Genomic DNA, 72089 nt, shown 5'->3' on the forward strand with positions numbered 1-72089 from the left:
CAGCATTATGAAAGAATATAGTTAATCCTATAACTAACTCGGTTAAACACTGGCCCGGATCTACGGGGGGGGGGGGGGGGGGGGGAATAGGGGACGGCGGCCACCGTGGTGTGATGGTAGCGTGCTCCGCCTACCACCCTCCTCCTTCTACTTCAAAACATGGGTGTCGACAGGAATAGCTTCTGAGCCGGAGCCACTATGCTAATGCCTAAGTAACCCTCATACAGCGCATCATCATCCATCTCATCTACCCTCGACACTGTACATGATTTTTAGCCATCGTTACTTACAAGTAGGACGAGCGACTTGTAGATCGTGAGTTTTGTTCCTCGAGAGAGAGACTTTTCTTTTCAATTGCCACTAAGACCAAAATAGCTCTTGTTGACAACAGTTATATCCCGTTTGATTTCTATACTGACTTTGTTTTTCCAGATAGACGAGGTTCTTCACAGCGTCGAATTCATATCCGTCAACAGTGAAGTGACTGACAAGACGCGAGTACGCCGATTCCTTTCTTTGGTGACAACAGGTATCTCATAACTGTTTTGGGTTTTTTCGGCTTATTAATTAAAGATTCTTGGTTAGAAGTCGAGCTCAAGACCTATATATATTTGAGATGGTAGTGTTGCTCAACGTCATTTGTCAAAACGTATATAGCTTTTGCAAGAAACATAAATTTAGACATAGCAGCATACAAGCAACTCCTTTTAGCGCTGTTAAACTCTGATTTGCTGATTTGAAGAAGACAGTGTCGATGAGTGTCGGTTCTCCTATTTGGCGCGTCATGAAGATAGTAAATTTACCAGGTCTGAAGCGGCACTGATAAGGTGTAAGCAGTTCGTTGACTTTGAACTTCACTCTTTCGCACCAGACGCTAGATAGAACTTTGTACACGATATTTAGCAGACTGATTCGGCGGCAATTGCCTCGGCTTGGGATCGCCTTCCTTGTAGATTGCATAGAGCACACTTCTCTCGAGAAATGCGCTTTTCCAAACATTTCTACACTTACATGTTTGAACAGTTTAGCGTGTAGTCCATCGTTACCCGGCGTCTTGTTATTCTTTACCCGGAATATTGGAATTCTTAGTTCGCCATACTCGGATAGCAGAACGTATGCTTTTGTAATCGGTATGAATATCGCGTAAAGCCAGTGTACTACCTTTGGCGGTAGTTTGCAGCTACTAGCGGTGGTAAAAGTGCAAGGAAACCGAAGCATTTCTAGCTATATCCTCTTAATATGATGGATGACTTCCTGTCCATAATAGGCCATAAATACTCAGTCCTATCAGAATCTACCCGTTTAATTTTGCCAGGATTGACAATCAGTCCATATAACACAGCTCACCTTCAAGTAGCCCTGCAAAACATTGCGCAGGTTTCTGACCAGGATTGTCAGTTCTGCGTAGGCAGCCAAAGGCTTCTAGCTCTATTGAAAGCTCTTTTATTACCAAAAAAACAAAACAGAGGAAAGGCTAAATAACACCAATCTATCGCGTGTCGTAGTACATTTTTTCCTCGATGTTGGCCCCTGTGCATTCCGCTGCGACAATTCTATTGTACAAAAGTTTGTTAATGAATTTTACCAGAGCCCCCTCCCCGCCTTCGAAACCAACTACTTGGGCTCTTTGGCCACAGCCAAAACATTATTGAACGGTTTTTCGAGTCTAGAAAGGCACGCAGAGCAAATTGTTTGTGCTCTAAGGACCACGACTTGAAATTATAGCCAATAGAGTTGGCTTGAAGAACATCTTCATATGAGAAAAACTTGCAAGTGGATTAAATCAATAAAAAGTTACTTTATTTTCACAGTATTTTTCTAAAAAAAAGTCTTTAAGAGCTCAACCCTTTTAAAAGGCCACCCCAAGTTATGTCACTACATGATCATATCATTAGGTGCAGAACCAACTATGTGCATCCTCCGTACTATACCACATTTACATTTATGCCGTCATCCGGTGGCAAAATCCTGAGCCAGATAAATAATTTTGCATGTAAATGCAACAACAACGATTTGAGCCAGATAAATCCAGATAGAAGTCGGGTTCAATTTGTGAGCCAGATAATTTGTTAATTACTTCTTTTTAGTTTGGCAACGCTGCCTTTAATAAACCTACTTTTTCAAAAATAGATGTCGCTGCTTAGCCTTTCGCCGTATGATTTAAATGAAAAACAGCGGCGACATTTGCCTATCACATTTCACGTGTGCGAAAATTTCACGACATATGATTCTCAAGTCCCTCAATGATGTTGTTGTTGTTGTTGTTGTTGTAGCAGTGCTTCGCCCCACATAACAGCCGCGACCGATCACAAATTGTCATCAATATCCTCTAACGGGAGTCCAACGAAAATTGCCGTTTCAACAGGGGTGGACCATAAGGAAAGGGGTGTTAGAGGCGTTGGTTCCACATTACAATTGAAGAGATGGTTGGTGTCATGTGGGGACACATTGCAAGCGGGGCATACATTTTGTATGTCGGGGTTGATTCTGGATAGGTAAGAGTTTAACCTGTTACAGTATCCAGAACGAAGTTGAGCAAGAGTGACACACGTTTCCCTGGGGAGTATGTGTTCCTCTTCCACAAGTTTTGGGTACTTTTCTTTGAGTACTGGATTCGCCGGGAAATTCCCGGCATAAAGGTCCGAAGCCTGTTTGTGGAGTTCACCAAGGACCTGCTTGTGTTTTTTTCTCCATATGGCTGCGTTCTCAGGTGCCGTATTTCCTCAAAATGCTTGCGGAGATGACTCCTTAAGCCTCTAGGCGGTGTTGGCTCATCAATCAGATGTGTGTTTGGATGCCCAGGTTTCTGGGCATTCAACAGGAACTGTTTGGTTAGCATCTCATTTCTCTCCCTGATGGGGAGTATTCTCGCCTCATTATGTAAATGGTGTTCTGGGGACATAAGAAGGCAGCCCGTGGCGATTCTGAGAGCAATATTTCCAGTGGGTAATTTTTAGGCTTGGCGACCATATGGGTGACGCGTAGCACGTAAACGGCTGGCCAATTGCTTTGTATGTAGTAATGAGCGTTTCTTTATCTTTTCCCCAAGTACTGCCAGCAAGGGATTTGAGGATTTTATTACGGCTCTGGATTTTTGGAACAATTGCGGCTGCGTGCTTGCCAAAATGTAGATCCTGATGAAACGTCACACCCAAGATTTTGGGGTGTAGGACAGTCGGTAGCGTAGTGCCAATGATCCAGAGCATTCCCGTGAGAATTGAGCATGAGCCGGAGCTGTAAAACTCACTGGATGACGGCATTAATAATTAAATAATGACCATTTACACAACTCGTGATCATTTTTAGCTGCCATCCCTTCGACTCGACTAGATGGTGTGCAAATTACTTGGTATGTTCACACAAATTATATATGAATTAATTTAAACGTAACGCAAGCGAGAACGTACAGGTAATTAAAATTGGCAGATAATTGTTTATGTACAAGTATGGGAACTTTGAAAGTATGTACTACATACATATGTATTTATGTATGTATGCATGCAAAAAACGATATTTAATGTAAATTGAGTTAAATTTTTAAATTAGCAGCAATTTGCATATGAATGTTAAATTAAATACTAAATGGATATGTGTACATATATATGTAGGTATATTTGTACATAAGGGTGGCCCAAATATATTTTTTTTCTGATATAGTTAACATATGATACAGGCGGCGAGTTGCGTTATGTGAAGTGATAAAATGAAAAATAAGCAAATCATAGAAAAAATTTGTTAATTTATTACTTCACAGAACGTGAATCGCTTTTACCAAACTTTGCTATTTACATAAATTGGTGACACTGGAATGTATAAAATGACATCCGCCGGTTTAATGTATATGTGGAGATAGGATTTGTTCAGCCATTTTAATTAACATTAAACATTTTCTAAGTCCAAATTTTCGTAGATTTTGGTGCTCCGTGTTTTTTTTTTTAAATCAACTGTTTTTCCTTTTGTTTTTAAACCTCCGGCTTTCTAAGGGATTTCAAACGATGTTATTGATTTGCTAATTTTAGCCGTGTTTTTTTTTACACGTAAACGTCTATACACTTAAACTTTATATGGACTGCTAAGCGTCAAACTTTAAATACACCTCTGAAATTGCTGCGCATAAAATGTGTACTACTAAATTTCAATACGCATTATACTTAGATGTAACTGAAATATGTGTTTTTGTTACATTAATTCTATGTATTCTATGTGTGTCCACAATTCATCGCAACTGATTTAGCTATATGTTATACCCTATGGCCATCAGAGGGTTGTGTCTTCGCTTTTCGGCACACCCTGTGGCTGTAGCTAGTTATTTAACCACTGCCGCTAGATGGGTCTCCTAAGCATTATCTAAGCGAGGATAGGCGTTTTTTTCACGCGCAAACGTAAACGTATACGCGTGTATAAAAAAACACGGCTTTTATCATGGTGCCAGTGGCTCCCGATTTTTTCGTCAAATTTCTATGCATTTAGGTCCCTACTTTGCTTCACGTTTTTCATCATGGAAACAAATTTTTTTACCGTTTTTTGGAAAAAACTTAATACATTGTCATTGATCTTGTGCAATTAAAGCGGATTTTAAATACAAATATTTATTTTTACTGCTCTTGTTATTCGAATTACACTACAGCAAAAACTATGAAAATTGTATTAGTGGAGCTATCCTAAGCTTAAACGGGAGAGTGCGTGACGACCTCAAATAGACTTAGAGTTCGTAGTGCTTCCAGAAGTTTGCTTAGCAACCAAATTGAAAACCGCTATCAGAAACAATCGATTCTGTAGGCAAATACTAGGAGTTTTCTAGAATGTATGCCACTTCTGACAGCTGTATCACTCCTAGTAGCTGTAGTTTTAGTCGGAGCACAAAACGTGCTCGATCGTTTAATCATCCAACCCGCACTTCTTACATTCCTACATCTGCTATCACTGACCAAGCCTAATTTAAAGGCAAGTGACGCCAGAATGCAGTGTCCAGTTAGAATACCCGTTAGGGTCTACAGTCCTCTTTTTTTAAAGCTAGAAGTAAATTTGCTAATTTAAGGTTGTAGGTCGATAATTTGCAGCTCTCGCCTTCTTTTAATCTCGCCCAATCTGATTCGAACGTCTACGTTACAAGCTTCGAGCGATGCGCCATTTTTAACTAGCTCATCCGCCTTTTTCACATTTGTGGAGAATGTAATAGAAACCCCCAAAATAGACTACACTGTCTAACGATGTAATGATCCGGCCATACACTTCACGAAATAATTAATTAAAATGTTGTCTTTATATTCGTAACAGTCCATAGTTTCGCTGAAACTTCACCTGACTCAATATAATCACAAATCTCGTGAATTTGTGTTGTCCCGTAAAAACCTATGCTTATTCCGGGGTTTTCACACACGTACCTACCTATACAAATTTTTCAAAAGCATGTTTATATTTTTATTTAGACATGCATCACACAATGTATTGTAACAAATTTACTTGCAATTCCCTTTATTTGCGATCTTCTGCTGAGTTCGAATCACTAAACTGTTGAATAAATAACTCCAATATTTAATAATGCAAAATGGCCTTTATTAAAGTACTTCACAATAACACTCAAACTTTGCAACGAATAGCTTGCTTAATAACCAAACTGATTGATAGCTCAAATGAAACTCTACTATTCAAAATAATACTGCTCTTGCTCGCTAGATAGCGTCTTAATCGAAATCTCAAATCAAAGTGAATTCCAGCGCCTCTACAATTGCCGCCTTTTATACTCTCGGATTTCAACGTTCGCATCATCTAGGCGCTTGCAGAATCTACTAGTCCAGCAGCTCTCAAACTTCTCAGCTGTAACTACAATTGCATGATTTTATATTTTTTCTCATTGCATACTTTCAGGAGTATCTCAGATATGTGCATGTGTTTGTGCATTGACTCTCCGCTGCTCGTGTACGTACATGGTACATATGTGTAGACGCAATTATTGTTTCGTTTATGTAGATACATAATGATTGATCTATGGATGTGAATTCACGTCACTGCTTAGCATCGGCTTAGAGACGATAGCATCGCTCAGTGCTGCGGTGTCGAAGGAATGTATTGACATCGAAATTCCTAAAAGGTAGTAAGTGAACTTTATTGCCTTTTTGCTATGGATGGCAGTATGCCAGTACTATCCGTTAGAGCATATATAGTAGAGGTTTACGCCGATCACTTTATCGGCGGCGGCGACGTGGGCGGCGCGCCAGCGTACACCGGTGTCCTTACTTTAAAAAGCTTTATTTATTTAAAAAAATTATATTTAAGATGTTTTGTTTGTATGTATTTAAGGAAATCAACGTGTTGGCCATTTCGGAAAGATTCGGGGTTTTTGCCTCAAGATCTCGCAGACCGTTCAAAAATGTTCAGGAGTAGCTCCTTGCGGAGGGATTGTCCCTCGTTCGCTTACTTCAGAGAGGCTTCGAACCTAACCCCGGTCTTTGGAATTGGTACTGCTGCGTTTTCTGAAAAGAAATAGAGATACATAAAATAGTCACACTTTTGACTGTATCCCTCGGGCAAAGCGTAATTTCACGTAGGGTTAACTCCTAATAATCGTCGCGAACGCAATTTCTTTAAATCATTTGTGTCTCCTTGGCGGTCACGCAAAAAGGCGACTAACGGTTCCTATTAATGGTATATTAATACTCATGACTCTTGTGGCACAGGGCGCCTCCAGTTGTTCGGCTGTTTTTAAGAGCTACAATTCCCGATGTACGAACAGTAGCAATCCCGACCACCAGTCACTACCACGCCTCCAGACCCTCACACCATATGCCAGCACAGAAGCTATAGGACTGCGACTTCCAACTCATACCTTCGTCGACGTCACTTTCCTAGAAGCTCTAGGTGTAGCTCCGAAGACTTTCCAACGAATGCTTTTGCCGCGCTATGCTGCCGAGTTACACCAGAGAAACACCGTGAAACGTTAGGGAGTGACTATTCGGCCAAAAATGCTGCCCTCGAAATCATAATCAGTTTAAGTGGATGCCATTGCGTAATGGGTGAAAATCGTATAATCCTCGGCGCATCTAATTAAAAGTTTACAAGGACCCTGGATACAATTTTTAAAATGTAGACCAAAGTTTGCAGACGTTTGTGTTCACAAAATTGATTTCAATAGTCTTCGTTAAATCAAAACGATATTTTAAAATGAAAGTCGACCGATTTTAAGTTGATTACATTATGTTAACTGCTGTTTTCCGGCCTTATGATATAAGAGCTCACTATGGATGACCGCGTAGCTTGAGTTTTCAGACTAGTTCGGCTGTCCACTAACGAAAAACGTGCGAAAAACGACCAAAATCGGCGGCATATATCTCTAATGGATAGGTACACTTCAAATAAGAATTTGAATATTTCACGTAAACATTTTACGCGTTTTTTCTTCGATGTCCAATTATACCAAGAGAAACACAAATACTTTTTTTGGACACACCCTAACATAACTGCATATAGATAATTATCCAAATTTAGCTGTATCTATGTATTCACAATTGTTTATTCTCTCGCGCAATTAAAAGAAAATATTTATGATTCATTTATTATCGTTCTATCCTGCTCTTTTAGCTTCTTTGGCTAATCGCTAATGATGCATATCCGATGTATCATCCGTCACACTCAGTTTCCTTAAAGTCTTATTAAAATGCCAACAAATTGGTCACTAATCTTTGCCAACCGCGCCAAAGTCATCAGCTACACAAATTTATGTAGTTCATTTTATTTCGCAGTACACAAATATGTATGTATGTACATATCATGCATTAGAGTGGGCAACTACCTACATATTTAAAAAATTGTGTCTACAAAATTTCATATAAGTCCATACGTAATTTATTATTGTTATTATATATTTGGCCTTAAAATAAGTCTTAAGACTTACAAAAGGGATCACTAGCTGCTATGGCTATCAGCTAGGAGTGCAGGTTCAAATGCCACTCCCGGTAGAAAAGATTTTGAAGAGATTTACAAGGTATAATCGAAACAGCTGTCGCCTTGTCCGTCCTGATGTCAGGTTGTGTAAATTTTTCCCAAATTATTAAATAAGTTAATTGCTTGCTAATTAATATGTTTTACTAAAGTTTGAAGGAGTGCGGGTTCAAATCCCACGCCCGGTAGAAAAGATTTGGAAGAGATTTACAAGGTATAATCGAAACAGCTGTCGCCTTGTCCGTCCTGATGTCAGGTTGTTTAACTTTTTCCCAAATTATTAAATAAGTTAATTTCAGTTAATTGCTTGCTAATTAATATGTTTTACCAAAGTTTGAACTTTAGCCACAACTTTTTGTTACTGCTAAAACGTGTTAGAATTTATTTTGATAACTGCTTTAACCATAATTTTTTCAATTGTTTCTACGGAAACCGTTGAAATTACATGATTAGAGTGGAGCTTTTCCCTTACCTTACTTTTATGATTGAATCACGCTTAGTAATGGACTGACAAGGCATGCGTAAACGTAGGTTTTTGAATTGCTTTGCATTTTCTTTGCGTTACCTGTGTATTGCGAACATAGCTCTTAAGCCGCGGATGGTCAAAGTCAACTGTTGACGCAACGTAAACACCAAACCGACGGAGAACACGAATGTGCTTGGGCCTTTTAGCATTGTTTTTAAATTTTAAGTGAAAACCAGTTTTGGCCAGAATTCACACAATTCAAGTTACTGTGTGCCAAAGTCAGAGATAGCTGATACTTGATAGACATTTTACAGAAATGATTGAAATGATGAAATATAATATATATATAAATATAATATATAAATTCTCCGAAAAAAGTGTGTTATATCAGAAAACTTTCAGAATATTTTTCCCTGCCTGAAAATAATTTTATACTGTTGGTTAAGCTGGTAAGGGCTCTGCTTTTAGGAAATATTCATACATATATCTATGAAATATATCTTTTGTTTAAAAATCAAATGTGAACAATCTCAAGAGTTAGCATGCAGTTACTTTTCTACATTCTTCAGCGGGTTTCACTGCATTATTTCAGTTATTATTGTGCTGGATTTCTACACGAATAACGAAACGAGTCCATGGGATCGATGGTAAATACAAGAACTGTAAGTAAAACACAAAAACTTTATTCAAAATATAAGAAAATCTCTTAGTTTAATCGAAACTTTAAAGCTTTGACCAAAGCTTGTCCAACTTTTGTAGTACTCAGGCTTTTAACTCCTAGAACTTTAGTAATTTAGGTACTATAGCTAAACATACATCAGTTGGTAAGAACTTTTTCTGAACTCAGAAATATCGAAATTTTGGTTAAACATTCAGTAATATCCTTAAAAATTTGGTTAGAGTGATCAAATCAGAAAGCCACAAAGTTCTGAAGGCGCATACATATGTACTTTCGAATTTCTACACAGACGTGTATCTGTGGCTCTTCTATCTATTATAAAAGCGTATAATTACCGAAGTACGCTGATGATATTCATATTATTTGCTTTAACAAACGCGCCGTGAGTTCTGCCTTTTCCGGTTAGATAAAAAGGCAAAAACTTGGGTCTTGCGGTAAAAGAGGACAAGACAAAGTACTTGCTGAAAGAAATGGCAGCCATGTCATGGTTCACTAATATAAATTCTAGACTGCGAAGGAATTTAGTATATTTGGCAACCAGCATTAACAGCAAAAAAAAAATGCCACCTTAGAAATCAATAACGCCCTACAAGTCGCTCATCATACCTGTGCTAGTGTATGGCGCAGAATCATTGACGGCGTCGTGTCGGTGTTGCCGATGACGAGTATCGAAGATTCTATAATGATGAGCTGTATGAACTTTACGAAGATATGAAGTGCAGCGAATAAAAAACCAAAAGGCTTCGCTGGCTAAGTCATGTTATGCGAATGGACGCTCCGAGTTTCAGTCTGCACCAGAAGCCGAGAAAGGGGCTTACTTCCACCCCGAAAGATAACGAAAGGAATGTCTGTATGCTAGCTTTTGTGATAAATTTTTCTATTCTAATGGGCTGACAAGACTCTGTATTTATTTTATCATGAATTTTAAAACCCCAATAACGCTTAAAATGTAATTGAAAAAACCTGAATAGCGTTGTTAGTTCATTTTAATAGCGCAGCAGTAATATTGCAGCTATGTAGATAAAATTTCGTATTGAGGTACAAAATTAAGAAAACTGACACCCTAATGTGTAATATGTACTATGTGCATTTGTGTAGAGTATAAACAGTTGGTAATGGGTAGGCGTGTTTTGAGCTGCAATGTACATGGACGATTTTATTTTAACGCGATTCAAGCAGAAAGCAATTATGGGTTGAAGAGAAAACAAACAAATAAGAAAAACAAACAGCAGCGAGCAAACCACTACATTGAATCAATTAGATGCCAGCAAAGAGAACAGTAAACATGAGGTGAGTGGTGATGATTACAGGCAATTAGGTTGAGCTTTGTTGTTGTGTCAAAGTGGTTATGGGTTTGTAACACATCCGCTTGCTGTATGACCAATGCCGTTGCATTGATCACATACTCTTTGCTGCTCACTCATTGGCATGCGCCATATTGGATTTGCTGCACTACCCTACTATGGGCCAAACAACCTGCTTAGCTGGCTAAATATCAATAAACAACGATTATGTATGGAATTTCTGTATTCCTAAAAGATAAAAGATCGGATCCTGGTAGCCATTTAATCTGTCCTTGAGTTTAGTGTTAGTCTTAATTTCCATATTTGATAAGAAAAAATTGTTTGAAATTCATGGATATGCTTAAGTCACGAAATTGGGGAGATTTGGGCGGAGTTGTTTACGAATTTCATTAGGCTAGATCGGATTGTTCCTAACGTTTTGACTGAAATTTAAACATTATCAGCACCTTCAAAGTTTCTAAAAGAGTCGTTTTTTTTAGCCAGAAAGGGAATGTTTCCATGGAATTAGCTATCAACTTTAAGTTATGCCAATATTTTTATTCGTTTAGTTAGTTTCAGAACTTTCATCGCACTGTCCAGTTTTAATGTTCTTTTAAATTTACCATGGTCGGGCGGGTTCGCAATAAGTGGGATCCTTCAAGCTGCGCAACCTATCGCGGGACCAGCCTTCTTAATATCGCAAATAAGTTCCTGTAAATCGTATTGTGAGGTATTGTGAGAAAGATCGAAGCCCACTGTGAACCGGCGGATTGAACCTTTTCAGTACGGCTTCAGACCTGGCAAATCTGCCATCATCACTCACCTGGTGCCTTGCTGGTGGACGCCATGCTGAAAAAAATGTATAAAAGGTCAGTAAATATTCAAATACTATCCAGAATAATTAACTTAGCTGAATCTTGCACACAACTTTTTATCTCGATTTCTCTTTGACCTTTTCGTAAATTTCGACATTTTATTACCAGATATATCACCTTTTCTCAAATTGAATAAATTCTTAACAAGTGTTGTTAAAACCATGTTATTGAATCACTCGAAAATCTCGATTTCAAAAACGGCAAAAGTCAGTGAAGCGCGCTACTGATAAGGCGACTCTGGCAGTGTTTGGGAAAAAAGTTCTTCGAACGAATTACGAAGCTCTACGCATTGGCGAGAGCAAGTACTGAAGAAGATTTAATAATTAGCTGTTCCCGGTCACAAGAATATTATCGGCAATAAAAAAGCGAGTGAACTGGCAAAGGCCGGTGCATCGTTAGATACCTCTGAGGCAGTCACGGTGCACTGGCCACTTTCTTAACCAAAGAGTTATATTCTTATCAATCTCAAGAAAACCGCATTTCGTAATTGGTACTCTACGGATAGAGTGATTCTTCGCTGGATTTCAAAGCTGATGTTGTAATAATGCTGTTCTCAAATAAACAAAGTCCTTTATTATTTCGAAATTATGATTTCCACAGTGGCATGATTGCTAAAAGGCAAATGAGCTGACTTTTTGCTTGATGACAGCAGGTATTTTTGTTTTTGTCCTCATTCAATAACAAACACAACTTTTCCGCTTATTTTTCCAGTCTGGAGTAAGCAGAACTCCCGGCGTGGGTATTCAGGCCAATTATACGCTTTTATAGAAAATTGTTTATCTACCATTACAGGGCATTGGCAATTAGGCCCACATGCTGAGTCCCCTTCAACGGCACGTGCAGGAGCTATAGTGTGAACGGTTGTAAGGATACAGTCACCCACTTCCTCTGTGAGTGTTCAGCCCTGTCGACTATGGGGTTCGGAAACTTCGGCAGTTGTTTACTGGCCGAGCTAGGGACGGTGTAAAAATGCTGCATTGAGGACATTAGAGGGTTGACTGATCTTACAAAATGGTTTGAGTAAACACACAAGGTATGTTAGGCAGTGAAAAATGTTAGGCAAGATAACCTCAAAAGAAACTTCGGCCCGGACTTTTCTTCGAATTAGCTTCGTGTTCCTTTTAATTTTCCCTACAAATCAGCGGGACGGGACCTACATGTCTTACACCGACTGCGAATGGCATCTGCAAGTCAAATGAGTTTTCACTGCGAAGCTTTTCATAGCAGGAACATACTCGGAGTGGTTGTCAAACTTTTTTCCAATTGAAAAAACTTGTTTCCATATATTTGATGTTGCTTTGCCCGGGCTTGAGGCCATGATCTTCGGTGTGGTAGGTGGAGCACGCTACCACCACACTACGGCGACCGCCAGAGAATAAGCCTCAAAATGGCGCCTAAGGCGCTACATGGGCCCGGTCTCTTTGGCCGGGCAGCACAGAAATCAGCCAAAAAGGATTGTCATGGTTTGGCCAACACTTCGTGTGTTCAACTCTATTTCTGATGATGTTCGAAATCGACGAAAACATGTAGGTCTTGTCAATTTATAAGGAATCCCCAAAAGCAGCACGCCCCAAATTTGAAAAAAAAAACTTTCTGAGGTAAATAGCGCCAAGTTATTATTTTTTAATATTATTATTTACTAATTTCTGACGTTTGCCATTAGCCAACGAGGCAGCCAGTTTGGCCCATAGTGCAGCGGGCGGGGCTTCATATATGTGAGTTCATAGTCGTACAACAACAGTTTATATACAGTTAAGTACTACCACCATGGCGGGTAACAAAAAGAGCACAGTTAGGGAAAAGGTAGCCAATCAAAAGTCCGGGCTAGTACGTGATGTGTTTGGTTAGCGGTGGTGGTTAGGAACTTTTGTGTTTATTTGATTGGGAGCAACGACAAACAGTGAGCGTTTGCTAGTTTGTTGTCGACTTTTCAACGCTTCAAAGCCTCGTATTGTTTACGCGGTATATCGCGGTTGTGAAATCTCCAACGGATTCAAAAAAAGATTTCTAAAAATTTGTATTTATAAAGTGCTGGCGGGGATTAATTTAATGTGTACTTAAACTTTTAGCTTAAAGATTAAAACTAAAGTGCCAAGCCGTAAGATTTTAGCCTCACAAGATTTTTAAAAATTTATTAAATGGTGTTTTTAAAACATTAAATAATAAAAAAAAATTTCACCTCCATTGCCAAGGACGCCCGGTCCTCTGAAAATGGATACAGCTAATAAACTCACAAAATTTTCGACGCCATTTTCCATCGAAAGCTTGATCGCCAATCATCATCATCAGCAACAACAACAACAACAACATCAACAAGAACATAAGCATCAACAACAACAACAGCACGAGCACGATCACGCGAGAAACACTGAAATGTTAACTTCCAACGCAAACCGCGAACAAGAGGAATTCAGCGCCCGTGCTGTAGTCGCCACATCAGCCTTAGGTCTAACAAACTTTCCTTTCTACAATCCTTGGCTTCACGGATATCTCGCACAAAATCATGATCGGCTAACACAATTGATATCCAGTGGCAACTATCTAACACATTTTGCGACTAAAGTTGAACAGAATTTGAACTCAATGACATTGCCGCCGCCACTGCTAGCTCAATTAGCAGCAAAAGGTCTTCCACCATTACCGCCGCACCTACTGCAGCAGCAACAGCAACTGCCCATGCCATCCGGTGCTAATATTTGCGAAGACATAGACTCGAGTAATGGTGGGGATCATCCGCATATGCGCACGCTGCCGTCGGCGGCGGCGTTAGATTCTCAATTATCCGCGTGTTTTCTTTCCAATCCGTCGGATGTGAGTTATCGTGATAAGCTTTTGTTACGGTCTTTTGGTGGGCACGGGGAGCTTAGCGCTTCTGCTGCCAATTTAATGGCGTCACAGGCGCATTTTGCTAACAATTTAAGTGCCGATCAACTAAACTCAAATATCGATGCATCGAATGAGGATTATGTTCATAATTTAACGATTCATACGCGCTTACAAAACCGTGATATAAATGCGTCGGTGTTAAATGAGCTAAATATCAATAATGATTTGACAAATTCATTGTCGTCTACCTCCGGTTGTGCTAATACGAATAGTCGTGATTCGGTACGTTCGCATACGTCTGAACCCTTACTGGATGTCGGTGTAGACGATATGGATTTTGATTGCAGTGGAGATTCCTGTAGTGATATTAGTCTTACGATGTCACCAAAAAATTACAGTACTGATATGGATAAGAGTGGAGGTAGATACATTTATGGATTAACTTAGATATATGTATGTTAGGGTGGGTCGATTTGTATGGACGAAAATTAACCGATATCGCGCCATCGATTTTTCGATAGGATCTGGGCTCAGGAAAAAGTTCCACTACGCATACCCAAAAAAATAATTTTCGAGCCTGCAAAATTTCATTTTTTTTGAATTTTTTTCGATTTTGATTTTTAAGATCTTTTTCATGACCTATGTACTAAAAAAAATTTCATATGTATACCCTTTCCGACCCAAAAATGTCCGCTAAAAACGTTGACGATAACAGGTTTTTGAAAAAAAAAAATATTTTTTTTACATGAAAATTTTACAATAAAATGAACATTTTTTTAGTAGGTCATAAAAAAACCTTAAAAATCAAAGTCGAAAAAAAGTAAAAAAAAAAGAAATTTTGCAGGCTGGAAAATTATTATTTTTGGGTATGCGTAGTGGAACTGGTTTTCCTGAGCCCAGTCCTATCGAAAAATCGATGGCGTGATATCGGTTAAAAAATCGACCCAGTCCAATGTATGTAGAATTGATTTTTAAAAATGGTTAACATTTGGCACTAATAACTATCACATAAGTACCAGTTCAGAAGGTGAAAACAGTAGAGAATAATGTGACCCGGTCTATGAAAAGGTGGCTTATGACTCAAAAAAGAAATTGCGAGAAACAGCTGTTAAAGATAAACAATGCATTTCTTCAGTTTCTTGGTAGTTTTTCTTCTGCATTATGAACAGTCATGCCCAAAAGGTAAAGCACAAACCAGTTTCTGACCGATAATTTGCCTCCATTGCTAACGAAAAAAATGCTATCAAAAAAATCTGAGGATGCTTCACCAGCCAAAAAAGTGGCATCGAAGGAACCAAAGGCTTCATCGTCTTTCATTTGTGCTCTTTTTTCTCTACATTTTTAGTACACTTCTAAGCAAGTTAGGACTTTCTAGTTTTCACCACGTGAAAGAGCGTCTCAAAAACTATCGACCCCAGAGAAAAAGTGTAAAATTTTTTTTTTGAGTCATAAGCCACCTTTTCATAGACCGGGTCACATATGGTCTTGGTGCCTAAGCTTCGAAATAGATCTTGGGGCCACAATTGAGTCGAAGGGTTAGCGCTAGGGTGCATAAATGGCAGAACATACTATACACGTGTACGCCGATGGTTCTTAATTACCGGAAGGGGTCGGGTCTGCTGTTTACTGTGGCGATTCAGAAATAAGTAGATCTTATAGGCTTTCAGATAAATGCAGCGTCTTCCAGGTGGAAATAATTGCCGTGAAGAAAGCAGCAGGAGCTTTGGAGCAAGCGTGCTCAAGCTAAAGTCGCGTATATATTTATATATTGAGAGTCAGACGGCGATTAAGGCAATAACCTCACACAGTACTTCATCAAGAAGTGTTCTGAAATGGAAAGAAGTAATGGAAAAACTTTGTTCAGGCTGGACCATACATCCATACTGGGCTCCCGGTCATAATGGGATAGAAGGTAATGAAAAGGCCAATGAGTTGCCAAAGGAGGGTGCAGCACTGCTGAATCGACGGAAGACGTCACAATCCGTTTGGGAGAAATCAAAAGGCGACAGGACTTGTATATGCTCCATCAAGCAGAAAAGGCGTAGAGAGAAGTGCGGGCCTGCAAAATGTCTAATATCATGTGCAAATCGTGCTACATTAGACTCACAAAGCGACTCATATCTCTGAAGAGAGAAGACTCACGATAGGCATACTAATTGTACGCTGCCTTCTGGCGTCACATGCTTATATGTTTGGCTTCGTCAGCAACGGCAGATGTAGGTTGTGTGAGCTGCAGGAAAAAACCGTTGAGCATGTTCTGTGCTCATGCCTCGCGCTTGTCAGATCAAGGCTCCAGCTATAAAGGGCGGTAGAATTGCCAGATCTCGAAGCAGCAGTTACGCCAGGTCCTATAAAAATTCTAGTGTTTGCCAAGTGGAATGAGCTATTCTATAACATAAGTCATGTCACCTAATTGGGATTATTCCACTTGGTCTTTAAACAAATTCTGTTAACACTATGGACACATTTAGTTCATGTGAGGTCTTTATTGACAAGCCAGTTTAACCTAACCTAACCTCCTGCAACTTGCGTCGTGCTTGCTACAGATTTGGGATGTTTTATGCCGGCTTCGAAAGTGAACTAAGTGCAAGGCAGATGAATTTTAACTGCAAAGCTTTTCATGGCCAAAATACACACGGAGTGATTCCCAAAGTACTGCCGAGGGGCGACCTCGCTTAGAAAAGCTATTAATGTGTACACATTTTTGCTCACGGTATGGAAGAATCCTGAATATAGTGTATGTCATAGGTATGCTGTAGTAATACAGAATGTAAGCGTAAGAGTAGCATAATATGCGAACAATGTACGTGGTAGAGTTGATATGAGCGAAATCATACAGCAAATCAAGGCAGGCTAGCAAGGAAATTAAAGGAAAGCAAGAGAAAGGAAAGTAAGGGAAATGATATGAAATGAAATATGGCGAAAGGAAAGGAACATAGAGAAAGAGGGGAGAGGAAAGGAAAGGTTAGAAGTCAAAAGCGACGCCGCAATCAAAACCGAAAGGCGTGCAATCAAATTGTTATCGAAGTTTAACGGTGTGTTATCGATGACTTATTGGTTAGTTATCGAGGGGCTATAGACGAGTTATCAATTTATTATCGACGATTTATCGGTGTTGCATAGGTGTTGCCGTCTAGGTATCGATTTGTTATCAAAATATAAAAAGTTTACCTATTCGTTGTCGGAGAATTTGTTATCGAAAAGTTATCAAAAAATTTTAAATTTACTATCGAAAATTTATTGTTTGTTTTCAAAAAATAATCGATTTGTTATCGAAATGTGACCAAATTGTAATCGGCGTATTACTGATTTGTCATCGATTTATTATTGAAAAGATTATGATTACACAGCCCCACAGAAAAAAAGTGGGATGTTCAAAGGAGGAGACAGGTCAATTCTTATGGTCTTTTGGTCGCTGAACCCGAATCCGGTGTCAGAATTCAAAGGTAAGCTCTTGTCTTTTTTTTCTAACCTGAAGTTTTTTGAGGTTAGAAAAAAAAATAAGAGCTAACTTTTGAATTCTCACAACGAATTCGTGTTCAGCGACTAAAAATCCATAAGAATTGGCATGTCTCCTCCGTTGAACATCCCACTTTTTTTCTGTGGGGATGTGTTATTTATCAACACGTTATGCTTATATGGCGGCCACCGAGGTGTCTGCCTTGCAGACGCCGTTCGGAGTTGGCATAAATCAAGTAGGTACCGTCCCACCAATTTGTATGCAAAACTAAAAGGAGCACGAAACAAATTGAAAGAGAAGCTCGGCCTAAAATCTCTTGGAAGTTTATCGCACCTTACATTTTATTTTATTTTTTTTAAGGGTCTGTAGTCTTTGGGATACATATCACTGATCTTCCCCGCCTTTGGTAGCAAAACGGCACAAGTAGTTCTCCCATAGTTGGGTACATGATTCATGTATGCCTGTCGTAAGAGGCGACTAATACACCCAAATAATTGAAGGGGTTGTGTAACATCGTAATGCAAAGTAACATCGAAAATTAAGAAAAACGTGTTTTTATATTCGAATAAAATTTTTCTAAGTGGGGCGACTATGGCAAACACTCCTTGCAGATGCCGTTCGGAGTCGGCATAAAATATGTAGGTCCCGTCCCGCCAATTTGTACGGAAAATTAAAAAAGGAGCACGACGCAAATTGGAAGAGAAGCTCTGCTTAATATCTCTTCGGAGGTTATCGCGCCTTGCATTTTGTTTTTTTATGTTTACACATCGAACTTCACGAGTACTTGGTGCTCCTGCCTTTTTTATACCTTTCATGAAAATTAAATGGTATTGTAACGATTTTTGTGCAATTCCGCTTATTTGTATCCTTCTACTAACGTTCGTATCGCTAAATTGTTGAATAAATAATTCCAATATTCAATAATGCAAAATGGTCTTTATTAGAGTACTTCACAATAACACTTATACTTCGCAACCAATAGCGTGCTTAAATCAAACTGATTGCTCATACCTCAGCTGGTCCTGCTTTTATACTCTTCGGTTTTCTCGTCGGCATACTTCTAGGCGTTTCTCCTTCTAGAATTTACTACTTGTTTACCAGCTATAAACTACAGATGCACGTTTATAGCTTCTCATATGCGCGATGATTGCATACTTTTGTGAGCATTTCAGATATATCATATATGCATGTGTTTGTGCATATCTCTCCGCTTCTTGTACATACATATGTGTAGACATAATGATTGATTTGTTTATGTAGATACAAGGGACTGCTTAGTATCGACTTAGAGATGATAGTATGCCTTAGTGTTGCTAATATTCGTTACAGTATGTATATTAAGTTTGACACGAATCTCAAAATTTTAAGTCCTTAAAGGAGAAGAGATAGACCCAACCAATAGGTATACCGAAATGATCTGGATGACGATCTGAGTTGAGTTAGCCATGTCTGTTCGTTTGAATGCAAATTAGTCCCTCAATTTTTGAGTTATCTTGATGAAATTTGGTGAACAGGTATATCCGGCCGGATCGGACCACTATAGCATATATCACGAATACAACCGATTTTTCGAAAAAGAGAGGTCATTTATGCCTCATCTTAACAGCTAGAAAATTGAAATCTCACAAATGTTTAGACATAAGGCATACATTGTTGTCTGAAAAAATGTTTAAGATCAGCCATTTACATAATATATATCCCATAAAACCGATTGCTCAGATATTATGAATTTTTGATAATTCAACACATTATTGTTCAGCTCCCTTCATGAAAGGTATGAGGTCTTCGGCACAGCCTTGCAGACAGTCCCGTCCTTACTTGTTTCCAATTAAAAGCACTTTCCAAATTTTTAAGATTCATTTGCGTGTGACTTGAACTTCGGTGCGGCCGCTGAGTTCTAAGTCCTTATATTTTCTCTGAACTTTTTGTTAATAAATGATAGAAAAGATAAAAAAAAGCAAAATGCTTGGAGCGCATGCACCAGTTGGGGGTATTTCAGGTAGGACGGCAATTGCCTAAAAGTTTCGGAGCTATCTTGGAAACAAAAACAATTGCTGTTTTGTTGCATTTTCTGAAAGTGGCACCAGTGGAATTAAACTGACGTTTCATACTTCTCAGCTCCGAGAAGATTCATATGCTTACACCAACTGTCATAAGTGCCTAAAGGAAGCTAAGTGTCTATTCACCTAGAGCTCTACTCTTATCTTTGATCATAGTGTAGATAACAGTAATATCTGAACAGGATATTTTCAATTATTAAAAAAAATTCCAGGGAGGACTATTTTATTTCTAGTGTGTTTATTGTTCCTCACGCAGTTTGGCACCGCTCCATACACAATCAGATCGTTGACGTTGGACTTCAGTCACCCGCTAGTTAAAACTTTATGTGAGATATTGCTCTGATATTCTTACACTTACGTCTCTCTTTCCAAACAAGCATTAGTCTTTTCGTCCCGGGCCGCCTGGCACACACAAAAAATAGAGTCCAGTGTAAATACTTTTCGGAGGAATAGCAAAACTAATTTTGGTCTACTTTAAAATTTAGCACCAATATAGTGCAATGTGAAAAAGTTTGGTGTTATTGCACAGTATTACACTTTTCGGAGTCAATCAGTACTAATTTTTGAGCCCACCCTGTTGCTCGGAGTACTGGCAGATGTGAACACGTGGTGGTGTGTGTGAATGTCGTTGATTCAAGTCGCGGTCGAAGCAGCATACATTTTTTTATACCCAGCTGTACTTGTACACAGGGTATATGATTGGATAGCGGTTGGTAGTACAGGTATAAAGGAATCGAGATAGATATAGACTTCCATATAACAAAATCATCAGTATCGAAAAAAAATTGATTAATTCATGTCCGTTGCCCGTCCGTTAACACGATAACTTGAGCAAATATTGAGATTTTTTCACCAAATATGGTATACGGACCTATCTTGACGCAGTTTAATATTGAAAATGAGTGAAATCGGACGATAACAACGCCCACTTTTTCGTTATCGAAAATTTTGGAAAATGGAAAAAATTAGATAATTCAAAAACGAATACCGCAAAACTAACGAACGTTGGTAGGTGGATTGGTTTTATGACGATAGACATAAATTCTAAAAAAAAATGGAATATGGGTGTGGCAAAGCCGTTTAAGATACTACATTGAAATTTGGCAGAGACACTATCCTTGCCAAATAATATATGTAGATTAAGTGAAGATAATTAAAATCGGTTAAAAACCACGCCCACTTTTCCTAAAGGTCTTACCCAAACTAAGTTTGCAATAACTGCAACGGGCAGCCGCCCGCCGTGGTGTGATGGTAGCGTGCTCCGCCTACCACGACGGGGGTGCTGGGTTCAGCTCTCGGGAAAAGTAGCATCAAAAATTTAGAAACAATTTTTTTTAATTCGAAAAAAACGTTTTCTAATCGAGGTCGCCCCTCGAACATATTTTGCAAACACTCCCAGTGTATTCACCCACGAGAAGCTTCTCAGTGAAAATTCATCTGCCATGCAGAAGCTGTTCGGAGTCGGCATAAAAACATGTAAGTGCCGTCCCACCAACTTGGGAAAATTAAAATGAGCACGACACAAATTGTAAGAGAAGCTCGGCCTAAATCTCCTGGGAGGTAAATTGCATCAAGTATTTTTTTTATTATAAATATCTCGATTAGTATATGCCGTTACAATCTACCTTTACATTAACAAAGTTAATATACTCTGTGAGCTTTGCTTTTATATTATTATTATTGTGCCTCGATGCACTGCGATCTTTATTTAGATCTACTGTGCTTGACCGTTCAACCTATAACTGTATGTGGAGGCTTATTTAAGTACCTCTTCAGTCTTTTACTCCATATCAAGAAGGGAGTAAGAGCCACGCCACCTGTATCGGATAGATTTTAAAGTAGTGATATCGTATACTAGAGTGTCCCGTATAGTACCCAGTGAGAGTTCGTAGGACCTCGCTGCTACGATAAATGATTTTGGTTGATACTCTTTGCTGAGAGTATAAACAATTTGGTGTGCCTTTGTCCTGGGCATTCAATACAGTGTTATTTGAATTGCTTTGTTTCCCAGTTATCTATGGTTTCCCTAGTGTGTATCTCTGTGAGTTCACAGAAGGGCTCTGGAGCATAGAATGCTGCTAAAGCATTCTCATAAAACTTGTATATGAGTTTGGTCATTTTTGTTGTTTTTTTATATTTAATTTTTACGGTTATATATGTAAGTTTCAATTTTATTCGCCCTGAATATGAACACATTTTTTATTACAGTGCCGATTTGAGGGTGTGGAGGCCCTGGGCACGTTCAACACTTATTTTAAGAATCAACTGTTTCCACCAAAATGAAACCAAAAGCTCTTTTTGAGAAAACATTTTTTACGGCAGTCTAATGTACACATACGTACATACACATGTATTCCACAATATTCGCTCTTTGCTCATTTGCAGACGAGAATTGTTTAGCCAGATATGGTATGGCTAATTAATACTTAAATATGAAAATACTCGGCACATTTCCATTACATTTTCAGCTACGCAAACAATTATGATTTCACATAAATTTGCATAAAAGCATTTAAGACCCAGTGTTAGGCGTCAATCAAAATTTTCAACTCTTCTTTCAAAGCTACTCACTCGTGCAGTGAAAGGACGGACATACAGATGAATGGACGTTTCAAATTTAACTGACATTTTGACATTTGCAACGCTGCGGCTTCGAATAAGCGTAACAACTAAACAATAAAAAAAAAAAACACCAACAAAAAAAAACAGCGGAGAAAGTAAATTTATTATAGTTACTTCCTCTATAGTAGTTTCATTTGGTGTTCTTGCGTCAATTTCCACACAAAATTGGGGTAATTTCGCAATCCATTTTTGAGTAACTTCACGGAGAGCTAGAATTTTGAAACACTTGAAACCCGATGACAACTCAGCATGAGGGGAAAAAAGCTTTGCTAGGTGGGGCAGGGATCGTGAAAATTCTAAAAATTTGCATAGCTTAGAAATTTTGCTTGCGAGTGTTATAACCCGCAGAGCTAGATTCTTGAAACTAAAAATGTACTTCAGAACAAGATGACAGTGCGACATTAAGGAAACAACTTATTGCTAGGTGGTTGAGGGATCGTAAAAACTTAAAAAACCTTCCGTGCTTGGAAATTTTCATGACTTATGACTTCAATGACTTATTTTGTTTTGTTGATTTTCCGACAGAGTGGATAAATGATGTATACTGGAACGATTTTCCGTCATCCCTTGTCAAATTTGGTTCCGAGACAAACGGGTTTCGGCGTTGTGCCATCATCAGTGCCGATTTTCGTTCTTTATGTCATCCACGTATCTAGCATAAAATGACACGCCTAATATGGACTTCAGCTCCTGTATGTACTTTTCTTCCAGATTTTGCATGAACACTTCCATAAGAATGGCTAATGTGGGGCTTCCCATTCAAAGACCGTTTGTTTGTCTATATTTTGTATTGTTGAATTGAAAATAGTTTTGAAGTAAAGTGGTTCTCGAAAACATGGAAATATACAAACAGAAAATATTCGACGGTAGAATAATAAACGAACAGATAAACACAATTTCTGGTACAATATTCGAGCCCTTAAAACTTGTTTACAAGAAACAAAGCAATCACACAGGTACAACAGACAAACACACAACAACAAATAAACACAAAACGATTAACGCACCAGAACAACAATCCCACAAAGAAGATCAAACGACTAAAATTACGGACTTTTACCTGCCTCAGTCAGCTACACGAATCGATTGAACACACAGCACATACACAAGCATCAATTTTGACAATACCTGCTCATGTACCTACAAACTATAAATACAGGACAAACGACAACAACATATCAGAACGAAAATCGACACTGATGATGGCACAACGCTGAAACCAGTTTGTCTCGAAATAATCAAGGGATGACGGAAAATCGTTCCAGTATACAAGACATAATCTTGTCGAACTTTGATATTCAAAGTTTAACATAACCACTGTAAAAAATTTGTATGAGGAACAACAATATAAAGGTGGAGTGCAACTAATAGACTTTCGATATAATGCTGCTGCTGTTGTTGTTGTAGCGATAAGGACACTCCCCGAAGGCCTAGGGGTGTATTATCAATATTGATGGTCCTCTGCCGGATGCAGATTAGGTACGTTCCGGTAACAAGCACCATAAAGGTACCATCTTGGGAACGATTTGTATAACCACATGAAACCTTCCAGGCCATACCGCCCTCCCACCCCCTAGATCCATCAGAAACAGGATTCGCCACGGGTATATATGTTTGACAATTGGGTTGGAGAAGCTATATATTGCGCTGGCAACCCCTTGAGAGGGTTGCGCTACACAACCCCTTGAATCAATTTGGTATTTTAGTCGCCTCTTGCGACAGGCATACCTACCGAGGGTATATTCTAAGCCCCCTAACTCGCTGGGGGGAGATTTCGATATAATCTTTACCTTCATTTTGGCAATGTGCGCTCCACAATTTTTTTAAGTGGTTATGTTAAAATTTGAATAACAAAGTTTGGCAATCTTATGTCTTTGTTTAAAGAGATATTTTGCGTTTCTTTTGGTTCATTTATATAAAGGAAGTACCTAAAAATTTATATCTAATTTTCAAATCGTTCTGACGTCTGTTGCAGTTGTTGTTGCTATTGCTGTTTTGAATCCCCTTTACACAGCGCTGAATCTGCAATTTCTTCTCTCATATCTATGGTAGTAAATAATTGTATTCATATATTTGTACATACTGTAGCGATGTACATATGTACATACATAGTTAGTGATGGGTAGAGGGTAGGTGTAAGGATGGCTTATGTGGTGGGAGTCGTGCTTGCTGTAACGTAGTCACTGGGAGGCGTAACTAATCGTAAACTTGTGAAAAGTCGTTTGTTATGATATTTGTATAGCAATCATCATCATCGTTATCCCCATTCCACTAACATTGAATAAATAAATTATTCATAACTGATTGCTTGAATGCCGTTTAAAATATGAGCAAAGAGCAGTTAAATAGATACTACAGTGAAGCGAATTGCATAAGATGTGAATAATATTTTGCGATGTGAGAAATGTAATTTTGACTTCAAACTATGAACAGTTGTAAGTTGATAAAGATCTAGGAGTTCGCTCAAAAAAGTTTGGGACATCGTATGGTTTAATGTGAACTTTGGACTTCTCAGCTCGCTGGAAGAGTTGAATCACCCTACCGCCGTGCTTAAAAAAAGGTTTTGAGGAGTGACAGTCTTCTCCTTTTCTCGTTTTGTAAGAAATGTATGGTGGATGTTGTTGTTGTTGTTGTAGCAGTGCTTCGCCCCATCCAAAAGGTGCGACCGATCAAAAATTGTCATCAATATCCTCTAAGGGGAGTCCAAGGAAACTTGCTGTTTCAACAGGGGTGGACCATAAAGAAAGGGGTGTTAGACGCGTTGGTTGCACAATACAGTTAAAGAGATGGTTGGTGTCATGTGGGGACAAATTACAAGCACGACATATGTTTTGTATGTCGGGGTTGATTCTGGATAGGTAAGAGTTTAACCTGTTACAGTATCCAGATCGAAGTTGAGCTAGAATGACTCGCGTTTCCCTATGGAGACTGCGTTCCTCTTCTGCTAGTTTCGAGTATTGTTTTTTCAGTACAGGATTCACCGGGCAATTCCTGGCATAGAGGTCCGATGCCTGTTTGTGGAGTTCACTGAGGACCTGCTTGTGTTTTTTAGCTTCATGCGGCTGTGTTCTCAGGTGCCGTATTTCCTCATAATGCTTACGGAGATTACTACTTAAGTCCCTGGGCGTTGTTGGCTCATCAATCAGGTTTCTGGGTATGCAACAGAAACTGTTTGGTTACCATTTCATTTCTCTCCCTAATGGGGAGTATTCGCGCCTCATTATGTGGATGGTGTTCTGGGGACCTAAGAAGACAACCCGTGGGGGTTCTAAGGGCGGTAGTTTGGCAGGCTTGTAGCTTCTTCCAGTGAGTAGTCGTTAGGCTTGGCGACCATATCGGGGACGCGTAACATGCAATCGGCTGGCTAATTGATTTGCAAGTGGTAATGAGCGTTTCTTTATCTATACCCCAAGCACTGCCAGCAAGAGATTTGAGGATTTTATTGCGGCTTTGGATTTGCGGTACAATTGCGGCTGTATGCTCACCAAAATGTAGATCCTGATCAAACGTCACACCCAAGATTTTGGGGTGTAGGACAGTCGGTAGCGTAGTGCCATCGACGTGGATGTTCAAAATGGTCAACATTTGGGACGTCCATGTTGTATGATATGATATGATATGATATGAGTCTAATTAATTTTTTTGAAACTTGTGAAACAACTTTGAGTAACCATTACTTACGCATTTCATACAAATCCAACTTTCTAAGGTTAGGTTAGGTTGAGCTGGCCGGTCATGAAAATCTCACATATACACATATATATATATAAGTTCGTCCATAGGTCGCTAAATTGGTATAATGTCTCAATTCAAGCCGTCTTAGTGGTTTTAGAGACGGCGGGACACAAGGTCCATGGCAAAATGATTAATTGATGTTATGAGCACTATAAGCGGCCATGAGACCGATCGCACGATAGGGATTCAAGCGCAATACAAAGCTTTATAGCTTCAAAGCTTCCGCAACCCAATTGTCAACCTCACCTACGCAAGGGGAATCCTGTTACAAATATGAATGTATCATACACATATTTAGCAGGCGAGGCTCTGGCGACCCCAAGTTCCTCATGGAATTAGGGGTTGGAGAGGGCGGGATGGCCTAGAAGGTTTAATGTGGTCATATTAATCGTTTCCGAGATGGTCGGGCTAGTACCTTGATGGTGCTTTGTTATCGGAACGTACCGGATCTATATCCGGAAAAGGACCATCCACATCGATAACACTCCCCAAAGCTTTCGGGGTGTGTCTTTATCGTTAATACAACAACAACAACAGACCAATCGCGAGATTTTTTATTCCAAATTTTCTTTAAATTCTTATTATTTCAGAGAGGACCTCATTTGGTTAGTTTTTAATCCGATTTTTCACTAGAATGGGGAAAATGTAGGAAAAAGAGCGCCGTCTTCAAATTTTTGAAATTAAACAAATTTCTCCTTTTAATCGACTGACCAAAAATATAGTGAAAACAACAAACCGTGACTGTAGTTCAACAGTTCTTACCATTTTAATACGTGAAGCAAAATTATTGACCGTATGGCCACGTGAAAAAAAATTGAAACTGATTGACTTCACCATATGCGCTAATGTATTAAATCTGCGGGGTAATATGAATAACTTGAAAATTTCAGATTTTTCAGTTAGCTCCGTATTAATCCAGGTGTGCGATATGGTGAGATTTAGTGTCAGCTCAGTGCTTGCTTGGCTTGTATGAAGTCCAGCTATCCATGTGCAGAGAAAAGGTTGTTAGGGAGGAAGTCTAAACCAGTCAGAATGATGGAGTATCTGTGATTTATAACTTTGCTGCATATTTGCTAAATTTGAAGAAAACTAATTATTTTCCTGCCCAAAAATATCCCATAACAACTTTAAGATTCCGTAAACGCCTTCCTACAGGGAATGGTGAGCTCTTTGCCGCAGTAGTGTACTTTTCAATTTCCTTAGAAGATCACCCCAGAGTTCGCACGGAATTGTATATCCATTTTGGTGTCTCCCCTGCTCAACTCGTTGTTATCCTTATTCTCTTTGGGTTCGACAACTATTTGACTTTAATGCGTCTTAAGATTAGCTGGCTGTAGATTCGTTATGTTTGTTGTTGGAACTTTGCTGTACTGTGTAATTATGACCGCAAGCTTATACTTCCTTTGGGAAGAGGATGCAATAACCACGAAAATGACGTAATTATCTGACTTCGCCTCAGGTGATTGAGAGGCTAAAACATTATCGCTTTCGAGGTTTAAAAAAAAATTCTTCCATCGGTAATCTAAATAATACTAGAGCGTATTGGATTTATATCCGATAAAAGATTGCCACATATTCGATACACTCCACTAAAGTTGCGGGCGGTTTTTGCAGTTAGAACAACAAAAATAACAATTTCACTCACAGTGCCAGTTCTTTTTATCATCTTAAAGCCGTCAAGTCAGATTTTAAGTTCTCTATAACTGTCTAAGCTCACTTACTAGGTAATGTATATCAAGAATTCAAAAAGCTCCAGGGGGTTAGAATATACCCGCGGTAGGTATTCCTGTCGTAAGAGGCGACTAAAATACCGGATTCAAGGGGTTTGTGTAGCGCAGCCCTAGAAGGTCGCATGTGGTCATAACAAATCGTTCCCGAGATGGTCGGGCTTGGTACTAAAACGTACCGGATCTGCATCCGGCAAAGGACCATCAACTCGACAACACTCCCCAAGGCCTCGCTCACAACAACAAGATTTCAAAACGTGATGCATATCTGCCGTCAGTTAAGTCGACGCTTTTCCATACAGATAGGATTATCGGAATAGATGGCAATGAAAAAGCGGATGGCATTTAGGATTTTCTGAGGGGAGTTCCAAAGGCGTACTTTTTTCAAATATTTCAGAAGACTTTCTTCTCCTTCCGTTAGTCTACGTTCGTAGCTTTTTCAATTACCCTTAGGAAATGAACACACCGCACATTCTCAACAGAACTTCTTGCTGACTCTTCTGGTTGGCTGGGTTGTAGTCACCAAATTATTATCCAAGATAATTTTCGGTCAACTGAAGCATTTACCCACTCTAATCACAATTCTATGCATTGAGCTCATTATGATCTTCATCATCACTAACCATTTGAACTTAAATTAACTTCACTCAAGCATGCAAGTGTTAAGAAATATTATAATCTCGTGTCAGCTACGTCTTACTTACTTAAGACTCAACTTCTTACGTTTATGACTTCATTTGTAAAGAAAGATTCTTTTAATTCAATTTACCGAATTCTCATGTATGAGCAATTTTAAAATAATTGTTGATACATAATTTCGTAGAATTAAATATTTTTCGCTTTGTTTGCAAGGATTTCACGCTTAAGTGCACCGAGAAGTTCGGCTAACGATGACGATGATGTGCGGAAAGGGCGAAAGTGTGGAGCTGTGAGGGTGGCGTTGTTGTAGTGTCGGCAAGTGGGTGTCATATTTCAAATGTCCGCAACGAATTCAACTGAAATCGATGCGGCAACCGACATTTGTATCAAAACGACTGACATTTTTGGCTGTCGAGTTGGCGTTGGTGTTGATGTTGTCTTTATTGCTGTCATAACGTTTGCCACAAGCTTTGACACACCCCATTAACCTTTTACGTTCAAGATGTTCATTTGCTGTAGCTCATGGGTTAGTAGTGTTGTTGTCCATAATGAAATTATGAGTGGATATTATGGGCGGTACAATCGTCCGGTTGTTTATGGATTCTCGACAAGCTTCAATAAAATTTTGGTATGCTATAGTAAGGGTAATTCATTTTTTGTGTGACAGCACAGATTACTTAACTGCGCTTAATTTAATTCATATAAAATTTATATTTGATGTGGTTTTGGGACATGAGGCAAAGGAATGGGGGATGCAGTTTTAACTTCCGTTTTGAGAAATGTCAAGGCGGCGCAAGTAAATGCGTCCCGGCGATTAGTTGCGCGCTTGCGATTTTTGCTTTCGAGATTCCAGTACCTAGCTATACTTCTCAATGCTGCATCTATTAAATACTGTGGCGAATGTTGACATCACTAGGCTGTTAGTAAATAATGACGCAACAACAAAAACATTAAAGCAAGCCACACTAGTGTACATGAACACTTCAATAATCATGTATAAACATACATGGAAGGCGACGAGAAGTACATGCACACACATAACCAGCAGCTCGAAGTGAAGAGGTATCTCACACACACACACATGTAGTCATGAGCCGAAGTTCTTACTCACACATACACACGCATGTAACTAATTACCAAGCAGGAGATATAAGCGTTCTAGAAGGTGAAACGTCTAGATCTTTGGAGAAATATGCGGACGAGGCAACAGAGAGTATAATAGCAGCGCAAGCTGAGTAATAACTAATTTTTAGTTTTGATTTAAGCACGCTATTAGTTGTGAAGTATAATTTTGAAGTACTACTCCCAAAGTAATCTAAATAAAGTTCAGTTTGCAATACTGGATATTGGAGTGATTTATTCAACAGTTTAGTTATACGAACGTTAGCAGAAGGTTTTAAATAAGCGGAATTTCTCTAAATTCGTTACCATACTTTGGTCCAGACGACATCGATCCACTTGGAGAAAAAGTTTTGTTCTTGACCTTCAACATTCACAGTGAAGCCAGTTGTTCGATAATATATGTCTCGTTTGGGAATTTAATCTTTCGCCCACCTGCGTGTTCGTTTTCCCTAGTGCAGCTTGTCTATTTATGCGGGTGATTCGATCCTTGATAACTAGAACCTTATCTGATTCGGTACGTAGCTTAATAAGCATTGCTCTCGTTTGAGTTTTTGATTGAAGGATAAGTTGTACCAAAAAGCAAAGGAGGAAATATTTGTTTTTTTGGCCCATGAGATCTTCATGGAGCAGTCCTTACCAGGCTTACTTTTAGAACGAGGACTTGAAGCCTAAACATTCACACACCGCCTAGCTTCTCAATGAACTTTTTCGGTAGGAAGGTATACGACACTTGCTTGGGTATCTGAAAGGTACTGGAAAAAGATCGAATAACTGAAAGCTTGGATTGGTTGGTTTATGGTTACAGTGATTTTCTTAAGCCAGTATTGCCTTTATGTGTTTTCTGCCTAAGAAAGTCTTCTTTATTAAGGTTAGGCTAGGTTGAAAACTTCCCAGAATTTCGCCTGCAGGGTAGATATAGCTATAAAAGCCAGTATTTTTTATTCCTTTCAGTTTTTCCATCTCAATAAAATACAATCTATAATATAAAAATAAGTCGGATTTTCCTTCCTGACGCTATAACTCCAGAACGCACCAACCGATTTCCACGGTTTTGCATTCACTGGAAAGGTCTCGGGCTCCGTATAGCAAAAAAAATTCAGGATCGACGCACAGGGTCTCGAGATATAGGCCAAAACGTGGACACGGGTACCCCTAGAATGTGTTTATAGAATATGGATATCAAATGAAAGCTGTTGATGAGTGCTTTAGTAGAGGGTAATTTTCATACTCCTGGGTGACTAGGGTCTCGAGATATAGGCCAAAACGTGGACCCGGGTACCCCTAGAATGTGGATAACAAATGAAAGCTGTTGATGAGTTCTTTAGTAGAGGGTAATTTTCATACCCCTGGGTGACTAGGGTCTCGAGATATAGGCCAAACCGGGGGCCCGTGAACGCCTAGATAGTGTTCTTACATTATGGGTATCGAATTGAAGCTGTTGATGAGTGCTTTAGTACAGGGTAGTTTTCATACCTATTGGTGACTAGGGTCTCGAGATATAGGCAAAAAAATGGACACGGATACCCCTAGAATGTGTGTGTATTATGGATATCAAATGAAAGCTGTTGCTGAGAGCTTTAAAGTAATTTTCGTTGTGATATTCGATTTAGTCGCATCGACCTGGCAAAACTGATAAATATGCATGCAAAGCCAAAATAAAGACATGAATTAATAGCTGTGTTTTTTTTTTCAGAGGGTTGTGTCTCCGCTTTTCGGTACACCCTGTGCTATTTGTTTAACCACTGCCGCTAGATGGGTCTCCTAAGCATTATCTAAACGAAGATAGGAGTTTTTTTCACGCACAAACGAAACGTATATGCGTGTAAAAAAACACGGCAATAATACCCACATACCTATTTACATACATTTGTCCTATTCGATTTGCCTGAAATTTGGTATATAAATTTGCCTATATTAATATTTACGATGCTTTTTTCCGGGAAGTAGACCAGAGACGGACTGGGACTGGGACTAGGATTAGGACTAGGACTGAGACTCGGAGTGGGACTGGGACTGAGACTCGGAATGGGACTGGAACAAAATACATACCACCCTCTGGGGCTGGCAATAAGATATGAAGAAGAATGAGAAAAACTAGAGAGAAGAGAAAAGAGAGAAGGAGACTGAGAAAGAGATAGAATGAGATGAAGATAGATGAATCGAAAAATACGGAGGAAGGAGTGAATGCAAAGTTTAGGAAAAAGTGTAGAGGGGCGAGGGCAGAGTTAGACGAAAAAAGCTTATTAAAATGTATGCAGATAGACCAAATTTAGGGCAGAACAACGTCTACCGGGTCTGCTAGTAATTTAATAAAAGAAATTATTGTCCAATACGTCCCAATCTCTTTAAATTTTACGAATGTAAAAAGTTTGAAAATAATTTGTTTGTGAAATTTCAGGCTATACACATTCTGATAGCGAAGACTGTACAGACGATGAAGCGGCGAGTGGGCAAAATGACTCAAATAAAGACTCTACGAGTAGCTGTGGTGGTGGGAATTCTAAGTCACGTCGAAGACGAACCGCCTTCACCTCCGAGCAACTACTGGAACTAGAAAGAGAATTTCATGCGAAGAAATATTTAAGTCTCACGGAGAGAAGCCAGATAGCAACAAGCCTTAAACTTAGTGAAGTACAGGTAAGCAGGGTTTAAAAATATACACTTTAGTAGATTTTCAACCAAAAGCTAAACTGGCTCTCCAGGACCATCTAGCCATATCATCTGCAGCCGCAAACTCCGCATAATAGACGCTGCAGTGATCGGTCAGATGAAATGTAAAGCTTACACGAAAGCTCCTACCAGAATATTGAAAGTAAATATGTGTAAGGCGCAATAGCCTCCGAAGAGAATTTAGACCGAGCTTCTCTTCAAACTTGCGTCGTGCTCTTTTTAATTTTTCCTACAAATTGGCGCAACAAGACCTACTCGTTTTATGCCGAGTCTGAACGGCATCTGCAAGGGAGGTGAGTTTTCACCGAGAGCCATGGCAGAAATACATTCGAAGTGCTTACCAAACACTGCCGAGGGGCGACCCTGCTTAGACAATTTTTTTTCTAATTGAAAAACTTTTTTTCTAAAATTTTGATGTTGCTTTGTCCGGGGCGTGAACCCAGCAGCTTCGGTGTGATAGGCGGAGTACGCTACCATCACACCACGGCGGCCGCAATATCGTCAGCCAATATATCACCCTTGGTGAGAGGCCAAAGTAGTTGAAAATTTCCCCCATTAAGACTGGTATAATTTCAGGAGTCTTGTATCTCTACGTAAACAGAACCAACTCCATTTTGGTAGAGTTGAAAGCTAATTATACCGTATGATTTAGACCAGATGGTCACGGCAACAAGGTACCCCAGTAGTACGCCGGCGATGTACTACCCTGACAGGGATTTCCAGCTCATGAGCATAAGCCACCACTTGTCAGCCCCTACCCTCAACGCCCTGAAGAAGAATATTCAAAATTACAAGCCAAAGCAGGGGAGACAGATTAACCCTGTAGCATACTCTGGCTAACCTTTCAAGTCGTCGCTTCCGCCTCAGCAGTAAGTTGAGGATTCGAATGCCATTTGAATGATTCGATGCCAAAAAAGTAGCCCAGGATAATTTTGTTTTGCCCTCGATTGACTGCTCTTTAAGTTTGATAATCGAATGAAGGCTCATTTCCTTAGAATATCCATTAAAATAAGCATGTTGAATTTTTAATTATTAATGATGGTGTCCACAAAAATAGTCGCTGAAGGTATATGGTAGGGTTTTAAAATGTGAGCAGTCCTTTTTCGGATATAAATCCGTTACTTTCCGATATGCTACGGAAACGATTTTTTGAACTTTGAAGATTTTAGTCGCATACCATACAGCAGGAATATTCCAAGCCCATTAACTCTTTGTGGTGGGTAAGTCAGGCGTTCCAGTGTTTTGAAAAGAAACTTACACAGGCTGATTGATCTAAAGTCTTTGCAAGAGCTTTTCCACGCATTTTGAATGAAGGTGACTTTGACCATATTTCAAATCTGGAGAACATAGTCCACCCTCGGAAACTTAACGTTAATGACAATCAGCCAGTTTTCAAAAGAAACGTTCACAAATTGATTGCTCTAAAATCTTTGCACATTACGGATCTATTACAGCCTTCCACGTTTTCGTAAAAGCTTACTTAGGAGTCCTAGTTGGCTCTACTCTCCGAGACCGAGAGTTGTTTATATTTAGGTTACTACTACGTCTTTAAAACTAAATGAATTTTATGCAGTAACATCATTTCTCTCCTCCATTAATTTTTAGGTAAAAATCTGGTTTCAAAATCGTCGCGCCAAATGGAAACGCGTCAAAGCTGGTCTCACATCGCACGGTCTCGGTCGTGGTACGGGCGGTGGCGGCACCAAAATCGTTGTACCTATACCGGTGCATGTCAATCGTTTTGCTGTACGCTCACAACACCAACAATTAGAGAAAATGTGCCTAAGTGGTCCAAAACCTGATCTGCGTAAGAAAATGCCCACCGAATTAAGTGGCTTCGAGAAGTTCAATGCTACCAATGGCGTCATAACGGGTTTAAATAATGGTAGTGTTGCTGCTGCCGCGGGTATTTTAAGTGCAACAGCGACACCGGCAGCTTTAATGGCGGCTGCGAATATGGCGGCGGCAGCTAATACAGGCACGGGCACTTTGACTTTGGCGCGTAGTATTTATTGAAATAAAAATGTTGTTTTTTTTTAGAGTTACTCAGCAAAATGTTGGCGAAATATTAAAGAAATTTCACAAATTGAGATTTAAACTAAATGACTAAACTTAAAGATAATTAATTGCTTTATTTTTCAAGTTTCATTTGTTTATGTTTACCATAGTTTTATTCAAGTATGTTTTGAATTGATTAGGATAGTAAAAAAATGTAAATTTAAAATAAAAAAAATAAACACAATCAAATTGAATAAGAAAAATAAAAGATTAAAAAAAAAATTTATGAATTTCATTTTTTATCTAGAAGAAACCGAAAAAGCTGTGGGTAATAGAGTTGGAAAACAGTGACAGAAAGATTGAAGTAAATCGCAGCGACAGCTTCGAAGAGATTCCGCTGTCTGGTTGGCTGTGGCAGCGCCTGTGTCTTGTTGCCAATCACGCTTACCAATAATGGCAATCACGCAAACAATTAGCTGAATAAACCAACAAATCGGTGCTATACCAATCAAGTTATGGACGGATGGTACGAATCCAGGTAAATGCTGCTCTAACGAAAGCTGTGCCTACGAGCATAATTGTAAACTGGGATTTAAATCCTATAGCTCGTTTATCAATATTCAGTCACAGTCACGGAAGAAAATCGCTGCAGCCTAGAAGTAACAGTCACAAACAGGGCCGGATTAAACCTCAACGGGGCCCTAAGGGGCCCTTTTTTCACGTCCGTTGCGTTGTTTTTTCGATTAAACTTAAAACTTATATCTTTCATAAAAATTTTATTGTCACAATGTAATAATATCAATAAAATTACTATCTACAATTTTATCATCAATATCGATTTTGTTCAATAAATCTGACTCAATGCAAATTATACTTAACATCTCGAGTCGCTCTTGTCGCGTTGTAGCTCTTTCGGCAATTTTGATTCTTTTTAATTGCGCGAAGGATCGTTCAGCAGAACAATTTGTAATCATTAATATTGAAAAAATCCGAACAGCTATTTCTGTATTAGGAAATACATCGGCTAATTGATCTTCCATTATATAATTATTATATCTTATACAAATGAATATGAGTTTTTTGTGCATCAGTGTATCTGGAGTTACACGTAACTTTGGAATTGTTTCATTTCAATGAAAAATTCTTCCAAATCTCTAGAATAAAAAAAAAAAAATAAATGTAAGGCGCGATAACCTCCGAAGAGATCTAAGGCCGAGCTTCTCTTCCAATTTGCGTCATGGTCCTATTGATTTTTCCTACAAATCGGCCAGACGGGACCTACATGTTTTATATGCCGACTCCGAACGGCATCTGCAAGGCAGATGAGTTTTCACTGAGAGCTTTTCATGGCAAAAATACACCCGGAGCGCTTGCCAAACACTGCCGAGCGGCGACCCCGCTTAGAAAAATTTTCTTCCAATTGAAAAACCTTATTTCTAAAATTTTGATGTTGCTTTGCCCGGGGTGTGAACCCAGGGCATACGGTGTGGTAGGCGGAGCACGCTACCATCACACCACGGTGGCCGGAATAAAAAATAACTAAGTTATTTATAACTTCGTGGAGGTCTCCATCACTTGGAGAAAAGTTGATGAGAAATGCAATTTTCTCTGAAACTTCCATATACTTTCACTGTGAAGATTGTCGATGATTTCGAGGAAACCTTTTGCCCTAAAACCATCGCGAGGCGAAAATTCTACCTCTGCAGCATTTCCGTCATTAGGTTGTTTTTTTCTATAACGAGTACGTTTTACGATTTCTGTATAACCAACACCAGTTAATAACTGTTTTGTTTTTTTCCTCGAAATCATTGAACTTTTCACGGAATGAAACTAAACTCTTTTCTAACGATCCGTACAAAAAAGCACACGTTTGCAAATCTGCTTTTTAACTTTGCAATGATTTACTCATATCAGTCAAAATAGAGTTGAAGACTTCTACACCCTCTGTTCCAAAAATAACCGAAATTTTTCAAAATAAAAACAACCAGTGTACATTTTGAGATAATTCTTTTTTATTATTCAATATAATCTCCTTTCACTTCGATATACTTCTTTGCACGCTAATACAATTTGTCAAATGAGTCAGAAATGTCCTTTTTAGTAACCTTGTCTAGTTCGTCGGTCGTCGCCTTTTGAATGCGGTCAATTGAGTTTTATTTATTTGAGTAAAAATTGTTTTCAGTTCTGATTATATTTTCCTTTCACTCTCTAGAATTTTATGTTTGTAAGAAAATTTTAGAAGTCTTTTTCATTTTTCGGGTGGCCCCCTAAAATCGGGGGCCCAGGCAACTGCCCATTCTGCCAACTTGTTAATGCGGCCCTGGTCACAAATAACAATGTTCCTCAAAACAACGCGGGCTCTATTTACTACACCACGCCATCATCTTTTCTTGGAATATAGTAACATGAGGCGATAAATCAGGTCTACAGAAGCTGTGATATGCTACAGAAGAATTTGATATAATTATCAAGAAAACGGTATTTTGGAGGCTCCTAGGCGATTAAATATGAATTCTGAATACCTCTGTATAGATGTAGTTGGTCAGTGTCGAGTTTTTTTTTTTTTTTTTGTGTCACAACGAGGCTAATGATAAGTGAAACCAATTATAGTGCTGCATACTTTCTACGACCGTTTGCTTATATTCATATCAACAGCGATACTCACATTTAGTAATCTAATATACTAGACATAATCTAATTAGTAATCTAGTATACTAGACCTAACCAATGGTGAGCTCAAAGCGGAGTGTGGATGAGCTAGTCCTAACTATAGGAGGTTATCAAATAAAGCGAAAGCCTTTCTTGAAATATTTAGGAGTGTGCTTGTAATTCTCAACTGGTTAGTGAAATATTCTAAAGACATAGTTTAAACTTTTTTATCCCAAAGCGGGGTTTTTCAAAGCAAAACAAGTTAGGTGAAAATGTTTGAGTTCCCAGGTATCCCTATAGCAATATCATGTCGAATCATGCATTCTTTTTATTTTTCGAAATTTTTCCATAAAAGTCCACATAATATAAAATCTGTATTTTTATTTTTTGAGTCCGATACAACAGGTTAAACTCGGAGTTTTAAAAATAAAAGTCCGAAAATAAAAGTTAAATCCGGACTTTTATTTTTTAAGGCCAAAATAAAAGTCCGGCTTGATAACCAAAATTTAAAATTTAAAAAATTTAAAATGTAAAGTTTAGTAGTATTGTTTTGATAAGCTTGTTATCTAGCATATTTTATTTATTTATTTATATACAAGCATACATATTTATTTATATTTTAATTCATATATTTACTTATTTTTTCCATATCGGTTACATGTATTTAAATATTCTGACTTATTTTACGTTATAATGAATTTTTGTAATATGATTCCCTTTAGTCATTATGAATTATGTTTGTTGTACTACAAAAGACAATTTGTCTTACTGTACTAATGCATATTCTCTTAATAAATGAAATGAAATAACAAAGAAACGGCTTATCCGAACATTACATACTCAGCTGAGAGCTTTGGAGACCAAATAAGGGAAAATAACCATGTAGGAAAATGAACCTGGGGTAACCCTGGAATGTGTTTGTATGACATTGGTATCAAATGGAAGGTGTTAATGAGTATTTTAAAAGGGAATGGGCCTTAGTTCTATAGGTGTACGCCTTTTCGAGATATCGCCATAAAGGTGGACCAGGGGTGACTCTATAATGTGTTTGTACGATATGGGCGTTTTCGAGATATCGAACAAAATGTGGACCAGGGTGACCCAGAACACCATCTGTCGGGTACCGCACATTTATTTATAAATGTAATACCACAAACAGTATTCCTGCCATGATTCCAAGGGCTTTCGATTCCGCCCTGCAGAATTTTTTCATTTTCTTCTACTTAATATGGTAGCTGTCACACCCATTTTACAAAGTTTTTTCCAAAGTTATATTTTGCGTAAAAAAGCTAATCCAATCACCATGTTTCATCCCTTTTTTCGTATTTGGTATAGAATTATGGCACTTTTTTCATTTTTCGAAATTTTCGATATCGAAAAAGTGGGCGTGGTCATAGCCGGATTTCTCCCATTTTTAATACCAAGATAAAGTGAGCGCAGATAAGTACGTGAACTAAGTTTAGTAAAGATACAACGATTTTTACTCAAGTTATCGTGTTAACGGCCGAGCGGAAGGACAGACGGTCGACTCTGTATAAAAACTGGGCATGGCTTCAACCGATTTCGCCCAGAAAACAGTTATCGTCATAGAATCTATGCCTATACCAAATTTCACAAGGATTGGTAAATTTTTGTTCGACCTATGGCATTAAAAGTATTCTAGACGAATTAAATGAAAAAGGGTGGAGCCACACCCATTTTGAAATTTTCTTTTATTTTTGTATTTTGTTGCACCATATCATTACTGGAGTTGAATGTTGATATAATTTACTTATATACTGTAAAGATATTATTTGTTAAAATTTTACTTAAAAAAATTTTTTTTTTTTAAGTGGGCGTGTTCGTTATCCGATTTTTAAATTTTTTATTTAGAGCACATATAGTAAGAGGAGTAACCTTCCTGCCAAATTTCATCACGATATCTTCAACGACTGCCAAATTACAGCTTGCAAAACTTTTAAATTACCTTCTTTTAAAAGTGGGCGGTGCCACGCCCATTGTGCAAAATTTTACTTACTTTCTATTCTGCGTAATAAGGTCAACCCATCTACCAAGTTCATCGATTTATCCGTTTTGGGTAATGAATTATCGCACTTTTTCTGTTTTTCGAAATTTTCGATATCGAAAAAGTGGGCGTGATTATGGTCCGATTTCATTCATTTTAAACAGCGATCTGAGATGAGTGCCCAGGAACTTACATACCAAATTTCATTAAGATACCTTAAAATTTACTCAAGTTATCGTGTTTACGGACGGACGGACAGACGGACGGACATGGCTAAATGAATTTTTTCGCCCAGATCATTTTGAAATATAGAAGTCTATATCTATCTCGATTAATTTATGCCATTACGGATTACCGTTACTTACTTACTTACTTAATTGGCGCTTAACCGTCTAAACGGTTATGGCCGTTCAACAAGGCGCGCCAGTCGCTCCTTCGCTCCGCCAACCGGCGCCAATTGGTCACACCAAGGGAGTTTAAATCGTTTTCCACCTGGTCCTTCCAACGGAGTGGGGGCCGCCCTCTACCTCTGCTTCCATAGGCGGGTTCCGATAGAAACACTCTCTTGGCCGGATCATCATCTTTCCTGCGCATAACATGGCCTAGCCAGCGCAGCCGCTGCGTTTTAATTCGCTGGACTATGTTAATGTCTGCGTATAGCTCGTACAGCTCATCATTAAATCTTCTTCGGTACTCGCCATCGCCAACTCGTAGAGGTCCATACATCTTTCGAAGAACTTTTCTCTCGAACACTCCCAAAGCCGCTTTATCTGCTGTTGTCATGGTCCATGCTTCTGCCCCATATAGCAGGACGGGTACGATAAGTGACTTGTAGAGTATGATTTTCGGATTACCGTTATGCGAACAAAATTAATATACTCTGTGAGCTCTGCTCAGCTGAGTATACAAATTTTTTTATTTCGGATAAGCCGTTTCTTTGTTATCAAGCCGGACTTTTATTTTGGCCTTAAAAAATAAAAGTCCGGATTTAACTTTTATTTCCGGACTTTTATTTTTAAATTAATAGTCGAAAATTAATAGTTTTGCAAGGAATTATATTATAAAAGGAATAACAGTCTCCGCCCCTGGTTGTGAATATAATGGCGTTTCTAGTGATGACGCGATTGATGCATGCCGAAAGGGAACGCGGAGAACTGCGTATGCGAAACAGTGGCTACTAAATCACTTTAATATCTTAGTGAAGCGAAGATAATAAAGAGAACAGGCAAACGCTGGATGAACCTGCTTCAACGAGCTAGCTCGGGACTATGGGGTCTTTATGCCGCCCTACAAAGGGGCATCGCGAACTATTGTATGAAGGTGCGGACGGCAACGGCCAGGATTACCAGCAAGGCTACGCTGGACATGGTCCTCACCGCAGTCCGAGTTTTGGATCCGGTGTGGTGCGCAAACTGATACGGGTTTCACAGTTGCCAAACCGGGGTATGCCCTTCGCATCATTTCGACACTGCAACGGTGTGTGTGCACTATGAAGCCACGCTGATAATCAAACCCGACAAAGGCAAGGTCTTCGATGTGACGGGCAAAACACCGCCGGCTAACCACTTTGTTCGTTCGGGAAAATTCACCCGCTTTTGCGACTGGTGTTTTGTATACCGAGCACGACTTAATGTCCTCCCACTGAACGCTGCAAAGAGATGGCTTATAGACGCAGATAAACACTGTCGCAAATGCGGAAAGGAGTTGGAGACCTTGCCCCATGTGCTTAACTACTGGAACCTTAAAATTATAAAAATTAAATAAAGGTATCAGTATTTGTGGGAATCATCATCTGAACGACGTTTCATGCGGACTAGCACGGCCATAATGCTATTTAAAGAGCTTTTTCGAGAACTTTTTCCAATCAATTCCACGTCGGTGAATTTATTACTAGGACTTGGTTTCAACTACTTATCAGCAAGATGACAGCGGCGTGGTATTTCCTTCATCTTCTTCTTGTACCGATAAGGAGACTCCTCAAAAGTTTTGGGGAGTTTTATCGGTGTTGGCGGGCCTTCCCGGGATATTGATCAGGTACGTTCCAGCAAATAACACCATTAAGGTACTACCCCGACATTTCGAGAGGAACTAGGGGTCGCCAGAGCTTCGCCTGCCTAATAAACGGCATTTGCCACGGATAGGTGAGGTTGAAAATTGGGTGATAGAGAAGCCATAAAATGCGCTTGCAACCACTTGAAAGCATTGCGCTACACAACCCATTGAATCCCTCGTTGTGGTATAATATAATTGGCTAAACTTTTCCGGTATTTAAAAAATTTTTGTGTCCGAATGTGTACCAAGCTAGAAACTAAGAAAGAGGGGGAAAATGTTCCCTTCCACGGTTCTTTTCAAGTATGCTCTCTGGCAGTTGCAGGGTTAGTTCGGACACTGTTAAGGTCTAGGTTTAAAGATGACCGTCATCAGAACACTTAGTGATGGTCCAGCACGTTAAGTGTGTAAGAACCAGATCTTCACGGTTTTCTTCTATAATACTTAAAAGGAAAAAGCTGTTATTTCATAAACAACGGTTTTTATACACAGCTGTACTTGTACACAGGGTTTTATAACTTTAATTGGATAACGGTTGGTTGTACAGGTATAAAGGAATCGAGATAGATATAGACTTCCATATATCAAAATCATCAGTATCGAAAAAAAAATTTGATTGAGACATGTCCGTCCGTCCGTCTGTCCGTTAACACGATAACTTGAGTAAATATTGAGATATCTTCGCCAAATTAAGTACACGAGCTTATCTGGACCCAGAATAGATTGGTATGGAAAATGAATGAAATCGTATGATAACCACGCCCACTTTTTATATATATAACATTTTGGAAAACACAAAAAACCTGATTATTTAGTAAATAATACACCTAGAATGTTGAAAGTTGACGTGTGGACAGATATTGAGACTCTTAATAAAAATTTGAAAATATTTTTTAAAATGGGTGTGGCCGCTCACTTGTGATAAAATCAATTTTACAAATTTTATTAATCATAAATCAAAAATCGTTAAACCTATCGTAACGAAATTCGGCAGAGTTGTTGCCTTTACTATAAGGAATGCTTTGAAGAAAAATTAACGAAATCGGTTAAGGACCACGCCCACTTTTATATAAAAGATTTTTAAAAGGGTTGTGGACGAATAAAATAAGCTATATATTTGCAAAACAGAGCTTTATATCAATGGTATTTCATTTCTCAAATGGATTTATAATAATAAATAGGACAAACTTCAAATTATTACTAAGCAATTTTCTATGTTTCGGGAGCCATAACTCGAAGAAAAATTAGTTCAGAATAAAACCATATGTATATGGGGTATTCCATCCCAACCAATTTTGAACCCGACCTCTTTAGAATTGGCTGAAAGTTTTTCTTCTTTTTTTAGCTTACGAAAAACGTTTTTCAGAATTTTTTCAAATTTTTTCATCTAACTCAAAAAAAGTTATGAATTTAAAAAAAAACACCGTTTTTGTTTTCAAAATGCTATAACGTTTTCAAAAATTGACCGTTTAGGATCTTTTTATTTTTTATTTGTTTTTAAATGTACTTTTCGGAAAAAATACAAAAAAATGTTGAAAGTTTTCTTTTTAATTTTTCAGTTTTTCGAGATTTTTCAAATTTCGCCATTTTTTTTTCTCATAAAAAACTTCAATCAATTCTGCATCCATCCCCACTAATCCCGGAGTGGGCCGATATTTTTTTATTTAATTGAAAAAAAAAAACTTTAAAAATTTTTTTGTATTTTTTCCGAAAAGTACATTTAAAAACAAATTTTAAAAAAAAAAAGATCCCAAACGGTCCATTTTTGAAAAAGTTATAGCATTTTGAAAACAAAAACGGCGTCCAACTCAAAATAAGTTATGAATTTAAAAAAAAAAAACGATGCTTTTTTTCAAAACGCTATAACTTTTTCAAAAATTGACCGTTTGGGATCTTTTTTTTATGAAATTTGTTTTTAAATTTACTTTTCAGAAAAAATACAAAAAAATTTTTGAAGTTTTTTTTTCAATTAAATAAAAAAAAAAGAAAATATCGGATCACTCCGGGATTGGTGGGGATGATTGCAGAATTGATTGAAGTTTTTTATGAGAAAAAGAAAAAAATAGCGAAATGTGGACCAGGGTGACCCAGAACATCATCTGTTGGATACCGCTAATTTATTTATATATGTAATACCTGCCAAGATTTTAAGGGTTTTTTATTTCGCCCTGCAGAACTTTTTCATTTTCTTCTACTTAATATGGTAGGTGTCACAACCATTTTATAAAGTTTTTTCTAAAGTTATATTTCGCGTCAATAAAACAATCCAATTACCTTACCATGTTTCATCCCTTTTTCGTATTTGGTATAGAATTATGGCATTTTTTCATTTTTCGTAATTTTCGATATCGAAAAAGTGGGCGTGGTCATAGTCGTTAATTTTTCATACCAAGATAAACTGAGTTCAGATAAGTACGTGAACTGAGTTTAGTAAAGATATATCGGTTTTTGCTCAAGTTATCGTGTTAACGGCCATGCGGAAGGACAGACGGACGACTGTGTATAAAAACTGGGCGTGGCAGCAACCGATTTAGCCCATTTTCACAGAAAACAGTTAACGCCATAAAATCTATGCCCCTACCAAATTTCAAAAGGATTGGTTAATTTTTGTTCGACTTATGGCGTTAAAAGTATCCTAGACAAATTAAATGAAAAAGGGCGGAGCCACGCCCATTTTTAAATTTTCTTTTATTTTTGTATTTTGTTGCACCATATCATTACTGGAGTTGCATCTTGACATAATTTACTTATATACTGTAAAGATATTAAATTTTTTGTTAAAATTTTACTTTAAAAAAAATTGTTTTTTAAAAGTGGGCGTGGTCCTTCTCCGATTTTGCTAATTTTTATTAAGCGTACATATAGTAATAAGAGTAACGTTCCTGCCAAATTTCATCATGATATCTTCAACGACTGCCAAATTACAGCTTGCAAAAGTTTTAAATTACCTTCTTTTAAAAGTGGGCGGTGCCACGCCCATTGTACAAAATTTTACTAATTTTCTATTTTGCGTCATAAGTTCAACTCATCTACCAAGTTTCGTCGCTTTATCGGTCTTTTGTAATGAATTATCGCACTTTTTCGGTTTTCGAAATTTTCGATATCGAAAAAGTGGGCGTGGTTATAGTCCGATATCGTTCATTTTAAATAGCGATCTGAGATGAGTGCTCAGGAACCTACATACCAAATTTCATCAAGATACCTCAAAATTTACTCAAGTTATCGTGTTAACGGACGGACGGACGGACGGACGGACATGGCTCAATCAAATTTTTTTCGATCCTGATTATTTTGATATATGGAAGTCTATATCTATCTCGATTCCTTTATATATGTACAACCAACCGTTATCCAATCAAACTTAATATACTCTGTGAGCTCTGCTCAACTGAGTATAATAACGGAGGATGTGACGTCTGAATTTCAAGATAACTGGGTGGACCATATTACCCGCGTGGTCCATATTACCCACTTTTACTCTACATATACATATTTAGTCTGAACGTATATTGAAGTTAATTTCATTTATTGTTAAAATTTAAACTCTGAAAAGTGAATATTGAAAATTATAACGTTTGCAAAAAAAAAAAACACCAATATAAACCTTTTTATTTTCGAGTGCAGTTTAGCGAAGAAAGACCAGTTTATTCACCTACTTTAACACAAGAGATTGACTTAAGTAGGTACATAATTACAAGATAAAAGTACTATACTTATACAGCATACGATACAACAGAGCTATTGACCAATTCACCTTATTCATTACACCAATTAAGTACGTAATTTATAAAATTTATCACGCACTACACATATGAGGTAATTTCTGCAAGGACATCTAAATGGCCGATTGACGGCGATTTCAAGTGTAAGTAAATAACCAAAAAAAAAATTGCTGATTGTATATGTGAATTGTAGTGATGAAGTGGAAAGTGTGAAGTAAAGAGTCAACTGTCAATTTCACACATCGAAAGTCCATAACGAATTTCGTAATTTAACGCACCAAATTGATACAATTCAGAATTTCAAGAGTCAACAATGTCGTGGCAATGAAGGTAGCGGCGCATGGGCCTACGGAAGTGGTTGGTAAATATGTATGTGGATGTTAATGCTATAAATGGTTACTATCTACATACGTACATATATAGTTTTATATCCGGTTTTCGTATTTTAGTTATTACTCGTAAAAATCTATATATGTAGGTATAATAAAACTTACATGATTTTCTTAGCACATTAAGGTAAACCCAAAATATCTGGAAAAATGGAGCTGCTAGTGTCGGGTTTGATGACTGATACCAAGATCGAATGAGCGGTGAAGACTTTCTTTTAGCTTAATTTGTCGGGCCCTGATGGTATATTTCCTGCCATGTTATATTTCCGTGAAACGGCTCAACATAACATATGGCGAGTGTATAAAATTGAGTCATGTAAAGCTGCTCATCTCCTTTTCTTACCAAAAGCAGGAAGGTATCCCAAAGACTCTAGGCCTATAGGCTCAATATAATATCTGCTGATGACCTCTGTGAGGCTATTAGATGTATACATAAAGTTCAACATTAATGAAAAGCTGTTCTCCGAAAGATAACATACGTACACCAAAGGCAAGTTGGTAGACAAGGCGTGGGGTGGTTATAGGGATAGAAAAAGCATTGAAATATAAGGGGTACGCCTTAGGAGCGGGTGAGGGGTTAGAATATACCCGCGGTAGGCATCCCTGTCGTAAGAGGCGACTAAAATACTAAATAGATTCAAGGGGTTGTGTAGCGCAACCCTTCCAGGTTGCCAGCGCAATATATAGCTTCTCCAAACCCAATTTGTCAGCCTCACCTATCCGTGGTGAATCATGTTCATTAACAATGGAGGCTCTGGTGACCCCGACCTCCTCATGGATCTAGGGGGTGGGAGGGCGGTATGGCCTGGAAGGTCGCATGTGGTCATAACAAATCGTTCCCGAGATGGTCGGGCTTGGTACCGGAACGTACCGGATCTGCATCCGGCGAAGGACCATCAACATCGACAACACTCCCAAGGCCTTCGGAGGGTGTCCTTATCGCTACAACAACAACAAGGAGTCATCTTAGACATTACCAGGGCATTCAACAAAGTCGCTAAACGGCCAACAATGGATGCAGAAGCAGTACACGCTGAAAAGATTTATCTAGTCTTCTTTATCAAGAGGTATAAGGTCCCAAATTGGATCATGCCTTAGCTAGGAGAAAGACTCTGCAGCAGGAGAAAACTTGTACAAAAAGTAAATATATATATAATTGTGATTTTTTGCGACCTCTTAATTAATTACTTATTTTGTTTAAAGCTGGCTTCAGGTCAAATTGAGTAAAACACAATATGTTTAAGTTTTACTACCAATATATTTCGGCTACTCTTCCGGTAACCGTCTTCAGGGCGTAACTATTGACAAAATCGAAACAAAATAAAATAAAACATTGACAATTGCACATATTAAAAATTATAAAATTGAACAAAATATATGTACATACATTGCATTTATTTACACGTCTGCTCTGTCTGACGTGGAGCTGTGTACTGTCTTGTTGGAAAGTAAATATTTGTAGCTGTGCGCGCAGTTCGCTATATCTGTCTTATAATTGAGCCTTACTTTTTTCCATTTCGGGTATTTTAGATTTTGTTTTGTTGAAAAAGTTTTTCAAGGTATTAATAGGTTTGTGTGCTATTTTAATATGTTCTTTATTGTAACAATCTGACGTCGCGAGTCGTTCAGAGAGTTGAGGTACATAAATAACTGATTTGAAAATTACTGGGTTTTCGGATTTTTGCTTTTGGTTTTGATGTTTTGATTTACTTAATAAGCTTTTAATAGTTTTATCGGGGAAATCGTTATTCCTTAGTAATGCACCCAAAGGCGATGATACGAAATACAGCAATGGGCTGTATTCGAAGGATGTTACAAAGTTCAGATGAGATGTACCACAACCAAATAGAAAAAGAAATATTTTGCGGATTTAAAACATTGCCATAATGTAATGAATCAAAAAACAGCACTCATGATGCACTGTAAAATGAGAGCACATACACCAAATTTTGAAGAAACAAAGATTCTCCAGCAAGAACAACATTATAGCAAACGTTTCACTCTAGGAATGTTACATATCGTCGACAAATATACAAACATTAGGCTCAATTATAATGCGGTAGTTACTCACGAACGTACGTACCAAAAACGTGTCAGCTGACACGACCTATCTTATGAGTGTGCAATGTAAACGAAAACTCACCGACGTGCAACGCCCGTACGTACGTAGCCCGGAACGTAGAAATCAAAACAATTTTGATTTTTCCCGTAAGAACGTGTCAGCTGATCGCTCTCTCACTAGACAGAGTTGCCTAGTAAACTTTTGTACGCTAATTTTTGACCGTTTGCAATTTTATGCAAAAACGCCTAATTAAAGTTTGAAAAATTGTGAAAATAATTCGAAATAATTATGTAAAAGTGCTGATTATAAATATTTTATCTATTTATACTTATTTAATATGTATTCCGGCCTTTTACAATATCAAAAATTAAATTGGAAAAAGTTGATGTTTCCATAAGCATACATGCAAAATGGTCAATGGCAACAGTGCTTATCTGTAAACAATACACACACAAATATGTTATGTACATGTACACAGACGCACACATTGATTCCTACGGGCTTGAGAGTTCGGTCAAACGTGCTTCGTACGACAAACGTCCTTACGTACGGTACACGTCGGTGGGTAACTGCCGCATAAGACAGATATAGCGAACTGCGCGCACAGCTACAAATATTTACTTTCCAACAAGACAGTACACAGCTCCACGTCAGACAGAGCAGACGTGTAAATAAATGCAATGTATGTACATATATTTTGTTCAATTTTATAATTTTTAATATGTGCAATTGTCAATGTTTTATTTTATTTTGTTTCGATTTTGTCAATAGTTACGCCCTGAAGACGGTTACCGGAAGAGTAGCCGAAATATATTGGTAGTAAAACTTAAACATATTGTGTTTTACTCAATTTGACCTGAAGCCAGCTTTAAACAAAATAAGTAAATATATATAATATAGTAAGTTGTCGTGGAAACTCAACTTGGAAGGGTGAAGAGCACCTCGGTGTGTTAGAGCGCAAGTAACCTCTAGAAATAATCGGAATAGGGGAACCTACAAACATCTATATTGGGTCCCCAGGAATATGGGAATAGATGGTAAAGAAAAAGCGGATGAGATAAGTTATCTCACCTGTAATCCCTATACTAACTAATGGCGCACCCTTTACTCACGTTGCCAGGCATGTGATCATATTGTTCCACTTACTAACTTCGCTGACGCAGCACACGCGCAACCAACGATCAGGTCAGGTATCGAAATTATTGAAATCATGGGAATTGCAATATAAGCAATTCCTGTCTACACGCGCAAGCGTTCGACTTGAGAAATGTGGGAACTGCAACCGCAGCATAAATATTTAGCAGTAATGGATTAGCTAATAAGTTAATTTGGATGTTTAGTTCAGTTAATTTTGGGACGTGCAAGTTGCACGTAATAAATTGTGATTAATTGAAATTGAAGTTGTTCGTGTTTAACTTTTAAATCAGTATCTACCGGCGAACAGTGCGTTCGCCGCACCTTTAATTTTTTATATCTCTCAGGACACGAGAGATTAACTTTAGATAAAAAGGACGCATCCCTCGAGGCTTGTGCCATTGACATTCTAATCAGATTTGTCGAGATAAAAAGAAGGAAAGAGTTGCACATTATCGATCAAGCAAGAGAGCCGTGAAACTAAGCGCGGGGCTGCAAAGTTTCGAAGATAATACGCATGTTTTATGACCTTAGACCAACAATATTACTTTTATCAAAAAAGAGGGGACCGTTGGCTTATTATAGATATTCTGACTGGACATTAACTTCTAGCGCCACATGGTTTTAAATTGGACCCTTTTACTGTTAGCAGACGTAGGAAATGCGTGTTTCAGAAGGAAATGATCCAGCTATTAGGAGCGACACGGCTATCTGATCTAGAATGCGCAAGTAAGATAGATCCTACAAAGCTTCTAGTATTTGCCAATGTAGAGTTTTTTTTTTAGTTTGGTCGTTGAATAAACTTCTGGTAACACCATGAACACATTTAGTCTTTGCGAGGCCTTATGAACCGGCCAGTTCAAACTATTCTAAGGTCTTTATAAAATTGAATTGATTTATTTAGTAAATATTTTTGTTTCGCCCTAATGCAATAATAACACGCATAGATACATAAATACATACATAGACATGTATCACATGACATTTAGGCTCTCATTTACACAGCATCAGCAAACAATCACTCCAGGTGTCTCACGTGTCACGCCCCAAATAAAAAAAAACAAGGAACGTTGCTAACTGCCAGATTTGAGTCGATTAATCTGGTGAGCAGCATAGCAGCGAGAAAAAGGGGGCGATTTCCCATATGCCTATTTGCAGGGCTTTGCAACAAAGGACGATTTGAAAGGAATCCCTGCGGCAGCTAACAGTGGCTTATGAGCTACAATTGAGGTTGACTTATTAGCTGCATAATGAATGGTGTTCTTGAGCGAGAGGCAGCGGGAATACGATTTCACATACACACATACACAAACTTACATTCATACTTTTGACTATTAGATGGCATGAAAAGGACTATTCTTGTGTGATTGCTGAGTGCTTTGTCGTGCGTATTAAATTATAAAGCAAAGTGTCGTTTAAATGTGGCAAATTTACTTTTTGTATACAAATTTATAATTGTTTTGTTATTTTTTTTTTTAATTTGTTGTTGTTGCTTTGGCAGTTAAGTGAACAACATTTTTGCTAAGCCAAACAACCTCCGAAAGCGAACAACCCCACATTGGGAGAAATGAATTGCTGTTGTTATTGTTGTTGTATTCCATTGCGTGTCACGCACTACCACGTTTTATGTTGTGGCACGCCTCCAAGCGCGCATTCATTTGTACATTTGCAACATATGCATGCATGTAACTATGTGCACACATACCTACGCAAATACCCACCAAAAAATTTATACCTTATTTATATGTACTTATGTATAAGGTTTGGTTGATTGATCAAAAGCTCGAACAATTTTTATTTTTTTTTGTTGTTTGTGGAAGGAGGAAATGGTTTATGCACAGATTTTTCCTTGAAAGGCTCCCCACCAGAAGCTATCCTACTAAGGCCCCTGCGGCTCTTCGTACCTGAGACCGCATTAGGCATTGATTCCGGTACGGGTGCCTGCTTCGCGAGGTGCGTGACTACCTCCATGTTAGAAACCCAATATCTGGTCGAAGTTCGTTTGTATGGGAGCAAAAAGTAAGACTCACAAAATAATTATTCCCAAGCGATTTTTATAAAAAAAAAACTTAAAACTGTACGATCCCTGCATTTAAGTTGCATTTCACGGTGCTATGACATAATTCCAAATGGCACAGCGCCAAGCTATTTACTTGGTACTATGTCAGTGCTTATGAAGGCAATTCCAATGGGGACAATGCCACTCTTGTCACAGCGACATAATCCCAATTAAAAAACCTGGCGCTATGCCACTTGGGATTATGATGCCAAATTAGTATATCTCGATATTTTCTAGATATTTTAAAAGAATAAGAACAACATAAAAACAATGTCGATAGTAATACCGATGCTTATGGTTATCGTCATGGATGCAGAAGCCAAGGCAAGGAAAAGAACAGAAGAGCAAATAGGGAAAGAGGAAAGGAAAGATTAGAAGTAAAAACAGAAGCGGAAACCGGACGATGTGTAACCAATTTCTTAACGAAGTGTTAAAGGTTTTTTATCGATGAGTTTTCGGTTTGTTATCGTGGTAATATGGGTTTGTTAGGCGTTTCATATCGACGAATTATAATTATCGGTATGTTAATGGTGTGTTATAGAGGAGTTATTGATTTATTATCGGAGTGCTGTATACTTGCCATCGATAACAAAGGTTAATTATTAGCTATCGATTTTTTATCGACGATGTATCGGTTTGTGATCGATTAACTATCGAGAAATTGTCCATTATTTATCGAAAATGCTATGAGTATGTTATCAAAAAGTTATCGATTTGAAATTGGAGTATTACCAATTTATAATCGGTGAGTTGTCGAAAGTGTATCGATTGTTTATCTCGAAATCATCGACGTGTTATCAAATAATTATCGGTTTCTTAGCGAAAAGTTTCTGTTATCGGTGCGTAATCGAAAAGTTTTTTGTCGATGATGTTGCTCATTGTCTTCCATAAATGAATGAACAAAACCTGTTTTATATGGGAGAAAATTCAAAGTTGGACACCAATGAATTGAATGAGCTACAGAACTGCGCACTAGGTTAGGCTGAACTGGGCGGTCCATGAGGACCTAACATAGACTGAATGAGTCCGTAGTGTTACCAGAAGTTTACTTATTGACCATACTGAAATACCCTATCAAAAACCAGGACATATGTTATAAAACAACTCCGTCCTCTTGCCAAATACTAGAAGCTTTCTAGGACCTATGCCACTTGCTGCTTCTAATTTTGATAGCTGTATAACTCCTAATATCACGGTACTAGCACAAAACGTGCTCTATCGTTTCCTCCTCGAACCCACACTTCCTACACCTGCTATCACTGACCAAGCATAATTTAAAAGCATGTGATGCCAGACGGCAGTGTTCAGTCAGAATACCCATCATGAGTCTACAGTCCTCTCTTTTTAAAGATAGAAGCAACTTCGTTAGTCTAAGGTTTTAAGCTTTCCCGTTTGGTCGATCATGTGCACCTCTCGCCTTCTCTTAATCTCGCCCAATCTAATTGGAACATCTACGGAGCAAGCTTGAAGGGATGCGCTTTTTTAGCTAGTTTATCCGCTGTTTCATTTATCTATTCCCATATGCCTTGGGACCCAATATAGATGTATACTTTCCCGTCTCGATTCTTTTTATGTATTGCGTACACTCGCACACACATTAAGATGCTCTGTAATACGAGATTATTGCCTTAATTGCCGCTTGGCTGAAAATATAAATGTTAACACGGCTGCAGTTTGATCTATTCTCTTCCAGTGTTTCTACTGCTTTGGTTACGGCTAATAGTTCCTCTTGGAAAACGCTACAGTGATCTAGCAGCTCGTAGAATATCTTTATTTCCGGATCAATTTCGCCATTTGAGCCCCCTGTGCGCCAATTATCCACCTCTATGGTGGCTTTAAGAGCCCCCTCGAAGCATGGGTAGGGAATCAGGTAGTTTGTTCGTCCTGTAATTGATGACGCTATACTACTATGGCCGTGTGGTCTGCGCTCAAGCTGCCCCGAGTCACTGAGCCTCGTTGCAGTTGTTAACGCTATGTTCTTTGCTACCAGGTCTACAAATGGAGTGTGCAGAATGGCATACAGTGCAACCGTCGGGTTGTTTTCAGGACTCCGGTAATGTTAAGCAATAATAGACTGCATACTACAACTTTTGTGTGACTTTCCACCAAACAAGGATTAAATAGTATAGGATAGGGTTTACAACCGCTGTAGTAAATGCCCAATGAGAAAGAAAGGGCGATGAAACCCACGTACACCCCAGCATTCTTTTACAGACATAAAGAGCCGTTGAGGCCTTCTTCACCCTCTCCTCGTTGTTGAGCTTCCACGACAGCTTACTGTCTAGGATGATTCCTAGAATTGTGTATTAGAAATAAAAAGTTGACAATTTTAATGTCGACTTCAAGAACTTTGTTGATTGGCTTTGAATTTTGTTTGAAGTAGGGAACTTTGATTCTGAGGAAATCGGATAAAGAAAGTATTATACATTGTGGATAAAACAAGTGTGATATCTTATCCGTCAACTGCCTGACAAGATGATATAGATGGCTACTTTTGACAGGATGTCCAATATGGTGGCGCATAGGGTCACCTATCTTCGGCGGGTGATAGAAAGAGATACAGGATGAGACCACGATAGTCAATTTAAAATCAGGTGATCGGTTTTTTTTTTTTGTAATTTTGACGTTTATGCAGAAGTTATCACACTTCTCTTATCCACAATGGTATTATATTTCAATTTAAAATTAACAAAACAGATTAAGATAAAAGCAATTGTGAATGCTGTCTAAAAATAAATGTGTGGTATTTATGTGACCACCACTGTATATCACAAGATTGGACTGAATCGGACTGACACAGCGGGACACAACTCCGCAAACAGTATGAAATACGGAGTTATCGAGCCATGATCTATGACATTTTATTCAGGTTTAATAGTGTTCACACAATTTTTTGCCGGTCATATATTCAAACATACAGCCATACTTACAGTATATATTTTATGTGGTGGGATAAATTGGTTTGTCGTGTTTGGAAAAGTCACTTGCTCTTTGCCAGCAGCCGCCGCTTATTGCAACACTTTGTTCATAATTTGTTTCATTTTACATTTTATTGTATTTGCCTTATTTATGATAGATAGTTAGGTACAGTGTTTAAGTTTTGTTTTTTGAGCTGTAAATTTTTTTTCCATTTTTAGAGCCTGCACATGCGGTCAATAACAACAAGAGCAATAACAGATAAAAAGGTTCTTGGACGATGCGAACCGTTTCCAAAGCAAGGGCAGGACTCAGTGTACATCAACCTTGATCTAGAAACTACCACTTTCTTCTATTGCCATAGCAGCCGGATGCGCCAGCCAGTTTTTCTCAGTCGGTGTCAGAACGCCAATGGAAAGGAAAAAGAAGATACTAGAGCGTATTGTATACGAGCGACACAATTAAAAATGGATAGGCGCCCGGCGACTTCAAGTATAGATATAGGCATTACAGTTCTATAGCTCGAAAGCTTCAAACGGAAACATTAAAAACATTAAGGGCTACAAAAGAAAGCCAAGTCTGACACCCGTAATCTGACAAAAAAGCGGTCTAGATTTTACAAGGTCAAAGGGGTGCTATTGCAGACAATAACAAGCGAGGCACTTAAGCTATGTCGATAGGGGCCATGTACAAGTGCCATGATGCTGCTATGATTTTAACGTTTGGGATTATATAACAAATTTGAGTGGAAGTCGATGTCAATTTCTTCGTACGCGAAAAACCTCAGACTCACCTGACACCCTTCAGATTAAATGGTAATCAAATGTGCAGATCATTTCTCTCTGAACTGTCTTACAGGTTTGAAGCAAGTGTATCAATACGAATTTAATAGGCGCGATTCAACCGACGACACATCCAGAAAAACATTAGGGGCCGGACCAGATTCAAGACTTTGTGAGGTGAAAAAGTACCGCTTTATGAGTGAAAGAAAAGGAGGAAAAGGAAGGGAGTAGAAAAGAATAATGGAAGAAAAAGTGGGCGAAGTTAAGGAGGACAAAAAGAAATTGTGAAATGCGAGAAGTAAAGAGAATAGGTTGCGGATAACGAAAGGGGTGAAGAGGAAGACGAAGAGTAAAAAGAAGAGGAAACGAAATGGTAATTAAAGAGTACACTTGAAAGAGTGGGCGAGGAATTGGAAGGAGTGGTGTAAAAGAAAACTGAAGGGGTGAAAAAAGTGAAGAGTAAGGAGTACGGAAGACGGCGGCTGAAAATAGAGGGGAAGTGAAGGTGAAAAGCAGGACGAAGAGAAAGAGGACGGCAAAGGGGAGTCATAATAACAATATAGGTATATAGCTCCGAGTAGGTTAAAACCGAGGTTCTCCTCCAATTTGTGGTATGCAGCTTTTTAAATTTTCCTACAAATCAGAAGATCTACACTCAGAGAAAAAATCGTTCTAAAACGAACGAAACAAGTTCAAAATTAAGAACATTCGTTGACAAAAGTCTGCTAAGTACGTTTTTTCTTAACTCGTGACCGATGGGCTTGTTTTAAGAACAGTTTTTTCAAGCACACCGTTCGTATTTTATGACCACTTTGGTATTGATGTGTGAACCTTCAGTGCTCATTTCAAGCAATACTTGGGCTTGATTTAAGAATTTTCGTTCTCACGCTTCGAGAACGATTTGTGGTCGATTTAAAATTTTTCCGTCTCAATTCAAGAACGGTTTGTTCTTGATCTTTGTTGGAGGGAGTGGGGGGATGGAGAGGGAAGGTGATTTTTCCAATTAGTACTCATTTATTTATTTTTATTAATAATAATTTTTTTGTAATTAATAAAAAATATTAATAACAAAAAAGCTATTATTAAAGACCAAAAGATGAAAAAACGCATAATATGCATTTTTTCATGTCTTTCTCTTATTGAGAAATTGTTCATTTTATTGATGCAATCTGAATATATACTTAAAACATTTCATAACAAGTTTGAGAATTAGCTGTACATATATGAGTGGAACTGAACGAAAAATAAGAGTTAAAAAAATAGAATATAAAAAAATTGTTTTAAAAAACTTTAGAGTTTGGCGGTGATCGAACGCGAGCCACACGATTACAACCGCAACATCGTAGCCGCTGAGCCACTACAACTGCTTGATAGATTGTGCCAAATGTTGTATTTAACATTTTAGTGCACACGAATTATACCGTTTCTTTTTTCTTGAACTTAATTTAAGAACATTGTTCTTAATTTAAGAACATTGTTCTCATTACTAGAACATTTGTTAATATTTTAAGACCAGCCGTTCTGTTTTCAAGAAAATGGTTGTCAGTTCAAGAACAAGGTTGTTGTTTTGAGAACAGGTCGTTCGTTTTTCAAGAACAAAAAAGTAAGAACATGAAAAGCTTGAAATGAATCCGGTGGTGCTGGATTTTAGAACGGCGTTTTTCTCTGAGTGTACATCTTTTATGCCGATTCTCCGAGCAGCATCTGAATTCGCTACGAAGATTTTCATGGAATGAATAAAGGTTGCCAAATCACTGAAGAGGAGAACCACGTTTTAGAAAAAATTTTTATTTGTCCCGTCACCTGAGTCGGGGATCATTAGTTAGCTAGACTACCACTATACCACAGCGGAAACGAAAATAATAGAAATCAAAAACATTAAGGAGGTGGTTAAAATGATAGAGAAAAAAAAAGTGAAGGCATGAGAAGATGATTATTAGGGGGATGGGAAGGAGTAGACCGACCGGAGGAGAGCGAGGCAGGGATCAAGAAGAAGATAATGAAAAAGAGGAACATCGGGAGTAAGATCAAGAGTGAAGCTACAAAGAAAAGATAGTGTTAGAGCTGATGGCAGAGTGAAATATTATACAGTGGTTCACATCAAGGGTCTTTTGCTCCGTATGACTCCCAACAACATCAATTTGGCTCCCAACAAAGAAATGAAATGCAAATGAAACTCAAATAGTTTTTGTAGAATTATTTTTTATCATTCCGGAAGCAAAGTTGTTAAGCTTTCTATCAACATTATAGTCGTTGGGCACCGTTAGCCTAATCCCCTGAGCATCCTTGATTTAGGTCAATTTGAAATTATTATACCCAGCTGTACTTGTACACAGGGTATTATAATTTTGATTGGATAACGGTTGGTTGTACAGGTATAAAGGAATCGAGATAGATATAGACTTCCATATATCAAATTCATGAGTATCTAAAAAAATTTGATTGAGCCATGTTTCTCCGTCCGTCTGTCCGTCTGTCCGTTAACACGATGACTTGAGCAAATATTGAGGTATCTTCACCAAATTTGGTACTCGAGCTTACCTGGACCCAGAATAGATTGTTATTGAAAATGAGCGAAATCGGATGATAACCTCGCCCACTTTTTATATATATAACATTTTGGAAAACATAAAAAACCTGATTATTTAGTAAATAATACACCTAGAATGTTGAAAGTCGACGTGTGGACAGATATTGAGACTCTTAATAAAAATTTGAAAACATTTTTTTAAATGGGCGTGGCACCGCCCACTTGTGATAAAATCAATTTTACAAATAGTATTAATCATAAATCAAAAATCGTTAAACCTATCGTAACAAAATTCGACAGAGAGGTTGCCTTTAATATACGGAATACTTTGAAGAAAAATTGACGAAATCGGTTAAGGACGACGCCCACTTTTATATGAAAGATTTTTAAAAGGGTCGTGGACGAATAAATTAAGCTATATCTTTGCAAAAAAGAGCTTTGTATCAATGGTTTTTCATTTCCCAAGTGGATTTATAACAATAAATAGGAAAAATTACAAATTTAAAAAAATGGGCGTGGCACCGCTTCTTTTATGACTAAGCAATTTTCTATGTTTCGGGAGCCATAACTCGAAGAAAAATTAGCGGGTCGTAATAAAATTGGGTACACAAATTTTCCTTATAGCAGGAAATGTTTCTAGAAAAATGGACGAGATCGGTTAAAGACCACGCCCCATCTTTCAACTAAAAATCGGTCGACTTCCATTCTAAATTATCGTTTTGATTTAACGAAGACTATTGAAATCAATGTTGTGAACACAAACGTCTGCAAACTTTGGTCTACATTTTAAAAATTGTATCAAGGATCCTTGTAAAATTTTAATTATGTAAATGCGCAGAGATTATACGACTTTCACCCATGAGTTACGCAATGACATCCACTTAGACTGCTTATGATTTCGAGGGCGGCATCCTTGGCCGAATAGTCACTCCCTAACGCTTCAAGGTGTTTCTCTAGTGTAGCTCGGCAGCATACCGCGACAAAAACATCCGTTAGAAAGTCTTCGGAGCTACACCTAGAGCTTCTAGGAAAGTGACTTCGAGGAATGTATGAGTTCGAAGTGGCAGTCCTTTGGCTTCTATGTTGACATATGGTGTGAAGGTCAGGAGGCGTGGTAGCGACTGGTGGTCGGGATTGGTGCTGTTCGCACATCGAGAATTGTAGCTCTTAAAAACAGCCAAAAAAAACTGGAGACACCCTGTTCCACAAGAGCCATGAGTATTAATAGACCATTAATAGCAAACGTAAGCCGCCTTTGTGCGTGACCGCCAAGGAGCCACAAGCGATTTAGAGAAATTTTGTTCGCGACGATTATTAGGAGTTAACACTAGGTGAAACTACGCTTTACACGAGATATACAGACAAAAGTGTGACTATTTTATGTATCTCTATTTCTTTTCAGCAGACACAGCAGTACCAATTCCAAAGACCGGGGTTAGGTTCGAAGCTTCTTTGGAGTAAGTGAACGAGGGACAATCGCTCCGCAAGGAGCTACCCTTGAAAATTTTTGAACGATCTGCGAGAATTTGAGGCAAAACCCCGGATCTTTCCGAAATGGCCAAAACGTTGATTTCCTTAAATACATACAAACCAAACCTTTCCCAAATATTAATTTTTTTAAATAGAAAAATTAAGCTTTTTAAAGTAAGAGCACCGGCGTATGCCGGCACGCTGACCACGCTGCCGCCGCCGCCGGTATAAAATAGAGCCTACGCCGCGCCGCCGATAAAGTGATCGGCGTAAACCTCTAGTATGTAATGTTCGGTTTCACACGAACTTAGGCTTCCTTACTTGTTTCTAAATTGAATTAAGTCTGAGCTAACAAAGTATAAAGCATTCTCATCACCAAACTAAAAATCATATCCCAAGCACCTGATGTATGGGTAATCTTCTTATCTGAACAATCTGATATATGGGAAATATTATATTACAAAAGGTTAAAGGGAAGCAATAAAAAAGTTTTTATACCTACTGATAATGTTTATGACCCACTGTACGTGCATACTGAATACAATCAAATCTGCATGAATTAAAATCAATATTATGTTTCAAATGTGGAATAGTCTTAGAAATACTCATACGCATGTGACCGTGATTCGCCACAATAATAAAATGTCCTTTGAATGTTTTCGTTGTTTCTTGTGGGGAATTAAAATGCTTTTATGTCCTTTAGAATAAAAATAAAATTAAAATACGTCACAATTTGAACTACTGCATTGCAACAGCAAAGCATTCTGCTCAGTCACCTCATCTAAATATGTAAGTAATTTTTATCGTTTTACATTATTTTGCAATTAATTATGTGGCAACTCGCAGAGAGCTGAGATTGCACCATGCGACGATGAGAAGGCTCGTTAATGCCACATTTTGTTGCACTTTTAATTTTGTGCGACACATTAACACTCCTAAAATGAGCAACAACAACAACAAAGTAAAACTTTGGAAAGGAAAAAGGAAGCAGTTTAAAAAGCTTTATTCGCTATTAACAGCCGTTCAGTCGACCATCAAACGGTTTTCGCGTCCATCTGTCTTATTCGAAGCGTTCACTCATTCTGCCTCGTTAAAAAGCAGTTTCCGAAAATAACCAACACAGAGTTGTGCTAATAGATTTAATTTAAGCACTTCCTTACATATATGTATGTATATGAATGGATTAGGGTGGGTCAAACCGAATTTATTTTGTTTCCTTTCGGCATCTCCATTTCGGAATTTCAAGTTTTAATAAAAGATATACCAGAGCTCTTACCCTTAGAATCTTATAAACTAGCTTTCCATATGCTTATAGGAAATTGAACGGTCTGAATGATATTTTTGTAGTTTCCCTTGTTTAGTAGTTATTTGAGGTTAAAGTTCAACCTCAAACTATATGCAAAAGGGGTATCGATTTGTATGGAAAAACCAAAGTCGCGAGGAGGCAGTTCTGAATATAAAAAGCTTAAATTATTACATGTTATCCTTTTGGACGCCCAGAACAATATTTTCACAATATCTACCAAAAGGAAAACACACATTTATTTTGGTCCACACTATTTTGTATATTAGGGGTATTGTTTACAATTGATTATTCGAGTAGCAACCTTGCATTAACTGAAAATCGATAAGCTGGTACTCGATTTCAACGTGGCCATGCCATCGACTAATTGCCATCCGAAAACTGGTGGGATTATAAATTCAATGTTTTGAAACAAGAAAAAATAAAATAAATTGTTTGCTGCAAATAGCATTTTTTGGATACTAGTTTCTGAGGATGCCAAAGATGATGCTAAATGAAAAATATTTGAGCTGCGATTGGCTCGCAATAACTTCAGTATGTCTTTACCAAACGCAGACCTCATTAAAAAAAAATAATAAAAGCCGGAGTCATTGGTGCCGTATGTCGTATCGCTGTATCCGTATCCCTAACGTAATCAGCTGTTTATCGTTACGACGGTAAACCAAAACCCAATTGGTTGGCTACGATACGGTTACGACCTTAGCGGCACCAATAATCGATTGCATTGATTCTCATAAGGTTGGTCGAATCAGCTGTTATAAGGTTACCGATACGGTTACCGAGAAAGCACCAATGTCTCCAGCTAAAAGCTATTTGAACATCGAATCTTTCACTAATCCAGTGCTCTACTAGTCGATTAGTGTAATCGATTACTGCACTCTACAACTTTTGCTGACTGTCTAATCGAGTATTCGAATCGTCGAATGTCAAGAGCCCTAGTGTGTATGTTTATGTGTAATATAAGGTATATTATTTCGTTATATTAAGCTATTTTCGTAAGGATACGTTTCAGCACCTTCAAAATTTTCAGAATTTGTCTATTAAAAAGAAAGCGTTTCTAAGGGTTGACTATAATTTTTTAAATGCATATTTTTCAGTTTTTCTGTAAAGATGTGGGCGCAGCTCTCAAACGGTTACGGCCATTTTCACATCAAACCCTTATCATCATAGAAGCGATTTCGGGCGTTATACTTAATGGGAGAACATTAACTAAAAGGGATGGGGCAACGTCCATTTTTATGTGCTCCAAACGTTCGTTCTCAGCCCCACTATACCACTAATTGAAAGAAAGTAAAGGATAGGAAAGTAAAGTTAAGGCGAGGAACAGAAAAGAAAAGACAACGAATGGAAAGGAAACATAAGTTTTCTTAAAAGTATTTTATCGATTTGTTACAAATTTTCTATAGATAACAATGGTTGGTAATGAGTTATCGATTATTTTAAGAAAAATCGATTTGTTATCGAAAACTTATAGATTTGCCAGTGCTACCAATTTGTTATCGCCGTGTCATGGATTTGCTATCAAAAAGTTATCAATTTGTTATGAACAAATTTTTTAGCGAAAAGTTATCGAGTTGCTATTATTTGGTGGCAAGTTATCGATATGCTATCGAAAAGTTAACTATTTATTATCGGAGTTATACCAATTAGTTATCGGGGGATTATCGATTTGTTATCAAAACCTTATCGATTTGTTATCAACAAGTTTGTTATCTCAAAGCTATCGATTTGCCATCGCAAAGTTATCGATTGTTTATTAAAAACTTATCGATATGTTATGAAAAATTTACGAATTTCTTATCGCAAAGTTATGGCCTGCTTATCGGAGTGTTAACGACGACTCATAGGTTTGTTATGATACAGATACCGATAAAACTTCAACATAAAATTATTTTCACATCTGTAAGTCGTCGATAACAAGCCGATTAGAAATGAATAAAAGAAGCCAACGGCTTGGCGATAATAAGTCGATAACTTGACGATAATAATTCGCTATACCCATATTAAGCCGACGATGATTTTGTGCCTGGAAAAATTACTTCTGTCGTGGTCTAAAGTTAAAAGCATTAATTTTCTTTACAGGTACCTGTTTATTTAAACATAGAACTTCGCGAAGAAATATTCTTACCTACTTTCTTACTTAATAGGCGCTTAACCATTTAGTCGGTTATGGCCGTCCATTAAAACGCGCCCGTCGCTTCTTCGCTCGGTTAACTGGCGCCAGATGATAATATCAAGCGAATTTAAATCGTTTTCCAGCACAAAACATTAGTATTGTAACGATTTTTGGGAAATTCTGCTACCTTCTGCTAACGCTCGAATCGCTAAACTGATGAATAAATCACTCCAATATTCAGTATTGCAAACTGGCCTTTATTTAGATTACTTTGAGAGTAGTACTTCACAATTATACTTCACAACCAATAGCGTGTTTAAATCAAACTGATTCGTAATTCCTCAGCTTGCGCTGCTTTTATACTCTCTGTTGCCTCGTCAGCATATTTCTCCAAAGGTCTAGACGTTTCACCTTCTAGAATCTCTCGCTTGGTTACCAGAGATATACATGTATATTTGTAGTTTATGCGTTTCTCATAGTCATATGCGTGTGCATGTGTGAGCAACTGCTTCGGCTGATGACCACAATAGTGTGCGTGAAATATCTCTTCGTTGCCTTTTATATATGTATGTGTGTAAATGATGATTGATGTGTTCATGTATATACGAGTGGCTGCTTAATGTTTTTTTATTGTTGCGTGATTATTTATTTAGTATCAGCTTAGTGATGCTAATATTCGTCAAATTATGTAATATCAGAAGTACCGATATACCTAGTCAAGTATCGTATCAAATCTTGGTTAATTATTTCGAAAATATAGCAGGCAAGTCTAATGTTGATAGATGTGACCATATGCCTGAAACGTTGCACAAAATCATTACGCATATTTAATAAAAAAAAATGTAAAGTTACTTTACATTTGCGACGTCGCCCTGCACCACCTAAAGCACTTTTTTCCAGAACAGCGCTGGTGGTGTTAAGCACAAGCAACAACAGCATCAACACCACCACCAGTAGCAGCAGCAACAAAGTTAGGGCATGAAGTCATAATTGTTGACAGCGTTGCATCGTAATGGTGGCATCGGTAAAAATAATAAATCACAACAAATACGTACTGTCAAAATTTGTCATTGAGGCGTAGAAACGCCTTCCTTTTTGCTGGTGTTCTCTCTGTTCACTAAGCAATTTTATGATTTTCCAAACTCCCATCATTCATACCGGTGCGAGTAATTTGTGAAAGGGTGCACATTGAACAATTTTGTTACACTAATACATACTCATATATGTGTGCTATTAAAAAAATTTTTTATAAATCAACGGAGAAAGTAATGGGTAGAGGGCTTACTAAGTTAATTCTATCACATCGGAAAAAAGCTGTTTGAATAAGTTTGGGACTTCAGAAGTCACAACTTATAACTTCAACTCAGTCTATGCTATGCCCTTAGCCATTTCAAGAGGGCGAAAGTAACTGGTAGCTAAACTGATATAAATCGTTTGAAACACATTCTCATCGATTACTTTCAGATGCAGCTCAGGCTGCAAAAAGAAAAATACCAGTTATCACGAGGGCATCTGAAAACATATCTGAAGACGCAAAGAAGTTAAAAGGGCTTGATGAATTGACTGTTAACCACCATAAATACATCTCCTTCTTAGTACATCACCCAAAAGAAGTGGCTAGGGCGGACGAAAGTAGGAACACGCGCAGACTGACTGCACAGAACTAAACACTGTAATCAAGCTTCTACGAATGCCGGACGGGTTGTTAAAGCTACCATAAAAATAAGTATATACATGCAAGGCACGATATACTTCCGAGGAAATTTAGGCCGGGTATCTCCGCTAATTGGCGTTGTGCTCTTTTTAAATATTTCCTCCAATAAGCTGGATAAGACCTAAACGTTTTATGTCGACTCCTAATGGCATACGCTATCATGCTAGGTAGCACAGCCAAACAAAAAGTGAAGTTTGATGTTGAAGTTAAACCACAACAGATGTGGTAACCTTACCTGAAACAAAAAAAATTTGCATTTTAACAACAACCGATACCGGCTTAATTATCGATGGAAAATCATTTTCTTCGAGTTATCGGTTTGTTATCGGCTTGTTATCGCTGGTACAGGGTGTTCTTACTGGTATCTTTTTTTTTTATCGGTATCTGTGTACAGCATGATCTTCGATTGCCGAGAGTGGATTTTACTTTTCAATTGCCTACTCAGTCCAAAGTAGCATTTGTTGGTAAAAGTGATTCTTCGCTGGATAGCGATAACGATAACGAATTGGTAATACTCCAATAGAAGTTGATAATTATAAAGTAACAAATCGTTAAATTTTCAATAGAAAATCTATAACTTTTTGATAACGCACATATAATTTTCGATAAAATTCGATAACTTTTCGATATTTTATCGAAAATTTTTGTTAACAGATACGAGCAAATTTTTGATAACAAATCGATAACTTTCTGATAGCACATCGATAACACGCTGATAACAAATTGATAACTAGTTGAAAAAAAAATCGGTAACCTATCGATAACCTTTGTTACATTTACGATACTAGTTACCGGAACGTACTGAATCTACATTCGCCAAATGATAATCGACGTCGATCGCATTGCCTTCGGGTTAGTTAGTGTTCATTGGCAAAGGGCGAAGTGGATCATAGCTCGTCATCAGCATACCGGCTGCTGTACATACCAGGTGAGATGTAACCTTAAACATGCCGGCTGCCTGAGGCCAACAATTCATAATTCCATTTTGCTTACATGGCATTATAAAAAGCTTAGACATCGTATCGTCATATACCAAACCGGACGAAGATAAGGAAAGTCAGCTATGTTAAGTTTTCCTTCTTGAAGTTACCGATGATACTCCTTACAACAAAGCAGAGTTATAGGCTTCAAAGCCTTTTAAGACTCTTGACTCATATACTGGGTGCGAGTTCAGCACTCTTGCAGACATCTAACATCGTTGCTAACCAGATTGAAGGCAATCATCAGGCTAATAGAAGCAAACGGAAGTTGCCCATTGACATCATCCTATCCAAGCACGCCTCCGGCTCGGTACTGTGGGCAAACACACTTCGAAGAGGAATCGATATTAGAACATTATATTAATATGTGTACAGCGAGTATCAGCTATGAGAGTAGCCTCTCGGCCCAATCCTTTCAAGCAAAACTAACCATGCGTAGTGATAGGTGCGACTGATTCGGGTCCCCAGCGGGTTAGGGGGTCAGGATATACCCGCGGTAGATATGCCTTTCGTAAGAGGCGACTAAATACCCTTCAGGTTTCCAGCGCAATATATAGCTTCTCCAAACCCAATTGTCAACCTCACCTATCCGCGGCGAATCCTGTTTCACTAACAGACGAGGCTCTGTCGACCCCAAGATCCTCATGTAACTTGGGGGTGGGGAGGGAGGTATGGCCTGAAGGTTTAATTTTGCCATATAAATCGTTCCCGAAATGGTCTGCCGAGCACCTTAACGGTGCTGTGTTACCGGAGCATACGGGATCTGTATCCGGCAAGGGACCATCACATCGATAACACTCGCCAACACCGTAACCTTATCGCTACAACAACTAATTCGGTACAAGAATTTAAATATAAATTGAGGAAGGAGGGGAAGCTAAGAGTAAATATCGATATTGGAGCATAAAAAGAGGATTCGATTCAAATACCCAAAAGATCAGACCATCTTTCTTCGAAAACGATCGCACAGAACGTTTAACATTAAAAACTTTTTTCAGTCAAAATCAATGAAAGGAAATAATTACCGCATAAACAAGAATTTATTGAGCGAAAATTTCGCAACATCGTCCCAAAAGAAGGATTACACTCGTCTCGCATTTTAAATTAGTTATAAACTATCGATTAACATTTTTTTACAAACGACAAGCACTTTAGCATTTTTCGAACTTAAAAGCCATTAAGCCGCATTCACATTAAGTCATTATTACAACTCATTAACGTTGAAATGTCAGACGACGCGATTGGGCGATTGAATCGATTGATGCGATTGCAATATGTAAATTGAAAACAAATTTGCGACCAGGTAAAACAACAATTTTTCAAAAAATTGGACACAATCGAGCGTAAATGCCAACTATAATTTACATATTTATTTTACATACATACATATGTACAAGTAAACTCAATATTTATATTGCAACTTGTTTGCGATCATGTTTGGCGATAATAATTTTGTAAATAAATACCAATAAATAAAGTAAAAATCTCACGGAATTCAACTAACATTGACAGCTGCATTGAATGATGTGGCCAAATATTGTGCACGGCTGACAGACAGTCCATCGATCCGATGCCGCCGTCATAGCCCATAGAACATTGATTGCGGATAGACGATTTGTTGTATTGAATGAGAATTAAAAGAGCGGTAGGCTCGTTGTGAGGATCGTTTTCACATACCCAATTATACAGTAGCTCCGACGTACTGCGGCTACTGCCACTGCGATACGCTGAGACGCGAATGAAGTGGTTTAAATGCAATCACTGCACTCAGCGCTTACGTGCTTCAAAGGGGTTTCAATAAGGGCAGTCCGACGTTAAAACATATTGTAATGAATTTTGCGGGAATTCCTGATTATTTGCAGCTTCTGCTAACGTTCGAATCGCTCAACTGTCGAATAAATAACTCCAATATTCAGTATTACAAAATGGTCTTCATTTAGACTACTTTGGGAGCATGTAGTATTTCACAATTATACTTCACTAAGAGCGTGTTTAAATCAAACTGATTACTGATTCCTGCTTTTATACTCTCGGTTCCCTCGTATGCCTATTTTACCTAGGGTCTAGACGTTTCACAAATATGCCTTCTAGAACAGCTGTATCTCATGCTTGGTTATTTAGCTGCATGCGTATGTATATGTGAGTAATAACTTCTGCTCTTAGCTGCCGGCTACATATATGTATGTATGTGAAATATTCTCTTGGCTCTCAGCTTTGATATTTACATGTACATAAGTGTGGCTATTTGCTTTAGTGTTGCTTTGCATTTATTTAGTAGCAGCATAGTGATGTATAAAACTACTAATATTCGCCACAGTATTATAATTTTTAAACTTTATATGGACAGCTAAGCGTTAAACTTTAAATACACCTCTGAAATTGCTGCGCATAAAATTAGTACTACTACACCGTGGTGTGATGGTAGCGTGCTCCGCCAACCACACCGTATGCCCTGGGTTCACACCCCGGGCAAAGCAACATCAAAATTGAGGAAATAAGGTTTTTCAATTAGAAGAAAATTTTTCTAAGCGCGGTCGCCCCTGGGCAGTATCTGGCAAGCGTTCCCTGAGCCGCGGAGAGGGAGGGGGCAGTAAGGGCAATTGCCCTGGGGCCCGGAGGGTTTTGGGGCCCGGCAAGGCAAAACAGTATTGACAGTACTCTAACTAGGATTTCATAGATACATACATATTTTGTTGCTACAAAAAATTGTTTTAAAATTGAAAATCACTTAACTAAAATTATAAGCATCCCATCAAATACTATGGGGCATAGTCATAGTCGAAATAAAATGTGATTTTAAGTTAAATAAACGTTTTTGACACAATTTTATAAGCGCTATCTGTCAAAAATGCTTCAACTAACTTAAAATCACATTTTATTTCGACTTCCCAACGACTTAAGTGATCGCCATTTCCTTCAAATCATACTCCATACTACTCTAAAAAAACGGAGAAAAATTAAAGTGTGATTGGCTCGTTTGGAGTGCAACAAAAGAAGTGCTTTCTTGTTTTCCATGCCGGCTTTTCAGCAAAATTTCCGAAAATACCCGATCAGCTTTGACAAAATCTTCAGGTTATTCTAAAGAAGAAGGTTGGAAGACATTAAGGACAAAATTCCTGAAGATGAAAATAGTCAAAATCATAAAACTTGCTATATAGAGTGGCGCCAATATGAAATGAGAATTCGAAATGCAAGTTCAGTGGATTCTCTCTTAGCGAAAACCTTTAAAAATGAAGCAGCTAGCTGGAGAGATACTTCGCAGAATTCTTGATGTTGTTTTATTTCTTGGAGAAAAAGGATTGGCATTTAGAGGGGATAATTCATTGATCGGAAATCCAAAAAATGGAAACTTTCATGGTATTTTGGAACTGATCAGCAATTATGACCTCCTATTGCATGAACCTTTGGAGAAGGTGAGGGAATCTCAAACGAAAAAGAATCGTCACCAAGCACATTATTTGTCTGATGGAATACAAAATGAGTTCATAGAAATCTGTGCAAGTCAAGTAATTAGAAAGATATAAGGCGAGAGAAAGCCCTTCAAGTATTACACAGTAATAGTGGATGCAACCCCTTATTCGACGCATATTGAGAAGACTGTTTTTATATTGCGTTATATTTTATTAGACAGGGACTCCGGAAAATAGAAAATCCAAGAACGCTTTTTAGAGTTTGTCGATTGTAACGCAAAAACAGGAGAAGCTATCGCTGAGCTGATGCACAGCACTCTAAAAAAGCACAATATTCCCCTGGATGACTGCCGCGGGCAAGGGTATGATAATAGCAGTAATATGAGCGGTCATTGCAAAGGAGCGCAGAGTCATATCCTGAGAGATAACTCCCTGGGAATATGTGCATCTTGTGTTTGTCATAGTTAAAATTTATGTGTAGTGCAAGCTGCTGAATGTTGTGCAGAAGTCATCACATTTTTCGGTATTATGCAGAAAGTGTATAATATCTTTAGCGCAAGCCCTCAGAGATGGGAAATTCTCAAGGAAAGAACTAATTGCTCCTTGCACAGCATGTCACAAACACGATTGTCTGCTCGTGTGGATAGTGTGAAACCTTTCGCAACTCACATTCCCCAAATATTGAAAGCTATTGATGAAATCATGCTTTTGAATCTGAGTTCAGAAACAGAAAGGGATTTGAAAGGCATTGAAGGATATTTGGGGAAATTTGAGTGTATCCTCTTAGCCTCCATTTGGCTCAAAGTGTTGACGGTAATCAACCATCGAAATCTGGTATTATAAAAAAAATGTAAGGCGCGTCGTGCTCCTCTTGATTTTCTCTACAAATTTGCCGGACGGGACCTACATGTTTTTGCCGGCTCTGAACGGCATCTGCAAGGCATATGAGTTTTCAGTGAGAGCTTTTCATGGCAGAAATACACTCGGAGCGCTTGCCAAACACTGCCGAGGGGCGACCCCGCTTAGAAAAATTGTCTTCTAATTGAAAAACCTTATTTCTAAAATTTTGATGTTGCTTGCCCGGGGTGCGAACCCAGGGCACACGATGTGGCAGGCGGAGCACACTACCATCACCCTACGGTGGCCGCCAGAATCTGGTACAGCAAGCTAGAAATGCCACACTGGACGTGGAAACAGAAAATATACGTAGCTTGATTGATGAGCTGAAGAAGTTCAGGTCGATCATACTTCAAGAATGTAAGGTTCTGGCAGGGAGTATAGGAGTTGTTCGCAGAGAAAAGAAGAAAAGAAGGAAGATAAGAAAGCGCCAGTTCGATGAATTACCTGGCGAATCACCTGAGTGTGATTCCGGAACTCAATTCAAACAGCAAGTTTTTTACGTTCTTTTGGACTGCTTGATTGGTAACATGACAAGACGTTTCGAAGCCGTAAATGACATTGCGATTAAATTTAGTTTTTTGTGGAAGTATTAGGATCTGACGGAAGAAGAGCTCAGAGAAAAGGCAGCGGCATTCTGCACGATTTATGGTATCGATATTTCTACGGATCTAATAGATGAAATCATTCATCTCAAAGCCATCCACTTAGCAAATTTGGAATGTGATTCGCTGCCAGCATTTCAACTTCTGGACAAATTTCATGATTTGAAGATGGAAGTATTATTTCCGAACATCTGCATAACATTAAGAATATTTTGCACACTTCCAGTCAGTGTGGCTGAAGAGGAGCGTTCTTTTAGTCTATTATCTTGAGTGAAAAATTTTTTACGTTCTACTATGAGCCAAAATCGCTTGACAAGCCTTCGAACATTGGCGTTGGAGTCCAGCCTTGCTCGCAGCATTAGTTTTGAATCGGTAATTTCCATATTCGCAGACCAAAAAGTTCATATTTAGAAAAAGTTAATGTAAGCAAATCAAACAATGAAATCTAACATTTCATTTATGTAAGTGCTCCAGTAAATCTTATTTTATATGAAATAAAACTGACAATGTGAATTGAAAAATTTATGTATGTTATGTTATTTTTTTTTACTGGATTATGTTATTTATTTTACTGGTCGAACTCTAGCGTATCATCTTAGGACTTCAGAAAATTCAATCCATTCTGGACATTGAAGAGTGATTGAAAATGCCCTGGTAGGATTGGGAGTCGAGACGGCTCTGGCTGAACTCAATAACAAAGTTCAGTGCAACCGAATTGTTGCAACAAATTTGGGAGAGGTCTCAATCGAGAGGAAGCTGTGCAGAGGCATGCCACAGAAGGGTGTTCTATCTTGTCTGTCCTGGGTTGTGGTAGTAAACAAACTTCTGGTACATATAGCTAAAAGCCAGTGGCTGCCGAGTGGTTGCTCATGTGCATGGCCTGGCATTCATTGTAAGGTTAAATTTCTAGACACCCTGATAGATATTTTGCAGGGCTATCTGGCCTCGATGGCTAGGTGCGCTGAGTAATTTGGGCCAGCAATCAACATTGAAAGAATGGAACTGGTTATTTATACGAGTCTTTGTGCTTTCGGTATATAAACGATTGAAGTTAATTTTCGTTAGTATTAAGTGCTTGAGGAACTATATTGGACAGAAACTGTCCTGGAGGGTAAATGTGGAGGATTGGGCTAGGAAGGCCTAGGTTGCTTTGTACTGCTGCAGGAGGTCATCGGTAAAAGTTGTGGACTCTCATTAAGGGTAGTACATTGGTTTTATGAAATACTAGTTTAGCCGATCTTTCTCTATGGGGTAAGAGTTGGGTGGACGCACTTAACACGACGAGTTTTACCAAAATATTGTTATTAGTACAACGAACAGCGCTTGTTAGTATCAACAGCCAACCTAGAACAGCACCTATCAGTGGCTGATAGGCTCCGTAACAAAGACTTTCTCACCTACGGCATTCCTACTTTGACTTCATCTCAGACAAGACAGACTGTTGTGTGCCAACAAGGGGCACACTGTGCAAGCCTTGGAGCAGTCATTCCCGCGAGACAACAGTGGGTAAAAAACTAATTTGGCGCAGTGGACTGGTTAATTGATTCACTTATAGGTCAAAGTTGGATTGGAAGGGGGGTTTTATCTTAGGAAATCGATGTGAAAGTTTACGTTGCCCGATCGGTGTTGCGTCTTCCGAGCGGAAGCTACCACTTTTGAAGTTGCAGAGAATGTAATGCTTTTCAGTGCTATTACGGTTGAAGAGCTCAACATGTACTTTGAGAGCCAAGCGGCTGCTTTCTTTTGTTTGACTGGGTACCGGAGGCCAAAGCTACGTTATCATTCATTATCCTAGCTACATGCGGGTAAATATCTTCTCTCTTTCGCATAACTCACCTAACCGTCCACTTAACCGCAATATCGGCAAAAGTCACCTTGCGAGTTACCAGTCCGATGGTATCTATCTTCCATTTTAGGGGCGCGTCTAAGGTTCCTATGGAGCGATATGAGGGGCAGGCAAAGTGCTCGTACTCTTTCATTTTCAGTGCGCGTGTACGTTCCCTTTCCGTAGCATTAAAACTTTCTCTGCTGCCAGCCGAAAGCTTTGCGTATTCTTGATGCTGACGAATTGCCTTCAATGTTCGGTTTAGACATAACTGCTCCTTATTTAATGCAAAGTTAGTCAGCACCAATTGAACACCCTTCTATAAATTCAAGACGCCTCCAATTTTGCAGCCACGCTATGCTGCTTCAAATATTGTTACCACTACAGTGATGCATGTGAAGCGAGCGCTTACCCGATCAAAAACAAAAAACACAAAAACATAAAATAAAATTCGTGGGGCTGCCAAACAAATGCACCCTCACCTCTGGAATTCCGTTGAAATCTGAAAAATGCAAACACCCACCTGAATCCCTAATTAGGCAATGTCTCTGTTGATTGTCTGCCGGTCGTTGATAGCCTGTTCGTCAGCCGCCGACAAGCCGCAATGAATTGGTGAATTAATTAATTACAATTTTATTGTTTGTATGTTTCAATCAATATTGTTTTATTAGTCGGCCGAAAAAATGCATGGGAACCAACGATTCATAATTTTTGATTCACTGCTACAATTCATAAGTCACAGTGTAGCAGATATGAGTTTTTGAATGAGCGCCGGGTGTGTGTGTATGTATACAAAATGTGTTTTTCGATCCTCTTCATGCGCACTCATCATATTGATCAGAGAAGCATGTAATTGGCACTCATTCCCATGGTTTATAGGCACGTACAACAACGACTATCGGGCATCGTCCGTCGTATATCGTTTCAGCTCAGTGAGCTCATGCGTCCACTTCTTTGTCGCTTTGCATGTTTCATATGACGTACTCCCAAGTTTTTACAGTCATATTTATATCCATTACATACCCCAATGAGCGACTTAATATCTCAATTGCAAAGTTTGTCTAATATTTTATAGCGCATACAGTGGGTCCAATTAACGCAAAGCGGATTGGATCGGATGAAAGTTTATGTATGAGGTTATTGTATGCATTGTTTTCAACTCATCTCTTTTGACTTGCATGTCATACCGCGCGAATATTCTAAGCTCCTTTCCTTCCGGCGCCCAATAACGCTGCATTGATCAAATAAACAAAAAAATAAAATAAAATATACAAATAAATAGAAGAAACGATAATCATCGAAGAGATTTTAGACTGAGCTTCTTTTCCAATGGCGGTACGGGACCCACACATTTCTCGCCGACTCCTAATGG

General features: G+C 38.4%; 1 protein-coding gene across 1 annotated transcript; it reads left to right on the forward strand.

Moving 5' to 3' along the window:
- The first annotated feature begins 13170 nt into the window (after nt 1–13170).
- unpg (unplugged) lies at nt 13171–34354 on the forward strand. Its single transcript, XM_067778004.1, has 3 exons — nt 13171–14488; nt 31831–32069; nt 33708–34354. Exons 1-3 carry the CDS (start codon nt 13453–13455, stop codon nt 34116–34118), a joined length of 1686 nt encoding a protein of 561 aa, XP_067634105.1. The 5' UTR covers nt 13171–13452; the 3' UTR covers nt 34119–34354.
- Nucleotides 34355–72089: the final 37735 nt, after the last annotated feature.

The sequence above is a fragment of the Eurosta solidaginis genome, chromosome 3, assembly GCF_040869045.1.
Source record: "Eurosta solidaginis isolate ZX-2024a chromosome 3, ASM4086904v1, whole genome shotgun sequence".
NCBI lineage: Eukaryota > Metazoa > Arthropoda > Insecta > Diptera > Tephritidae > Eurosta > Eurosta solidaginis.

What these genes read in the sequence shown, in the direction of transcription:
- unpg (XM_067778004.1), top strand. Translation starts at nt 13,453, where the DNA reads ATGGATACAGCTAATAAACTCACAAAATTTTCGACGCCATTTTCCATC. An exon ending in TGATATGGATAAGAGTGGAG is followed by an intron (nt 14,489 to 31,830) that starts GTAGATACATTT and finishes GTGAAATTTCAG; the next exon opens with GCTATACACATTCTGATAGC. An exon ending in TTAAACTTAGTGAAGTACAG is followed by an intron (nt 32,070 to 33,707) that starts GTAAGCAGGGTT and finishes ATTAATTTTTAG; the next exon opens with GTAAAAATCTGGTTTCAAAA.